We start from the raw sequence: 55,745 nt of genomic DNA, 5'->3' as shown, positions 1-55,745 counted from the left end.
CAGACCCCCAGCCCTGGCTCAGGAGCCGACCTGGGCTTCATTTTCGCAGGTGCTGGCCACTATTGCGGACCGCCTTGCAGTCCCAGCTGTAATTCCCCCTATGGGATTGCCATGACAGGTGCAAGCAATACAGGTACCTCCTATGCCCCCTCCATGGGACACACTTTCTAACTCATTACAAAGTCTGGCGGCTACCTCTGCAGCCTTTCAAAATATTTAGCAAGGTGTCTTACCCAGTAAAACTACTAAAAGTCCTGTGTTATCTCCACAGTCTATGCAGCTCTCAAATTCTGAGGTGTCATCTGAGGAGGCAGAAGATGCTGATCTTTCTAATTCTAATATACCTGCTTTGGTCTGAGCGGTAAGATCTATCTTACAATTAGCAGATGATGAGCCCACCCCCAAATCAAAGCACCCACTATTTAAACGACAAAAAGTGGCTTCAGCAGAGTTTCCCCTCTCGGATCAACTAGTTGAGCACCTGGCAGTGGCTTGGCAGATGCCTAGTAAGAGGTTTCAGCCCCAAAAATGCCTGACCTCTTGTTATTCTTGTCCTGCAGCTCATTGTGAAAGATAGGAGACTCCCCCAGCGGCGGATTCCCATGTTATGCATTTCATTAAAAGTTCTACATTACCTAGTCCTACAGTTTCCTCACTAAAGGACCCTACGGATAGAAAGATTGAAACTGGCCTTAAATCTGTTTACTCTCTTTTAGGCGCCATTGCTCGCCCGACCATGCCTATTGCATGGGTGGCTAAAGCAATTGAGAGCTGGGCAGATGCTCTTTAAGAATCTTTTCCTTCAGACGCCTCTCAGGATCAGATGTCTTATGTAGCTCACATAAGGGATGCAGCTTCATATATTGGAGAAGCGTCCTTGGATGCCAGTCTCCTAGATTCTAGAGCTTCGGCCACGGTGGTGTCTGCCCGCCGTATTCTGTGGCTGCGGTCATGGAAGGTGGTTGCAGATTCTAAGAAAGCCTTAGAAGCATTACCTTACAGTGGGGAGATCTTGTTTAGCCCAGACTTAGACAAGATTGTAGCCACATTAGCAACATCAAAGACTGCCTTCAGCAGCTACCGTAAAACCTAGGACAACATCCTTTAGGTCCTGTCTTCCCCAGGGAAAGCCTAAGGGTCAGTCCTTTCCTAGGCACTCGGCTTCCGCTAGGGCTGCTAAGCCCAGAACCAAGCAGACCTGGACCACCAGACGTCCTGCTTCAAAATCCGAGGACAAGCCTTTAGCCTGAAGGTACGGGCCTCCCCCTGGGGGACCCCAGAGTAGGAGGCCGACTTCAGTTTGCCTAGTGCTGGCATCAAACCACCACAGATGCTTGGGTAAGAGAAGTGGTCTCCCACGGGTATGCCCTCTCATTTCTAAGATGGCCACCACACCAATTTTTCTACAAAGGCCCTCCATCAGATCCAAACAGGGCCCTGCTCATACAGAAAGCCATTCAGTCCTTGCTGCAAGCAGGGTTTTTATTGTTCCAGTCCCGCTATCACAGCAAGGGAATGGTTATTCTACTCTTTCTGGTTCAGAAGCTAAATGGGTCTCATCGGCCTATTCTCAACCTCAAATCCCTGAACAAGTTCATCAGGGTACCCAGGTTCAGGATGGAAACCCTGCGCTCTATTATCCTTGCTATAGAGCCTGGGGACTTTACGGTATCTCTGGATATTCAGGAAGTTTACCTACATGTACCTATAGTGCCCTCTCATCAGCAATATCTGTTTGCAATACTACAGCAACACTTCCAATTTCAGGCTCTACCCTTTGGACTGTCTACAGCTCCATGGGTGTTTTACCAAGATTATGGCTATCATGGCCTGCGTGGTCAGGGGGTCCGGCTGCTACCATACTTGGACGACCTCTTGCTCTTGGCAAGCTCCCCAGAGGTGCTTCAATGCCATCTTCAGGTAACCATTGCCTTCCTACAAAAGCACGGCTGGTTAATCAACAGGAAGAAATTCTCCCTGAATCCTTCACAAAGGATGGTTCACCTGGGAGCTCATTTGGATTCTCGGGATCAGAGAATCTTCCTGACAGCAGACAAGATCTACACACTGCAAATACGTATGCGCAGATTCTTACGCAGTCACCGAGTGTCAGTCCACTCAGCAATGCAAGTTCTAGGATCCATGGTATCCACCTTCGACATGGTGGAGTATGCTCAATTAAACTCCAGGCCCCTGCAACAGCTAATCCTGTCCAGGTTGAACAACGCAATGAATCCCAGGAAGATTCTCTTTGGCGGAGATGATAGTCCTGAAGATATGGGAGCGATGGGGTCAACCGAAGGATAATGCAGTTGTAGCCCAAGGCTGGAAAAGTTTGACAAGGTGGAGACCTGCTGGTCACGTACAGCCTTAAGGGCTGGAAACACTTGGCAAGGATTGTGACCTGATGGTCACGGAGCAGCCTTGAGGGCTAAAGATGTTCCGGGATACAGAGCAGCGGAGATGACCTTGATGTTGATTAGGTCCACTCAGACGCAACAATGCAGATAATGCCGCTGGAAAGTGGTACGGCAACTGTGATGACTGGAGATGCAGAGCAGCGGAGATAGCTGTGGTGTTTAGGCTACTCAGTCCACTCAGACGCTGCACTGCGGTTAATGCCGCCGGGAAGTGGCGTGGCAACTGTGGTAGCTGGAAGCACTCTATAGCGGAGATAGCCACAATGTTATACTGGAACCGCAGACGCGGAAGTGTGGACTGGGCTGTCAGGATATTATTCAACATAAAACACAATAGAGACTGGACTGGAGATGCTGGAAGAACACAACGAGGGATACCAACTCTATGGAACTGGAAACACGAGTTAGACGCTATCACCGGCACCCGAGCAATGCATCAGCAGGAAAGAAAAAAGGAGGAAGAACCAATCCAGTCCCGGCAGAGATGACGTATAGCCAAATGGGAGGACTTCAAGAGTTGACAGCGTGGCGTCTCCGTCTCCCAGCAACAGGCCTAAGTGAATCAAACGATGGTTCTCTCTCCAGAGGACCGTCTGTCCCTTTCCTGGTGGCTACAGACATCCCATTTAACCAACGGTCGCCCCTTTTGGGGCTGGGGTGCTGTGACTGGTCAATACTCCTTCCAGGGGTGTTGGATATCAGCCAAGTCATCCTTGCCAATCAATGTATTGGAACTCCCAAGCCATCTACAAAACCCTCACTCTGGCTCAGGACATTCTTCAGGGCAAGCCTGTACAAGTGCAGTCTGGCAATGCCACAGCAGTGGCCTACATCAATTACCAAGGAGGCACTTGAAGTCGGTCAGCAATGATAGAAGTGTCACACATTCTCATATGGGCTGAAGATCATCTCCCGGCCATCTCCGCAGTATTCATTCTGTGAGTTCTAAACTGGGAAGCGGACTACATGCCGGGGAATGGTCTCTCCACCCAGAGGTCTTTCAACTCCTAGTGGACAAATGGGGCCTATCAGAGGTGGACCTAATAGCCTCCAGACACAATCACAAACTGCCAGTGTACGGATCCAGAACAAGGGACACCGAGACAGCCTTTGTAGACACTTTATCAGTGAAGTGTACCCTCCATCTGGTATACCTATTCCCTCCAGTCTCCCTTCTTCTTCGAAAGTTCAAACAAGACGGAGGCACTATTCTGCTGGTGGCCCCAGCTTGGCACATATGGCATTGGTACTCAGATCTTTGGAGCCTCTCCAGAGACGCACCGGTCCTGCTACCTCCACGGCCGGACCTGTTGTCTCAGGGTCCCTATCTTCACCTGGACCTGGGTCATCTGTCTTTGATGGCGTGGCTCTTGAGACATTCCTCCTGGGGTCTAAAGGGTTTTCTCGCTCTGTGGTCCAGACTATGCCAGGATTTACCATAGAGTGTGGCATAGCTACTTCCAATGGTGTGATGCCAGAAGCTATGACCCTCATGTGTTTTGGGTCTCTAGTCCTGGCCTTCCTCCAAGCTGGATTGGATCTTGGACTCCGTCTTACATCGCTGAAGGTACACGTCTCTGCTCTGTCCATTTGGTTCCAGCGTAGAATTGCTTTACTGCCGGATGTCCACACCTTCCTTCAAGATGTCCTCAGCATACAACCTCCCTTTGTCCCTCGTGTGGTTCTGTGGGATTTGTCAGCAGTACTTCAGGCCTTACAGGGTACTCCGTTTGAACCTTTGGAATCTGTGGATCTCAAGTGGCTCACAGCGAAAACTCTCTTTCTTCTGGCTATGGCGTCCACCCGAATGGTATTTAGGGGTGCTCGTGTCGCTCCCCATTTCTAATCTTCCATCAGGACAGGGCTGTTCTTCGGACTCGTCCTGGTTTCCTTCCCAAAGTGGTTACTCGTTTCCATATTAATGAGGAAATCATAGTCCCGGCCTTCCAATTTCCAGACCTCCTTAGTAGGTGAGGCCTCCTTGGATGTGCTCCGTCCTCTCAGGGTCCACGTGGACTGTACTAGTTCTCTGTGGAAAACATACTCACTATTTGTGCTCTATGGATTTCACAAGAAGGGTTGGCCAGCCAATAAACAGACGTTGGCTAGATTGCTTCCATTGGCTCTCTCACAGGCTTTCACGCATGCAGGCCTTCCTGTACCGGCTACTGTCACTGCTCATTCCACTCGCTTTGTGGGTCCCTCGTGGGCAGCTATCTGTGGTGCCTCAGCTGAACAGCTTTGTAAGGCCACATGGTCTTCTGTTCACACCTTTCTTTAGGTTCTATGCCTTCAATACATTTGCCTCTCAGGATGCTTCATTTGGACGCCGGATTCTCCTCAGCTCAGGAGCATCCCCACCCTTGAATAACTGCTTTGGGACATCCCCAGGGTCTCCCTGTGGAGCCCTATGGACCCTTACAAAGAAAATGAGTTAAGGTAAAACTTACCTTTGTTAACTCTCTCTTTCTTCGAAGTCCACTGGGCCCCCGCCCTGCCTTCTATGGGCTATGCTTCCTGGACACCTGTTTCCCGTCTCCTTTTGTTTGAGAATGTGATTCTTGTGTGTACCAGTCTTCTTTCCTCTCCTCCTACGGCCTTAGGCTTGTCACCAACTGAAATGCCTCTGGCTCGGGGTATAGGGGAAAGGACCGTTGCATCCAGGGAGCAAAACTTTTAACTGTTTGGTGCCCGCTCCTCAACCACCACCTACACCCCAAGGTCTCCCTGTAGACCCTATGGACTTTGAAGAGAGTTAACGAAGGTAAGTTTTACCATAACTCTCATTTTCTTTATCAAAGCCTGTCAATTTTCCACCTAGCCTACCCCTTTTGTCCTCACACACTGACTCACCACTCATGTTTGACTGCTCATCCCTTATCGATTTACTCTAAGAAACAATGTCCTCTTACCTCATGTACCCTTTCTATACAAGTGCCATCATCTCTCCCTTATTAATTTAACAAGATATATAGTTCACTCCAAAAAATATTGCTTTTGTTTGTGGTACAATAATAAACCCCAGCTTTTTATATTAAAGGTCACCTGAGCTGTGATTCCCCATTCTGCTTATGCCTACCTAACTGGTGGACATCGATGATCAGTGATCCGTTGGCCGATTGGGGACATTCAACATGTTAAAAAATTTCTGACTCACTGATACCAACCATTTTCGGGTTAGGATCAATCAAGATTTTTCAACATGTTAAATATCTCCTATCCTCTGATGCAATCCATTGCAGATGTACCCCTTTTAGTTCTAGATGGTGTTGAAGATTGGGATTGTTGTGTTCTCATTTTTATCCATGTGGATTAAAACGGAAACATAAATTCAGGGTTTTTTATGTTGGTATACTGCAACGCTTTTCAAGTGTGCTGCGGAGTCAGTGGCAGCAGCCGGTCAGATGCCAACAGTAAATTAGCCTGAGACCATTCATGTGTGGGGTTGCTTCTCAGCCAAGGGAGTGGGCTCACTCACAATTTTGCCTAACAACACAGTCATGAATAAAGAATGGTACCAAAACATCCTCCAAGAACAACTTCTCCCAACCATCCAAGAACAGTTTGGTGATGAACAATGCCTTTCCCAGCATGATGGAGCACCTTGCCATAAGGCAAAAGTGATAACTAAGTGGCTCAGGGAACAAAACATCGAAATTTTAGGTTCAGGGCCAGGAAACTCCCCAGACCTTAATCCCATTGAGAATTTGTGGTCAATGCTCAAGAGGTGGGTGGACAAACTAAAACCCACAAATTCTGACAAACTCCAATCATTGATTAGGCAAGAATGGGCGGCCATCAGTCAGTATGTGGCCCAGAAGTTGATTGATAACATGCCAGGGCGAATTGCTTGTGTCTTGAAAAAGGTCAACACTCCAAATATTGACTCTTTGCATAAACTTAATGTAATTGTCAACTGACACTTATGAAATGCTTGTAATATTACTTCAGTATACCATAGTAACATCTGACAAAAAGGTCTAAACACACTGAAGCAGCAAACTTTGTGAAACCAATACTTGTGTCATTCTCAAAACTTATGGCCATGGCTGTAGTGTGTTTTGTTTCTGTGGAGGCCAATGTGTGAGTGTGTTTTTTTTTATGTGGTAGCCAATATGTATGTTTCATCATAGGTGGCGCATGCCGCATCGCCGGATAGTGTGCCTTGGCAATTTTAATATCTTGCATAGTGTGCCTCGAGTTGAAAATCACTGGTATACTGTATTGCACTCTGCATATGAACTACTGTAAGGTGGGGCATAACTTTAAAAAAAAGTTAAGTCACACATTTTAAATGAGAATGGGTGTTTTTTGTCAAATCACATTACATTGTTTAATTCTGTGTCGTCTTGTTCTGTAAACATCAACATATTTATACCTAATAATAAGCAATGTGTGTGTCTCTGGGGCCCTTGTTCTTATTTGCAGGGTTTATCGTACAGATCATGCAGTGTATATGGCCGATCTGTTGTTTGCGATGGTCGAACATCACACCATCCCATCTGCTGTCCCACACAGCAGATAGAACGATGCAATGAACGACGCCATGTTGCTACATGCAGCATGGAACGATACATTGTGCTGTCGTACACCAGCTTGTGTAGTGTGTAAGGCTGGACTGATGTATCATTACATTGCATTGCTCCGTCTCTATATACACACATTGTATAGTGTGTAGTCAGGGCCACAACTGGGGGGGGGGGGCACGTGGGGATGCTGATGTCCGGTCCGGCAGTCGCCACGGGCCTCACACTATTTGAACACTCCCCCACTACTTGTACTGTTGAATCTCTACCCTGCAGGACCGTTGCGGCCACCCAATACATGGCACCTCTTACTGTCACCTGAGAAGCCACTATACACTAGTGGAGAACTCCGTGTCAGCCCATCAGCTGCCACCTCCGTCTATCTTGAGCCTGTCCCTATTCATTGGTGTTGCTGCTCATCAGCAGCTTCTTCTGTCAGTGTGACTAACCCTCCCCCCTAGGGGGCCTAACCCCAGTGGCGTCCCTCCCCATGGTGTTACCAGTACGTCGCCAAAAGGGGTGTGGCCTTGTGGCCAAACCCCCGTGGTCCCGATATCACTGGGAACCTGGAAGCGGGGGGGTATCCAAGGTGCGTGACTGCAGTGCCGAGTGCTGCACTTAATTATACAGTGCAGCACCTGGCTCCTGTCACTGAGGGGGAGTCTGCACCTTGGTGTCACCCCTCGGCGGTGGCTAACCCTGATCTCTCCCCCCAAACCTAGCCCCGCTAGACTCCCTAATCCTAACCCTCACCCCCCCCATGCAGTTAACTGTAAGGGCGTCCCGATGTCAGGATTAAGTTAGGCATCGGTATTTGGACACCTATCTTATTTTTATTTATTAAGTTCCTTATATAGCGCAGCATATTCCGTTGCGCTTTACAATTGGAAACATTTATAGAACAAAACAGGGTAATAACAGACATATATAGGTAGGATCTGGATTCCGATATCGGGATTGAGACCGGCTACATCCCATCAGAGTTATTCGCCTCTCGTTACATGTAGCTGTATTTATCAGTAAGAATAATCAATGTGTGATGATCCGTGTTTAGTGGAGTTAAGGTGCCCACACACATACCGATGTCCTCACGATACGATTTTATGGCCAATTTCCTCATGAACTTTCACGGGAGCTCCCTTGCCGTCGTGATCACGATTTGGAGTTAAAAATGTCCAATCTGACTAAAGATCTATCTTGCAGCCAGTGCATTGTATCCCAGATTGGCTAATCTGCCCTACAGCACGGCAGATCAGAAGATGCGATGTACGACGAGCGGGGACGCGCATCGGCATCGTGCTCGTGAGTATAAACTCACGATTTGTACCTTTTTTACCCGATTCGTCGTCACGATTCATCGAAATCGGCCAAATCGTGTAAAATGTCGCTATGTGTGTGGGCACCTTTACACAGCACATCTGGGTGGATGTCAGACAGCCCTTCTCCACTTTTAAATGTGTATTATTATGTAACTGCAGTTGCTGAACGTTATTTCCCTGTCCGATGCCAGCAGTCTCCTCTGCTCTCCCCCTCAGTCCCCACGTAGCTGCTGCACCCCCAGCTGGCCAGGAGAGGGCGCCAGCGGTGAGACGACGCCGCGCACTGCATGCCGGACAGTGGTGTCGGTGGTGCGCACCGGGCCCGGTGATAATGATATAACGATGTGTATGAAGAACACGGGGCGCTAGGTCCATGCGGTGACACCATGGAGGACGAGGGCTTCCCGGAGCTGAGGTGGGTGTGTGGCATCGGCGCCTGTAGTCAGCAGTAGCCTGAGGGAGGCACCCGGTGAAGTAGGCCTTGCGGCCTATGTGATTGGCGCTGTGTGTGTGTGAGGGGGCCGCATCCTCCGCCCATGCTGCCCGTACAATAGGCAGGTGGGGGCAGCAGCTCCGAGTGCATCCCGCCCTGCCCTGTGTGCAGCTACACGTGTGCTGGACCTGCGCCCACCGTGACCTCCCATATACGCCGCGACCCCATGCCCCATAGACACGGCGGTGAGGCCATCCCAGGGGTGTGGCGGCACCTACAGCGCCCGCCCGTGCAGTTATTATGATAGTAATTACTACGGCGTATTGTTACTGTGCGGCGGCGGCTGTGCGTTATAGGGCGCAGCTTCCGCTGTATAACACGGCAGTGTCTGTGTGGGGTGACTCCGCCGCTGCCGGGAATACCCGGAGAGAGAGCAGTGCGGCACAGCTGGCACCATGGCAGCAGGGTGTGTGAGGGCTAGAGGTGGGTAGGTGACAGCTGGCAGGGTGGGAGTGGATGAGCCGTTGGTGTGAGTGAGTGGCGGAGGTGAGTCAGCAGCTGCTGCGGTCATGCTCAGACATGCACAGTATCTGCCAGGGATCTAGTCCCGACATGTCCGCTCACACACACACATTTAAAGAGACACAGCAGGCGCCTATCTAACAGCACTTTACAGGGAGCGCAGCTCCAGCACAGCCAGCACTTTACCTCTTCTATTTATACACGGTAAGAATGGATCTGTCTCCTTGTGTATGTGCTGTAGTCCCCTGTCTCTGCCTGTCAGCAGAGCGTCAGCTGTATGACAGTGGGTCTTATATTTTCTGTTAACATTTATTAAATAATAAATAAATAAATTGATATATGAACCATATATGCTAATGGATTTTTCATTTAATCTTATGTATTCTTGTAAGTGATCTAATATATTTCTGGGTTACAGGCAAGGGTGCAATATGAACATATCCTCAACTCCTATAAATTGTTTAGAAAGCTCTCCAGTGATGGCAACTGACACAGAGACCCTGGTAAGCTGAAATACAAAATCTGATGGATTTGGCTTTAAATCCACAAAGCGTTTTTTTTCTTATTTTTACTACCATATAACCAATTTCTGAGTTATGACCCTTCTCTTTACAACTTTTTCTTTTAGGTTAAACCAAATTCACTTCTACTGAATCTGTTAAAATCTGCTGGTGCGCAGAAGGAAACATTTACAATGAAAGAGGTGGGCATTTCATATCTGTTTTAATAATAATCACACCATGTGCAGTTATGTTATGAGTACATTTTACCATGATGTGATATGTTTTATATTATATAGTTCATTGCATTGTCTTCGTACTTGCGCTATAGGTTATTTACCATCTTGGTCAGTACATTAAGGCCAAGCAGTTGTATGACGAGAAGCAACAGCATATTGTCCACTGCTCTAATGATCCTCTTGGAGAACTATTTGGGGTACAGAACTTCTCTGTAAAAGAACCCAGGTAACTTAAAAACATAACATGTATATAACAATATTCCTATGTCATATTTTTATAGTAGGGATTTTAGTAGATCTAAATACCTACTAATGTCAGTTGTGCTGCTGTTATATCATTGTATAGAAATACTTCGTGTGTAGATTTTTTTATTCTAGGTATTTTTGATCCATCACCCTCTTTATGATTTGAGTAATCGTCACTATAGACACTAAGGGTGAGGGGGATATTTTCCTCAAAATTAGGGTGATTTCTTTTATAAATACTAATTGCTATTTTATTATGAGTTTATTGCTAGGATGTGATGCAAAATTTTAGCTAAAAGTGATGTTACATTTTTATAAAATTTGCCGCCAGCGTATCTATAGTAGTACACATTTCTACATCTCCTTACAGATTTAAAGGAAAAAAATTAAATATCATTATGCCTGTGCTCCTGACAAGTGATCTGCACTGTTGGGACTGCATTACTACATAGACAGAACACCGGAACTTTTGGCCAAAATGTACTTTCTAACAATGTTATAACATAGCAGCTACCAAAATGAATCCAAAGAATAAAAGCTACAATAAAATATAATAATTTTCTAGTCTACAATTTTAATATAAAATCTTCTCTGGGAATTTTGTTTGATTTTGAGAGAACCTAATTAAAGGGTAATTCTTCTCTTGGAACAACATTTTTAGGAGAACTCGCTTAAATGTAAGCTCTCGTAAAGTTTACAGATTGGCGCTTATCAGTGTTATGCTCCTGCTTTCTGCGTCGTTCTTGTAGTGGGCAAAATCAATAGTTTCGTCAAATTACAAAAAGCGATGGCAGTTTTTTTGGGGGGGGTTTTAGTACAGCACAAAATTCCACACTGTCATATATTGAGGAAATAGAACATGATGATGATTATTCTGAGTTGGAAGCCAAGCAAAAAAGACAAATAACTTTGCATCTGGAACAAAAAAATGTTGCAATGCAAGGGGTGCAACACTTTTTTTTTTTTTTTTTTTTTTTATGCATGGTAAATATATGCAAATGCTGGACAGCTTAATTTCTACACTAGCCTCTAGACATAATGCAAGGACACAGATGTGGATGAGGTAGGAGTGGACTATGAGACCGGACGAGAGCCAAGCTTGCGAGTGCTTACAACAGTGTTTCCCTTCTCTAGTCCTCAGGGACATAACAGTGCATGTTTTACAGATCTCCTAGTTAGTGCAGAGGTATATTCATGATTTTTTTTTTTTTTTTTTTCGAAGATCCACAGGTGGAACTATTATTTAAATTGTGATACTGAGGAGATCTGTAAAATATACACCTTTAGGGCTCCCTGGGGACTGGTGAAGGGTAACACTGCCTTTCAATACAATGGGTATCCGAATGACCATTCTTTGCTGAATTCTCCAGGCAGCATACACTGGCTCTGATTTATTAGCTGGGTAGAAGGTGAAAATACAAAGGGGGTGATTCTGAGTTGGGAACAAAGCAAGTGCATCTTGGTAAAAACATATTGCAGTGCAGGTGGGGCAGATTTTAAATATGCAAAGAGATTTAGATTTGATTAATGTGTGAGGGACATGCCCAAATTCAAATCTACGATGCATGGAAAAATAAAATTGCACCCCTTCTATTGCAACATATTTTGTCCAGGTACAAAGTTACTTGCTTTTTTCTTTGATTTCAATTCAGAATCATCCCCAGTGTTATGACCATTCCTCTTTATACATTTTATCAAGACCAGAGCACGTATATTTACTGTGGGGATGAAAATAGTGTTTTACCTGCATATTTATTAAGCAGTGGATTTTAAAAACCTTTTTTTTTTTTTTTTTTTTTTTTTACAGATGTTGTCTGCCATATTTAAAAGGCCTATAATAGTAAATGCAAAATCAGGCTGGTTTTGCACTTAGCATCATTGCCCTTTTAAATCTGGCAGACAAAATTTGTAAAAAGCAACCGGTTTGTAAATCCACTGTATAGTAAATACGCCCCTTAATCTCAAAACCATTATGTCGAGTGTGATTTACTCTAATCCACAGGTTCTCAAACTTGATTCTCAGGACCCCAAACAGTGCATGTTTCCATGCTTCCTCTCAAAATCACAAGTGAAATAATTATCTCCTCCTGTGGATCCTTGTATAGTGTACTGACACATTTTAAAATTATCTGTCAGATATCTGTCCAATCTGGGTGGTTGAAATGAAAATCTGGTAATGTATGGGTGCAAATGACAATCGACCATTTGCTCACAAACACTGCAAAACAGACAAAAATGGTCCTTCCGACAAATTGGTTAAAACATACGAATTTAACAAATTTGAACAATTGTTTTTTTGTCCGTTTTCCAGTGTTTAAAACCATATGATCGACTGTCATTTGCTCCCATACATTACCAGGTTTTCATTCCAACCACCCAGATTGGACAGATATCTGACAGATAATTGTATAGTGTATGCCCAGCTTGAGTAATGAGTTCACCTCTGCACCTGCTGGGTGACCTGGAAAATGTGAACTGTGTGGGGTCCTGAGGACCGAGTTTGAGTACATCTGCTCTAATCTTTGAACAAATAACAGAACAGGCGCTTCCAAGTTAGGGTAAAAACAAGTTTGGTACAATTATTGTCAAGTCTTTTGATTTAAAATGTTTTTTTAAAAAGAAATGTCTATTTGAAATATTTTCCGATATCCAGTTACGTCAAAGAGATAAGAGCTTTCTTTATGTGTAGATTCGTCATAAATAAGTAACAAAATGTAACATTCTTACTTACATCTGACTTTGTATGAAACTGGCTTGTATGGTCCTCCTGCTTGTTTTCTTAATGTATAGTGGAATGAATCATCAGATGCAAACAAGATTGATATGAACTTGGTAGTATGATCTTCCACCTTAATATATTTTAAATCAAAGTAGATCCTCAATACCTTCTACAGATGCTGCTGCCATTCACAGTCCCGCACTAAGTGATTTCAGTACTGTGACTGGCAGGAGCATTAGCAGGATTTATTGAGGAGCCACTCTGATATAAAATATATTGAGAGAAGGAGGAAGATCATACAACCAAGTTTATATCAGTCTTGTATGCATCTGGTGATTCATTCTGCTATACATTATATTAAGAAAACAATTCAAGGACCATACAAGCAAGTTTTATACAAACTCAGATGTCGGTAAGAATGTAAAATTTTCTTCTCTAGAACGAATCTACACGTAAGGGGTTTCTATGGGCTCGATTCATTCAGCGCGATGCTGAATAGCCCTGGGAGGGAGCGCCCGGAGCGATTCCATTCACTGCGCTGTTTGGTCCAACTAAAGGATTTCTTCCTGAGGGTGCAAGGAGAAATCCGACAAAAGTGCTGGCCGTGAGGCTGTTTTCCGGTTTAGGGCGGCACTAACAGCCGCATGGCCGGCACTTAAGTCGGAGAATGCCAGCTCTCGCGACTAAACACCCATGTTAAGTTGCGAAAACCAGCATTCTCCGACTTAACTGGCAACTGTCGCATCAAACGGAATGCTCCAGGAGCTCCCTCCCGGGGTTATTCCGCATTGCGCTGAATTGAATCGAGCCCTATATCTCTGACGTAACTGGAGCTTGGAAAATAATATTTCAAATAGACATTTCTATTTGAAAAAGACTTGACAATAATTGTACCAACATTGTTTTTTCCCTAATTGGGGAGCGCCTGTTCTGTTTGTTCATATTATTTATTGTGGTGGGTCATCACCACGTGTGAATTGAGTTGCACCCCTTGTTGGAGCGCGGGTGATATACTCTCTTTATTCTAATCATATAAAACTGCATAAATACATCCTAACGGTTGATGCAAAGTTCTAGGTTATGCATGGGATAGTTAGATTGACTGAAAAAAATAGCTGTTTTTATAAGTGCCATATATTTTTTTTTTTTTTAGTGCTTCTAGTCCTTTTTAGGAGTAGCAGTATACTTGAGTCATTATTTGGAATAGTAGCATTTTTCTATTTGAAAGGATAATTCTGTTTCCTCTCCTTGACTGCCTACTTATTTTAACTGTGAGGATCCCAGCCCTGTGCCCTCTATCATTTGCTTTGTTGGGGAGCTTAAAGTAATATGGGGCCCCTATAACAAAATGAGAGATTTAGGAGTAAACTGCAAACAGAACCCTATGTTGGAGTTATCTCCGCTTCTGTTAGTGTGCCACTTGAAGTTGCTGTAGGAATGGTCCCAGTGCCTTTGTAATGTGATGGTTGGCGCATACGCAGGTCTAACAATGGACTCTGCTTGTAACTTCCTCCATGTCAAGGACCCATACAGTACAGGGATGATGATACCAGTACAGTTAAAGTAACAACGGTCAACAGAGAAGGGGGGTGACTTTTTTTTTTTTTCTTTTTTTTTTTTTTTGCTAAAAAGGGGGAATTCTCTTGTGTCTTATAGTTTTTTTTACCTTACCTATTTGCAATCTAACCGGCATGAATAAGGCATCCATGATGTGCCTGATGAGTCTGCTTTTACTGAGCTGTTCAAGGAAATTTTTGGTGATCCCTCTCCCTGTACACAAAGGTACCACCAGCAACATTGCTTCATGTCTAAAGACTTTTCTGCATTTAGATTGCTGGTGTGTTCGGGAAACATTAACCAAAGTGTTTGATGAAAGCTTTGGTTAATTAAAGCATCCTTAGCATGACATATCGCGGACTGTGCTGACTGTCATGTGTGCAACGCTTTATGGACAGAGAGAATAAATAGAGTTGCCGCTGGACCGCGGGCATGGAGTTTTTGCGCGTGGTTCCGAAAAGGGGGTGTGGCAGACCAGTGAGGGGTGTTTCCGTAAGTGCCTCTCCCCTCACAATGACTAGATGCCGAGTGCATGGCATCTATTCACCCAACGGAGAACGGCCTGCGCAACTCTTCCCACCCGCGGGACACTGCGGCCCGCCGGTGGGGAAGGCGCAGGGCAGGCTGTTTTATTGGGGTGCCGATAAAAGCGCATCTTGCCCCTTTAAAATCGGGCTGGGTGCGGTACCCTGCTAAAACAGCCTAGCAGGAACTCTAAATAACTCCTGTGTAGCAACTGGTAAGCATCTAACACATGAATTGACCCAGTGTAATGTATGTCAATTTTTTCTTTTTATGAAATCAGAAACTTGCACAGTTAAATAAAAAAATCGCATTTTTATTTATTTTAATTTTTTTGTCGATCATTTCACAAACTTGAGGCGTTTAGCTGGAAATGTACATACATTTTATAACACACACAATTTCTTTACTTCAGGAGGTTATATGCAATGATTTCCAAGAATCTGGTAACTGCTGATTCACAAGGTGAGTTGTTGACTTCTAATTGTAGTTTTTTTTTTTTTTTTTTTATATATATCTGTACTTAGGAAAAAAAATATTTACAAATAAAGGTGATGTTCAATAGGAAAATACATTAAATTGGTTTAAGCTTTCCAGACATCTTTCATCTGGTAGATCATCTGAAATGCTAGATTATTTTAATGAACTGTCATTTTATGTAACAATTTATTTGGGCTGTTACCGCTCCCTTTACAATAAAGTTTAGTATACATAAGTATTTTGTGAAGAGCGATTGGTGATCCTTTCTTCAATAAAGATAAAAAGCATAGTTTGTCATTTATACTTTTTGCAATTAAGATTTATGAACCATTGATCATTCTAGTGTACCTATTTCATCCTGTCTTCGTTATATTGCACAACATAAATATGTCTGATAGCTGGGGATAAAGGATTCATTTTTGAAAAAACTGTACTTAAAAGTAAGAATAGATTTAATTTTTTTTTTTATGTACTTTAGCTTTTGTTATATATATATATATATATATATATAGGCTGCTTCAACGTAAATAAATAACATAAGGTAGTGTCACTAATACCCCTTTCAGACATACGACCCGGGAAATTTCCTGCGCAGAACCGGGAATTTCTCCTAAGCAAATTCCCAGGTATTTGGTCGAGACCCCTCTTTCACATGACAGCGTCTATCCGGGAAATTCTCAGGTAGACCCCTTTCAGACATAAGCCGGGTTTTATAGATTACCTGCCCCTCCTAGCCTATCCCCTCTCCGGCTGCCGCTGATGATGTCATCAAAATGCAGCCATTTTATTTAATTATTCAATTATTTGTTTTATTACTTATTTGCCCTGGTGGTCCAGCGGAAGTGCCCAAATACCGCCGCCTCTCTTTAGCCAGACGCTGAGAGCCCAACAGCTGGCATCCCAAACGAAGGTAAGCGGGGACAGGTTAGCATAAGCTGCAGGGGGGGGGGGGGGGTTAGATTTAGGCACTCCCAGGGCGGAGGAGAGGTTTAGGGTGCGGGGACGGGGGCCAGGTTTAGGCGGCCCCAGGGGGACTTAGTGTTAGGAACCGCTCTGGGAGTTTCGGGGTTAGGCACCACCAAGGGAGGGTTAGGTGGGGGGCAGGGGTAGGTTTAGCCTACTTACCTTCTCCTGTCGGGATCTCTGCTCACCGGGCTTCCGGCATCTGTATTTCACCCGGCGGCTATTCAGCCGCCGGGTTATCATACTTATTCCTAGTTTTCCATGCTGGTATTCCTATTATTTTTGATAGGATCATTTTGGCATATTGTCTGGGACCCCTTTGTTTTGGGGGAAACGCAATGTAAATCTGGTCCCAGACTGCACGATTCTCTTCAAATCAACCAACTAAATTTCTGATTTGAACAGTTATCGTTCAGTGTATAGTACTGTAACAATGATCGTTCACAGCCTTTAAAATGAACACTCTGGATTGTTCAATTTTGTAGTGTATGCAGTCAGCTCATCTGCTGTCCCTGACAGATCGTCGTCTTTACGAACATGCAGTGTATGGCCACCTTAAGATTTATCTAGTTGTTGATCAGTTCTTTTGCGGTGTATGGTCAGCTTTATTGTTTGTAACTATTATTTGAATCCTCATAAAATAAAATATACTTTGTCAGCTCTCTTACTGATGCAGCTTAAAATATACCACCTTTACCTAGTTACAACTAATAAAAAAAGCTATTCTATTAAAAATGGTACCTCAGTACGTTTGCGTATTTTTTTATGTATAAATACTCCATGACTTATCAGGAGTCCATCTTTCAAAAAATCTTCAATATTTGTGTTGTGTTGATTTTGTTTAAAAAAAAAAAAAAAAAAGATCCTCCTTTTCATTTGAAACAGATACATAGGCCCTGATTCAGAGCCGGACGCTCTGACAGAGCGCTCGCTCTGAATCAGGGCCGTCCCTACTCCTTTTTGGAGCGGCCTCCTGGCCGCTCGCATAGCTGTGGGTGACCAATCACCATCGACAGCACGCCCCCTTTGGTGCGAGACCCAAGCCGTCGTTATTTGGGTCTTGCGCATGCGCACTTGGGCACCATCGACCCGCTTGCGAGCGCTCGAGAGCGGGTCTGAATCAGTCCCATAATCCATATCATCATAAGCAATGAAATATATAAATAACCATTGAGTCACAAAAATAAATTTTGCAATGCATATTTTCGATATCCAAAAAATATTAAAACCATGCTTATTTCTACATGTAATCTAAAAGGTGGAGAAAAAGAAGATTATTTGCTAAGGGTTCTCTTTTATAGTACAGTATTAGTGAATGCATTAAAACATTTAATTAAAGATTAGGTTAAGATAATGTGTCAACTATAAATATAATCAAATTAAACTGCTTTCAAATTGTGTGTTTCTTTTATTTTTGTACACAGAAGGAATATATTTCTATATTATATCAGGCTGTCTAATTGTTCAATACATTTGGTATAAGTTGTTTGCTAAATTTATTAGAACAATGGCCTGTATTATAATTAATGAACAATGTCAAATTTATTGAGCAACCAAGACAGCCTGATTCCTTCTGTGTACAAAAATAAACGTACACCATTTGAGAACAATTTATTTTATTTATATTTACAATTGACACACTATCTTAACCTTATCTTAATAGTTAAGTTTTAATCTATTACAAAACCATAAATGCCCCCAGCAGAGTCTTCTTTTTTCTCCCCCTTTTGGATTAATACTGCCTGACTGTAGGGAGCACCACCGACTACTTTATCAGTTATCCACTGTGTATTCATTCTAAAGTCTGTTTATCATAAATGTATATCTCGCACCTCGGATACCTGACAATTGCCACATTTTAGAGCATCACTCTATCTACATGTGTAGAAAAAAAAAATTGGTACCCATGTAAGAAAATGGTTTATTTCATGCCCCCTTTGAATGTTCATAAAATACCATTAATTTGCATATCTATTCTGGTACAAGCAAAGAAAATCTACCCAAAATGGACAGAAGTGTTTGTTTGTTTTTTATAATTTTAACTGAAACTGCAAGGAACTTTAATAATTTTTTTCTTCTCTAAACATCACCAAGAAATACTTTCTGCTTCTTCCTTTAACATCAATTGTTCATGCCAAGTAAGCAAAACTAGGGAACTTCACGTAGGATAAAATTTGCGCTTGAAAATAATGCCTTTGTTTTTACTAGTATATGTACAGGATGCGTTGCACTCGTACTTGATACTGAAGTTGTTAATCATGCATACTAAGGAGTATCACGCAGACCAGGGATTACTTACATTTTATTACGTTGTTCTCCAATTTTTGTCTCCAGTCATAGGAGAGAGGAAAAGCAAAGCTAAAAAGTTCTGTTGCTTCAGCCTTTATTAAAAATTCTAGTATACGCTATTAGCACTCACATTTACTTTGTTGATTTTTATATGTGAGTTCTGCTTGTGTATGCTATATTATTTATAATAATACCGGCTAAAGTACCAGAATCTATTTTCTTTCTAAGTTTGGAGAGAAAAAAATCGGCTTCAGTGTTCTACTCATGCTTATAAGAAATTTTCAGTTCTGCAGTGGTTCTCTGAGAATCTAGTGTTCCCGCTAGGCTGTTTTAGCGTGGCACCGTGCCCTGCCTGATTTTAAAGGGGCAAAATGCCCTTTTAGCGGCCCCCTGCTAAAACAGCCTACACTGTGCCTTTCCCACCTGCGGGCCACAGTGTGCCGCTGGTGGGAACAGTTGCGGTGGCCCATGCGCACGGCATCTTTCCACCATGAGGGGAGAGCTTGGGAGAAGCCTAGCACCTCCGTAAGTGCTGGGCATGCCCCCAAGTGTGACATATTGGAGGCATGTCACAAGGTCATGCCCTCTTTTCAGGGAGCATGCAGACATTCCCTTCCCGAACACTCATCGCTTTGCCTTGCCTTTCCCGCTGTCTAGCAGGAACACTAAGTATCTATTATTAGTGAACCTAAATCAGCATATTCCCCCACAACTGAGTGAGTGCAATCTTAAAAGGGGGGGGATACATTTAGTGTTTTATAAAATGTCACACATTCCTAAATATGCATGGCTATTATATTTTTTTCACAAGCAGAAGATATATTTGTTCATTGTTACCATGAGTGATTGTAGAGGTCATTGGTGTACACTGAACTCATTTACATGTCTGTGCAACCAGGTTGATATGACGTGTGCTTTGTGGCATAGTGTTGACTGGCTAATAAGTTATGTACATTGTCAGCAACAATGCAAAATTTGACTGGCATTTAAACAATGCTCAACTGGTATTTGTGGATCTAATCCCAATTGTAAAGTGCAACGGAATATGCTGGTCCTATGTAAGTAAATGTTGGATAAATAATGTATGCCAAGAAAACCTGTCAGTGTGCGGGAGCCTGGAGCTCACTTACGGACTCTGGCGGCGCTGGTCTACCTGCGTGTCTGTGGTCCCGCTGCGGGTGGGTGGCCGTCGGTACCAGCTGTGGTAACCTAGTTGCGGCTGGCTTCTTCCATTCTCTCCCTGCAGTTTGATTACAGGCTGATAGGAATTGCACCTGTTGTGGTCTTCAGCTGCTGTAATCCGTCCTCTTTAAGGTTCGACATGCTGTGCATTTGGAGACTCTTCTGCATATCGCTGTTGTAACGCTTGATTATTTGAGTTACTGTTGCCTAGCTTGAACAAGTCTGGACATTTCTCATGTGACCTCCCTCATTAAAAAGGAGTTTTCCCCTATGGTACTGCTGCTCACTGGAGTATACTGCAGTGGATGCCGTGCGTTAAAATCCCAGCAGCTCAGTTCCATATTTCGATTGTGTTTCAGTGTTGCCGTAACTGTGGCCAACTTGGGTATTTTTTCGTGTCTTCTGGGCCTGTCGTAAAATCCGTCGTCTGTGGCACCAGGTGCTTATATTAATATCTAAGGCGACAGAGATTACTATATGGCCAAATCCCCTCATTTTTTGACTGGGATGTTGCCTCAGGGGATAGATATGTAATGGGACATATTCTAATCGCTACGAAAGCTCTTATAGCTGACTATTGGTGCTCAGATGTTATACAGAGTCTGGAAGTGATAAACTAAAGTTCAGGCCCGCTGTGACTTTGAAACGTCAGGGGTTTCTACTCGTTTTCTGCCAGTTATCCATTGATTAAGTGGTTTGGGTAGACTGATTATAAGGCTACCTCCCAGACATCTACAACCGCAATTAGTATCTCCCTGGCCTCCTGTCCTTTTTAGAGGACTTAGTTTTCGTTCCCACTTACTTTAGCCGCAGTGTTTTTTGTTTTTGAAGTTTACTGTATATGCGATTCATAGTCTGCCCTTCTTATCATTAAACTGTATTTCTTTTTCATTTATGTATGCAATTTACTTGTCTGGGTTTTGTTTTTGTTTTTTTATCCATGTCTTGAAGTGTCCTGAGTTCATGGTTTCCCCCTCCCTTCCCACCTTCCCTGTTTTAATTTTATGTTGTATTATATGCTTCTACTAGAGATTTTCTTTAATGAACGTCTGTGGTTATATTATTTTGTGCTATACCAATAAAAATTATAATCACAGTCCTTTTAGATCGCATTTCTTCCCCATTCTCGTGTTTGGTCTGAGCAATAAATGAATGTCTTGACCATTGAGTGAATGTACTATGATACTTTTCACAGCTGCTACTAAATTCATTTACAAAATATGCTTGGTTTTAGGTTTCATTTTTTTTGCCCCCTTTCATTCCAGTGGCTTTGAAAAACGCCTTGTAGTAACTTTAACCCTATGCTTTCATTAATTTAGTTTTTGCTACATGATTGGCTTAGATATTTGCATTAGTGAGCAGTTGTACCTAATGAAGGGGACACTGAATGTATATTTTCACCTAATATACTACATTGTATGTTTCACTGGAGAATGAGGCTTAATATTGAGAAGATCCAAACAACTATTGAAGATTTTTTGAAAGTTGGACTTTCTTGATGGTTATTTAAACACATGAACCTAATGATGTGCCTTGTGTACTTATTTTTATCCATTTCTTGAAGCATGTACAAGATAATTTTTTGCCGAAGATAATTCCCTATAGTGACTGGCACACTTTTATCTGTGATACAAACCCTGCCTGCACGTTTGAGTTCATATTAAAGGCACATGAAACATCAGATAATGTTATGACACAAGCTAACATGTTTCTCTCAAGATATGCCTTGGCCTCACCAATCTTGGTTGGTTATGTTTGGCTGCTCTTCCTCTGAGTAAAGTTTATCCACAGAAACATTTTAAAGGACTCATTCTCTTGGATGGTTTAAGAACGCATTGAGCAGATCATGTCCACACCCTTTGATCTTTCTAAATATAGATGATGATTATGTTCACATTTATTTATAGTAAATGCTATACGTATCTTACCTGCTGTTGTAGTAGTCAGCTTGGCATTTGCTAAAAATACCGTTGATGTTTGAAGCATTTCTCATGATCTAGTTTTCAATATGTATACAAGCATTCAAGGTGCTTTATCTCTCCTGTGATCCCTGCGTTGAAGTGCACCAAATGAGTATGTAAGACCGTCCAAGGGTATGGGATGTGGCGTTGTTTACATATATAAACAATACATGCATAATCTTATGGATAAAAGGTATTTCTTTTGCAGATTGCTTTCTAGACACCTTGTGTAGGAATGAAGCATGCACATTTTCACATTCGCAGAACTCTAAACAGGTATGACATTACTATGCTTCTCAAAGGGTTTTTGCCATATGTTTTTTAAATCCGTTTTTCCATATAAGGTGTTTCTGTAATTTGGAACGCAATCCCTAAAATTTACTAAAATATATTTAAAAGTGACCCCTGGCTTTCCTCTGCTTAGCAGAGCTCATCAAGGGAATTGTGGAAAGGCACAATTGATGAATGAAAAAAAAAAAAATATATATATATATATATATAATTAGATAGATAGATACATATTTTATTATAGAAACTAGTGCTAAAAAAGATGGACGGTGTAATCTAAAAAGCACAATGATTTATTAAAAAACAGATATGTATCTCACGAATGACAAGATAAAAAGTTCACAATGGGAACCAAAATGATTGTCTGCTCCTGTATAATAAATGGCTGGACCTAGGACAACCCCCAATGCGTCCAAAATTATCAAGCGAAGTTATGAAGGCAACAGTAATTTACCATGAACTGGTATTGCAGTCACCAGCACCGTTCCTTAGTATCCAAGATGCAACACTTTATAGGCTGTAAAGCGAATCCACATGGAATAATACCAGTATATGCCAAAAAGGGTACAAGGAGGAGTGTAGCAAAGTCCAAATTATAGTCAAGTAGTTGTGCAGGAGTGCAGAGGGAGTCTCAATGCGTTTCACTGGGGAAAACAAATCACCCGCTTCTTCAGGAGTTACCTCTGCACTCCATGTGGATTTGCTCTACAGCCTATAAAGTGTTGCATTGTGGATACTAAGGACTGTGCTGGTGACTGCGATACCACTGTTGCCATTATAACTTCACTTTATAATTTGAGACGCATTGGAGGTTGTCCTTGGTCCAGGCATTTATTATACAGGAGCAGGCAATAATTTTGGTTCCTATTGTGAACTTTCTATCTTGTCATTCTTGAGATACATATCTGTTGTTTTTTAATAAATCATTGTGTTTTTTATATTACATTGTCCATCTTTTTTTAGTGCTGGTTTCTGTGTGTGTGTGTGTGTATATATATATATATATATATATATATATATATATATATATATATATATATATATATATATATATATATATATGTGTGTGTGTTCCTTTCTATTTAGGGACTGACTATCCCTTTTATACCAGCTGCTTTGTGACAGTGCGTTCACATTCTCCTTACAATTGATGATCATGTCTGTGTATGTGATAAAATCAAACAGTAGCAATATCTTGATTTTTTTTTTCTCTTCTACTTCCCCTGGGAGACCCTGGGACTCTGGTGTACAGGTGGTGTTCGGTGGAGCCTGGCACATTAAATTTTGAATGTTTGTGACTGGGTTCTAGTCTTTTAATACTCTACCTGACTCAAGGTGCCTACACACTTGGCGATTTTTTTTATTATTTTTTTTTTTACACGTTTTGCCTGATTTTGACGAATCGTGACGACAAATCGTGTAAAATATGCCCAATTCGTGAGTTTCTACTCACGATAGCGATGCCGATACGCGTCCCCGCTCGTCGTACATCGCATCTTCAGATCTGCCGTGCTGTAAGGCAGATTTGCCGATCTGCGACACAATGCACTGGATGCACGATAGATCTTAAGTCAGATTGGACATTTTTTTACTCCCAAATCGAGACCACGATTGCCGGGGAGCTGCCTGGGGAGAGTTCAGGGGAAATCGTGCCTCAGGTCGGATCGTGAGCACATCACTATGTGTGTAGGCACCTTCAGTTTAGTTTAAATGCCTTGTGGAGCCAGGCGTCCTTTCTTTCAGGCTACTGCTGTAGCCTGTCCATATTTATTTTTTTCTTTTGCTGCAGGCAGACTTCAGGCTACGGGGATCTGCCTACAACATGGGCGCCTCCAGTGGGACCTGCCACAACTGTTACAAATATTTTTTCTGGGTACTCACAGCGCTGCGTTCTTCTTACGATGCTGCGACTGCACCATACAGGAGTGTTCATCCACCATGCCGCGATGTACTTACCGGCAAGTTACTAAGACCCCCTTTCCATTATATAGTTTGCCGGCGACTGATACCAGGATGGCCATGTTCCGTTAGGGAAGGGGGTGGTACCTAGCTGCATTTGTCATCTTGATAGTCCCCTCTGTTGGCTGCTGTGGGCACCTCTTGCCCTTCATTGCGCAGTAGTCTTGTAGGCTGCCGCGTGGTGTTCAAGTCTCAGACCTCCCCCCTCCTCACGCCGGGAAGGGGGAGGGGTTACTTCTGTTTGGACAGAAGTTTTCGTGTACTCTGGAAATTTATTGCCTGCATGGGGGTGGCCTGTGATTTGTCTGTGTCTGAGGAAAGGTTACCTCAGCTCTCTATTCTGCTGTGTGTGTGTGTGTATGTGTGTATATGTGTATATATATATATGTGTGTATATATAATATATATATATATATATATATATATATATATATATTTTAATACACACACACGTTGAGTCTTCCATATCCAAATATTCCGATATATGGAATATTTTTAGCGTGACTGAGATAGTGAAAACTTTGATTTTTGATGGTTCAATGTACACAAACTTTGTTTAAGGCACAAAATTATTAAAAATAAAGTATAAAATTACCTATAGACTGTGTATATGACACACAAATGAATTTCATGTATGTACACAAACTTTGAGCCACAAAATTATTGAAAATATTGTATAAAATTACCTTCAGGCTGTGTATATAGCACATAAATGCATTCTGTGTTTAGATTTGGGCTCTATTCTTAAGACATTTCATTATGGTATTCAATTATTCCAAAATACAGAATATTCCGATATCCAAAATACCCCTGGTCCCAAGCATTTAGGATATGGTAGACTCTGTGTGTGTGTGTGTGTGTGTGTGTGTGTGTGTGTGTGTGTGTGTGTGTGTGTGTGTGTGTGTGTGTGTGTGTGTGTGTGTGTGTGTGTGTGTGTGTGTGTGTGTATGTATGTGTATGTATATAATGTTCCCCTCTGTGGTGTGCTGTGGTCTGTATTCTACTTATCTACCTTTTAATTATTACATCTGGGAAGGGTAATTCTGCAGTACAATCTCATGACAAAAGCAGTTCTGTACAAAATTTGTTTGCTAAGTGTAAAGCAAAATTCCCTCCTGCATGGTCTAACTGGGGGCCGTTTGTGCCTCATATGAAGTGGAGTTCAACGGTTGGCGCCTCTCCTGTGAGTATATCCCCACTGATGGATACGCCACTCTGGCTGGAGCAATGTCTGAATTATTGCAACAGCTTGCGGCTAGCAGAAATCAGAAATTGGCCATTTTGGTATCTGTAGCTGGTGCTTCATCTTCCTCAGGACAGGGTTCAGGGGATTGTGCTCTGCCTTTCCCTTCAGTTGCCCACTCCATAGAACTACATTGAGCCCAGGGGCTGGCTCACTTGGTACAAAGATTGGGTAACTTCGAGACGCATGCCGCGCGCAGAAGCGTGGTTTCTCAGGCATACTTCAGTCCTGGGATGGTTCCGATTCGGAGGCTTCCTCTCCGGTGTAGGATGACGTGGATCTTCCCTCGGTGACTGAGGACATCCAAGGCTTTGAATACTTTTTGTCAAGGGCATACGAGAAGTTCTGCAGATTTCTGAAGCAGTGTATCAGGGGGTTTCTCTCTTCAAGAGGAAACGTAAGCAGCCAGTAACCTTTCCTGCTTCTTTGCAGTTGTAAGAGATCTTGTCCACGGCTTCGCTCAATCCAGATTGTATCTTCCAGATATCTCAGTGCATGTTGTCACTAACCGTTTCCACTAACCCTTTTTGGCTGGGGATAGATCAGAGTGGGGATTACTGCTGTTCGTGGACCTTTCCGTTGCCAGACTGTCCTTCCAGTTCTGGTCTTTCTGCCTTAAGAAAATATTGTGGTTTCTAGGTTTTTGTTTTTTCCCCCGAGACAGCTGCTCACCCATAAATGTGCTGGATCGCAGAGTTATATTCTGTCTTGATTGCAGCTCAGGTTCATCTGCATGGGTCTCCAGTGAAGGACCAATCAGAATTTCAATCACCAGGCGGGCACAAACAGTTCTGTAGCGATGAGAGAGATGGCCGACAGCCTACATTGAGCAGAATGTCATGCCGGCAATATAAGGTGTCTTCATTACCAGGGTTGAAAATTGGGAAACAGACTACTTAAGCCGTCAGTATCTTTACCTCGACGAGTGATCCTCTTTCGTTCCTTGGTGGACAGGTGTGGTCTGCCGGGCGTCAATATGTCTCGCCTGACCCAAAAGGTTACACTGAATTGCTACAGGACATGGGTTTCTGTGGCCCTATCGGTTGGCACGATGTCCATTTTGTGGGATTTTTACTTGTTCTATCTCTTCCCTCTGCTGCTGCTGACAAGGCAATAATCTGGGTTTTAGCGGCAGTGGAGAAGGGGTATTACTGAAAGGTCTTCTGGTGGACACCCCCTGGCTTTTTCTGGATCATCCAGACCTATGTCCACCCCGCATTACAGTGGATGCATTTAATGGCGCGTCTGAGACCGCCATATTGAGGGCCAAGGGGATACCGGAGGTGGTTGTTCCAACGATGCTGAGGGCCCAGATGGAGGTTTCTGCTTAACCTTATCACCAGATTTGGCAGGTTTATGTCAATTGGTGTGAGAAGCGTTTTCCTTCCTCCTTTTGGCTTACCCGTCTCCTGTTGCTCCTTCAGGATGGCGTGGACAGGGAGGTTGCGTTTGTGTTTTCTGAAGATGCAGATGTCTGCCTTGTCTGTCTTTCAGCATCGCCTTTCTTTGTTCCCGGAAATTCAGACATGCATGCATGGTGTCCTTAATTTACAACTGACGTTGGCACCTCAATTAAGCCCTCATCATCTTTCTTCTGATCTTTTTGAGCCTCCTGCTTTTGCCGTTCTCAAGTATTTCACTACGAAGACTGTTTGTTTGTTTTTTATCCTGGCAATTGCTTCAGTTAGGAGTGTTTCAGAGATCAGTGCTGTTGTGTTCCCCATTTCTTGTTCTTCAATCCGACAGAGCGGTACTTTGTACGCGGCCCTCCTTCTTGCTGAAGGTGTTTTCTCTGTTCCACATTAATCAGCCAATTGTGATTCTGGCTTTGTCCTTCCCTTAGAGGCGAGTTAACTTAACTGAGTCAGGTGGGGTTTAGAGGGGGAGGAGCCCAGTCACATCACTGAAAATTTAAAGTGCAAGGCTCCACTCTCCACCAGAGTCCTCCATGAAATTGGATTTTACTAGTAGGTGCAAAAATCCTCTGTTTTTTTGTTTTTGTCTCCTTACTAGTTGATTTTTCTTGGCTAATGGGTTTCTTAATAATAGGTCATGTTCCTGTTTAAGAGCTCCATGCCATAGCTATGACGTGAATGAAGTATAAAAGACTGTAAAAATAAATTGTATAACCCAGTGGTTCCCAAACTGGGTGCCTCGGGACACTTGCAGGGGTGCCTCAGGTTGGTGGTCCAGCACCAAATCAAATTTATTTATGGTCACTGTAAGTCAAAACCATAAAATATGAAACAAACAGAAGCGCAAACCTATCCACCACCACATAACTGAACCGAAGGATGATTGGTAAGCACAATTTTACTTAACCATTATTTTCTGAATTTCTCAATAACAAACTTTTGGCTTAGGGGTGTGGTGAAAACACTGCTGATACTCTACTCTAGTGTGCCGTGTTTTAAATAAGTTTGGGAACCACTGATATAACATTATTAGAGCGCACTACATTGAGTCTTTGTCAGTGTAATGTTGCACAGTATAACATGATGTATTTCCATTTTAACATCTAACTTGTCTCATGTCTAGGATTCAGCACAGGAACTACAAGAGAAGCTAACGTCACTCTCCTCTGTCAGTCCCCCCAAGAAAGCCCACAGCGAATCTGGTAAATTTATTGTCCTGCACTTTGTTTTTTTACCTTGACCACATCATTATGGCATCAGACCTGACAAAGCGTTCCTACCAATAGCTCTGTTTATAGAAACCTTTGTGGAGCAAATGATTCATTTTTATTTTATTTTGTTTTGTTTGGTATTGTGTTTGCTTAGAAGATAATTCTTCAAATGATCAACCCGCAGAGCAACAGAGAAAGCGGCATAAGTCAGACAGTATTTCATTAACCTTTGATGAAAGCCTTTCGTGGTGGGTGATAAGTGGCTTACGCTGTGATAGAAATAACAGTGATTCAACAGACACCTCTTCTAATGCAGTAAGTAAGGTTATTAGCTGACCACATAATGACCAAAGACATTGATAAGCTTCTAGTCTGGGGTGTCAAGTGAATTCTGAATAGAGTGCTCTATGGCTGCACTATTACTGTCCTCCTTAATTCTTCTGTTCCTTGTTATGATATATCATATAGCACTGTTACATGTCTTGTATATAGGCAATTTTATTTAAAATATGTAGCTCCAATCATGGCATAGCGAGCAAAAAAATTGTTTTAAGACAATTGGTCAAGTTTTTAACAAAGTCGAAGAAACCTGCAAAGCTTATTTGAAAGACTGACAAGATGTCACTGTTGAGGTACTGAAGCTTTTGCTGTGAGACTTTCAAAATGTAGCCACTAGGTGGAGCTGGTGCTGTTGTGTTTTTTTTTTCTCTCCAAACCACCACTAGGGTTTTGTTTGCATGCTTAAGGCAGGTTACAGTGTGATTCAATGACCAATCAGGTTTAAATGTGTTTTATTTGTGCTGAAGTTCAGTGGGTTATGTTGGAGGGTCTGACACATACGGTCACATTCAGTTAGCCCTGGGCCTGATATAGATGCACATGGCCTCATGTTCTGTTGAGCAGACTTCTCAATGTGCTCTTTTGCTACTAAATCTGGTCATACAATAGTAACCATCTCATCATAATATGCTATGAATTGTAATATGTATTCTATAATGTGTTTTGTATTGCCTGAACTATGTCTAATAGTGAATAAGGTATCATTTAACCCTTTCTGCCATATATTATGTATATAAGACGTAATACAGATCATGAAACTGGTGACTTTGAATAGTCATTTACAGGTCTGTCTAAAAAGTTTGGTGAATGGTCTGATATATCTGTATGCAACACTTGCAACAAGGTCGCTCATGCGCACTGACATGCATGGACCTGTCTGAACCTGCCCCCAGTTGGGGTTTGCCCGAGGCCGCCACCGCACTGCCATTGCATTCATTTCAACAGTGTGTCCCGAGCAGTGTGCGTCGAACAGCAAACCCCGACATGTCCATATAGCCGCGCCAGAGGGCAGGGTACTTTTTGCCCGTTAGAAATAGGGCAGGGTGCAGCGCCCCACTAAAACAGCCTGCAGGTGCCATACCCACCCGCGGGTTGCAGTTCCCCGCAGGTGGGGAAAACTGCAGTGTAGCGGTCACCGTCGGTGAATGGATGCTGGGCGCATGTTCCCAGGATCCATTCACTATGACAGCAGCGCTTGGGTGCAGCCTGGCATGTCTGTAAGTGCCGGGCACGCCCCCAAGAGTTAAGAAAAGGCGATGCATCTTAAAGACACGTCCCTTTTGCCTTTGGCGCATGCAGATGTGATATATATATATATATATATATATATATATATTATAATGTGTGTGACTTTGGTCAGTAAGGCGCTCAGAATAACTGGTTGAGTCTCTGTGCATTAAAGCACCTACTTAAACCTTCATTAGGATTTATAGCTGACTTATTTTGATGTCTTCAATTCTATCAATATTTACAAACACATCTGTGGACAGTGTCTGATGAGTATGAAATATAATTAAAACGTCCAATAAGAAAGCAAACTTCATTGGTCCTTCATTGTTTTCTGTAGTGGAGAATGTAATACATGAGTAGTGGTAGTCTCATCATTTTACCCTGTGATTTTTGTTATAGGACCTTGATGTGCGCTCAGTAAGTGACAATTCTGATTGGTTGGATCCAGGTTCTGATTCTGACCAGTTCAGTGTTGAATTTGAAGTGGAATCTGTTTATTCAGATGATTACAGTCCAAGTGGAGATGAACAGAGTCTTGCAGATGATGATAAAGATGATGAGGTAGAAATATGCTTTCAGTAATATAATTTGAAGTGTACTGACACATTACAAAGAAAACCTAACCCCCATCTGTGTTACATACTCATGTGAATATCATATGCATCTTGACATTAAGGTTATCGTAATTGTTTATTTTGAAGGTAACAATTTTGCAATTCAGGACGGCATACAAATCGCACACTACATACAAATGAAATCTGAAAGTGCATACAGTGTGTGGTAGATAAAGGAGGTGTAAACATAAAACATAATAGAGAGGACCTTCCTTGTTAAATCTAGGATTAATGGTCCTGTGCTTGCTGTAGCTTGTTGAGGCAGATTCAGTTAGTAGCTGTTGGAAGCTGGCATTAGACATTTTTATATGTGCATTACGCTAGTCATAGGGTGCGGGCAGAAGCTGCCTTCTGAAGTTAATGTGTGGAAGCCACCAGATCCCTTTCCGGTGGCTTCTGCGGCTAATTATTTGATCCTTTTGTGTGGATAGGACACACGTACCAGATGCACGTTTTGTGAATCATTCGTAGAACAAAAATGTGTATTAGGGCTATATTTTCATAACCAAGTGTTGCCCACGTCATTCTGCCCCTTTCCATTCTTTCCAACCGGAGCATTAAATCAGGATGATTGAGGATGAGCGTTAATAATGTGTTAGTACTTCAGTATAGGAATCAGTCATTCACAGTGTAAGCTTTGTTTCCGATCTGACAATTCATAGTTTAAACACGCAAAGTGTATATACTTTTTTAGCATGCTGTCAGAAAATATTGATCCCTCTTATAGAAAATAATTTTTTTTTTTTATGGAATTCACAGCTGATAACTATTTGTAATAGGATTGGCTCACTACATTTGAGAAGTTTTTAATAGATTGTTCCATATAATTTATGTGAAGGCATTGTGATTTTGAGCAGTATGTGTTTATTACTTTTATTTCTTCTGTTATTTCTATGTATGTATTTTACATAACCTCTCCAAATCGTTATGCCTTCATTGCAGTATTTCCCTTTCTTACTTCCTTAGGCTGCTGTAAGCCTGGTCTGTTGCTGCAGCTTTGGGTACTGATGATGATGATGATCAGAATCTTCTGACATCACTGAAATGCACTTGCCTAGTTTTGTACATTTCAGTGAGTGGCCCTCGTCTTCAATGCTCTAACACCACTGTAATCTGTTCAGCTGTGAGTGGGAAAGCAGAGAAGCGAGCTCCCTGCCTACCTTTTCCCACACACACTGAGCGCACAGGTGCCAGCAACAGCTACCAATGTAGAAGAATTGCCAGCAAGGTAGGAATATGGAAATTGTCTGTAAATACCAGTTATGCTGAAACAAGTTGCAAAACTGATTCAACATAAATTTAGCAATTTACATAAGTCTAGAAGCATAAACTAGTGATCTGTATTTTATTTTCTGTAGCCCTTTTAGGTTTGTTAATAGTTACTTCAGAGACATATGTAAAATACTTTCTACTTCAGGGTCCATAGGGGGTCCACAGGGTTGACCTTGGGGTATAGGTTGGGAACCAAATCCGGGCACCACGCAGTTAAAGCTTTTAGCTCCCAGGATGCACTGGGTCCACTCTCCCTATAACCCCACCCCCAAGCCAGAGGCACCTCAGTTTAAGTTGGTGCCCGGCCGGAGTCGGGTCACCGTTAGCGCAGGGGGAGCTGATTAGCAGCCCCTAAGCTTATTTTATTTTTTTAGGGACAAAGTTTTTTCATGGACTTTGGACTCTTCAGAGCGGCAGCGTCGGACTGTCCATAGGACGTCTAAGCTGCCGCTCCGTCACCCCGCTGGTGCTGAGACGCCAGTACAGATCTGGGGATCTCAGCGGGACCCCAGAGTCTGTACTAGCCGGACTCTGCGGGCGCCCAGGACTGCTGCCGGATCCACGGGGAGCAGGTAAGGTCGCGGATCACCGCTTGCGGTGATCCGCGCATTTCAAATGCAGTCCTGTGCCTCCGGTCTCAGGGGACAGACCGGAGGCGCCGGCAGTGGCGGCGGGCCCCCCATACCCCGTGTGTCCACTAGACCACCAGGGACTTAACGATCGGTGCAGGGAGCCGGCGTCCCGGGGGTTAATAGCCGGCCAGGGGAGGCAGCCTTCCCTGTTACAGCGGCTCCTCCCCTCAGCTCAGCGCGCCTTTCAGTATCCATAGTCTGGCGTCGCTGAGCTGCTTCCTCCGCGGGCCACGCTTCCTCTGAGGTCTCCAGCGGCCATTTTATCTCTGTGGTGCAGCAGAAATCTCTCAGGATGGCAGTGAGTCCAGTCCCCCTGCGTACCTCACCATCAGGTCAGTGTACACAGCGCTGTAGCCTTCCCAGACACTGAATCTGGGCAGTTGAATGCAGTGTAATAGTGCAGTATATTATATGACATGTTTATGTATATATGTATATATCTGCATTGTATGTGACTTATGCTAGTGCTGACTGTACTTTATTCTCTCACCTGTCAGTGTATATCTATCCCTTTTCTTTATCTGCCCTAATACAGCTGTACTTAGGGTGGTTCTGAGACCTCACATTTATATACTTGTTAATATATTTGTGTGGTTTGTCACATACTGTTGCGTGCTGCACGTTGCCATATTTTAGATGGAACTGTGTGTTGCATACGCTGAAAATGGGTTCCTGCAGCTAATTTTTGGCATCAGTCAGGACCAGTATAGCGCTGCTTGATATTTCCGCCAAGATTGGTCAGATATGTCTGACCAGGAGATAGAGCGTTATACTGCACCCATTTTTACTATCCTGCAAGTCATGTGCTGCAGGTGTTAGTGCGGAGGATTTGACTCATAAAGGGTTCTGTATGTGGCGTCATCTGGTGCCGGCCTCTTTCACGACCCCCTTGGGCGGTTTGTTTTCTCGGGATCCTCTCAATTGCGGATCGCCGGGCGGGCCCCATTGTTGTACCTCACTTGGGGTTACTTCACCATACTGCCCTTTTCATCTCAGGGTATCTCGCAGCTTCTTGCACTCTTCCCCTGTGACACAGACTACCGCTCCCTGCAGGGGTTTTTCGCAGTATATGAATTCCCCCTGGTGCCACAATAGTCTGTCATTCCCCTTGCAGGGATTACCACAACAGCCACCCTGGGTGGATGTCGTTTTCTACGAAACGCTAATTGGCGTGGTTGACGCCCTGTGGTTACTTCCCAGTTGGCTCTGCCGTGAACTGGGTACTGTTCGGGGCTCTTTCCCTCTTACACGGGGGGAAGCCTATTTCAGGTATTATTATCCCTGCTTTAGGGCTCGTAGCAGGTCCATTCTGGTTAGAGTGAATGTTGACCTGCACCTGTATCATACACCCTCAGTATTGCGTGCCTTCGGGTTACCTGTTGCTGACTAGCGGGTGGATCGCATAGCGGGACTCTGGCTGTTGCCAGATAGGAGGTGTTACAACAGTGTTTGGCCTCCTGTCCCAAATTCCCTGAGGGTCATCACGAGCCCCTCCTGGGGGGGATGGGCGTGTTACTCGTCTGATTACAGACGTTACTACGCCTCCCATTCCTGCGTGGTCGGATTCTTCGGATCCGTAGGTGGTAACTCTGCCTGAAATCAGTATACTTGCTTTCAGGAGTTGTTACCCATCCTACCATGGCTATAGCATGGTTGGTTAATACTATTGCATATTGGGTTGATGCATTTGTAACGTTTTTTCCCCTCCAACACGTCGGGGGTTCAAATGTATTTGGTCGCTCATGTAATATATGCAGTTGTCATAGGTGGACATGCCTATATTGGATACCAGTCTCCTAACTTTCAGAGTTCCGGCTGCGACTGTATCCTCCGTAATACCCTATGGCTGCGCTCTGGGAATGCAGAGGTGCAGATACCATCTTTAGGGTTGATATTGTTTGGTCCTGACCTTGACAAGATTGTAGTAACATTGGCAGTATTACTAACGACAAGTTTACCGCTTTCAGCTATGCCCACTACAAGGCCTCAGACTAAGTCTGTTAAGTCTTTTTTGTCCTCTGGGTCAGCCTAAAGGTCTGTTTCTTCGTAGACTGTCGGCATCTACAAGGGCCGACATATCCAGTACCGAGCAGGCCTGGACTGCCAGCCGATCCTGCTTCTGAACCTACGGATATCTCTTCAGTCTGACGGGACAGGCCTACAACTGGGAGATACCGATTTTCTCAGTTCGCCCGGTATTAGTGTCAAGTTGCCGCGGCTACGTGGGTAGGAGGGTACGCCCTCTTTACAAGGGCCTTACAGATCCAGAAAGCTATGCAGTTGTTGCGGTAAGCGGAGCTAATTGGGCCATCCCCACTATCTCAGTGAGGGACTGGTTGTTCTGTTTTCTTTCTGGTGCGGTGGCTGAATGGTCCTCTTTGGCCTGTTCTCTGTCTCAATTCCCTGAACCAGTTCCTAAAGCTACCTGGGCTCAGGAGGAAATCCCTATGCTCCATCATACGATGTTTGGAACCTGGGGACTTTAGGGTATCACTGGATATACAGGACGCGTGCCTACGGGTACTTACAGAGACCTTTCCTCAGCATGGGCTGAGGTTTGCTGTATCACAGCAACACTTACAATTTTTCGGGCTCTGCCTGTTGGGACTGTCCTCAGCCCCACAGGGGTTTACCAGCGTTTTGGATTTTCTGACAGTTCTTCTGTTCAGTATATCCCAATGCTCCTGTACCTGGACGGCCTCCTGCTCTTAGCGGGATCACCGGGGTACTTTACGGCCAGGTCAGGATGACTGTGGCTTCTTCAGGGTGCAGACGTTTAATCAACGGGGAAAAAGTCCTCCCTGCATCCCTCTCTGGGTATTCTTCATCTAGGATCCCTGCTGGATTCTCAGAATCTGAGAATTCTTCTGGCGTAAGACGGAATCTCCTCTCTTCCATTAGGAGTACATGGTTGTCTGCGCAGTCGACAGATGTCTTTACACTCTGGGATGCATGGTGGAATGGGCTCAGTTCCATTCCAGGCCTTTCCATAATTGGCTCATCTCCAGATGGAATGAGTTTTTTCTGTCGGATAACTGTTCAAACGATGATGCTCTCTCCGGAGGCAAGTCGGTCCCTGTCCGGGTGGCTATGGCCATCTCGTCCAGGGTTTTCTTTGCTAGGGACAGTGTCTGGACCGAATCCTTTTCAGTGCAGTTGGACGTCTGTCGATTCCACCCTGTCAATTAACTTACTCTGGCATAACTCTTGTTTCCCGGTGAACCTGAAAAGGTTCAGTCCGACAGGGTCAGGACAGTGGCTTCCTTTTTAGCAACACTGTTCGTTGGGTGGCAATGACAGGTATGTCACATATTCGGACATAGTCCGAGGGTCTCCTCCCGACCATCTCGGCAGCGTTCATTTCAGGAGCTCTCCATTGGGAAGCGGGAGTCCTCAGCCGTCACGACGTGCATCCCGGGGACTAGTCTCTTCCCCAAGAGAGGTTTCATCTCCTGGTGAGCAGGGGGGGCCCCCCTGAGGTGACCCTCATGGCCTTCTGACTTTATCACACTATGGTGTTACAGTTCAGCTCTGGGGATTCTGAAGCAAACTTCAGCGACTCTTTGTCGGTGAAGTGGTCCTTCCACTTTGTGTACCTGTGTTCTCCGGTCTCCCTTCTTCCTCGAGGTCTTTGGAAGTGTTTTCAATCGAGACGGAGATGCTTTCCTGCTGGTGGCTCCTGATTGCCCCAGATGTCAGGGGTACTTGGATCTTCGGAGTCTCTACATCGATACTCCATCCCTGATGCTTCACTGCCCGGACCTGTTGTCTCAGGGTCCTTGGTTTTGCCTTTGACCTGGGTCGTTTGTCTTTGACTGTGTCCTTACAGTGGTCTTACGGCTTCCCTGGCTTTGTCATCATTGGAATGATTAGAGCAAATGGATCAGTTTTTGCTGGGACCTACCACAAACTGTGGCAGCCATAAATCTTATGGTATTGTACCTGTCGATACAATCCTCTGGTGTCCAGGATTTCCAGATATTCTGGCATTCCTTCCGGCTGGCTTGGGTTTCACACTTGGCCTGGTCTTCCTGACAGTGCGGATCTCTACACTGTCAGTATGGTTAAGATATGGAATTGCTTCACTCTGGTATCCAGTTCATCCTTTGGAGTGTTTTCTTGATTATGCCTCCATTTGTCCTCCCTAGGGACTCCTTGGGAGTAAGTAGTGGTTCTTCGTTACCTCCGGGGACAGTCAATGGAACCGCTGGTTGTGATAGCCATTACATGGTCTATTGCTTAGGCTCTCTCTTTCTCTCAGGGTGTTTATATCAACCAGGAGAGCGTCTGAATTGGGAGCGTTCTCATGTGGCTCCCTCTTCTGGAGGGCATCATGTCAGGGTGGGAGTTGCTCTCGCCCTGTGTTTCTTCTTAGTGGTTTTCAGGTTCCATATTATTCTGGAACTTATGGTACGGCCATTCTGTCCCCAGTCCTCTCGGCTGGTGTGGCCTCATTGACTGTGGTCTGGCCTCTTTGGATTTATGTGATCCGTTCAGGTTCCTTACGGAAATCGGACTCCTTATTGGTGGTCTGAGATTTCTGGTTTTCACAGGAAAGGATGGCCGGCCTATAACCAAATGTTGGCTTGGATGGCCTCGTAGGTCTTCCTCAGGGGCCTACCCATGGGTAGGCCTTCCTGTTGTTGATGCTTGTTTTTTCTCGGGCCATGTGACCCTCGTGTGCGGCTCGTGTGTGGCGCCTCGGCTGTTTTGCCTTACTGGGTGGCCTCGTGGTCTTCTGTCCACACCTTTTTAAGGTTCTAGGCATTGGTTTCCTTTGCCTCTCAGGATGCTTCCTTTTTGGCGACGGATTCTCCTCTCAGCACAGGAGCGTCCCCACCCTTGGTTGAACTGCTTTGGGACATCCCCAAGGTCAACCCTGTGGACCCCCTATGGACCCTGAAGTAGAAAACAAGAGATATGGTAAGAACTTACCTTTGTTATCTCTGTTTCTACGAAGTCCATAGGGTCCACAGGGCGCCCGCCCTGACGCACCTGGCTTCATATGGGCTGTGTGGCTGGTCACCGGTTTTCCGTCTCCCATTTCGGTGAGTATGGTTATTGAGTGTTCCAGTTTTCTCTCTCTTTTTCTCTCCTCCTCCGGCCTTTGGCTACTTACAAACTGAGGTGCCTCTGGCTTGGGGGTGGGGTTATAGGGAGAGTGGACCCAGTGCATCCTGGGAGCTAAAAGCTTTAACTGCGTGGTGCCCGGATTTGGTTCCCAACCTATACCCCAAGGTCAACCCTGTGGACCCTATGGACTTCGTAGAAACAGAGATAACAAAGGTAAGTTCTTACCATATCTCTTGTTTTGGTCTACTCATGGGTGAAGTAATATCTGTGAAGTGATAATCTACGTTAGGGAATATCACTGAAAACTAGGGTGATATGATGCATATACTTCACCAGAGCAAACATACTATTTTACAAAGTCTTGTGACTAGATCCTGTTCTATATCCTCTTACAAATAACTCCATTGACTTTTTGGTTCCCCTCCAAGCCTCAGTAGTTACCGATACAGGTTTATTTCCAAAGGAATTTATAAATCAGTGTTGAAGTATTGTTAGGTTCAGAAAGTGTTGGATCTTGCCATTTTGGTAAAAAGTAGTTTGTGTGCAGTAACTTTTCAATGAATGTTCATCTAATAATAATAGTTGAGTTTTCTGTGAAGAAGCTGCCTACTCCTCTCCAGTGGAACCATTTTATTTAGATGACTGACCTGTGCACAGATGCTCAAGCAGGGCAATTCTGTGGCAGCACCAGTGTTCTCCCAAGCAGATCTTGGGGGCCTTGGCAATAATGAAATGTTGAAATCCTGACTTTTTTTTTTTTTATATATTTATCTTTAATTTAAATTTTCTTTTATATATTCTTCTGTTCTTAAGCTGGCCATACACCAGACCAACTTTCCTCCACCCATTCCACTAGTTGGTTGGTTGGAATGAAAATCTGGTAATGTATGGGAGCAAATGACAATCAGCCATTTGCTCCTAAACACCAGAAAACACGAAAAAAGGTCGTTCAGCCTAGTTGGTTACATCTGTTTGATTTAAACAACTTGTCTGAACAACAGCTTTAGTCCGTTTTCCGGTGTTTGGGGGCAAATGGCTGATTGTCATTTGCTCCCATACATTACCAGATTTTCAATCCAACCAGGAAAGTTGGTCTGATGTATGGCCAGCTTTTTCAAAGTCTGTAGGATCTGGTCCCTCTAATGAAATTAGTATCAAATTATTAAGTATGCTCTGCTTCATGTGATTCCTGAAACAGGTTTTAATTCGTTTTAGAGAAAAAAATAACCACCTTCAGCTGTGCTTAAAGATATAGGAAGCCCAATAGCAGCTAGTTTTGCTAAATTTGGAAAATATTCTTTGAGCTCAGTTATTGATGATATAGGCATATTTGTTTTGTATCTAGATTTTTGTAGGACTCTAGTTCAAACAATTTAGATGCAACTGCCCATTCTAGATTATTATTTTCTAAGGTAAGAATGCAAGAGCTTCAATTCTAGAATGATGGTAAACAAGAATAGCACAAGCCTCATTTTGATCATAGCTCTCTGTATGGAAAACACATGAAAAACGGGATATTATTGGCATATCTGGAGATCTTGCTTCTAGTAGTTTATAACTGTGTCTATGGGGCATAATCAGTTGGGTGCAAAAAGGTGTTTTCAGCGAAAAAGTTTCACCGGTGACTTCATTTCGCCAGGTGAAAACTTTTCCCCGTATTAAATTCCAAAGACTTTTCACCGATGCGGAAAGTCAATGCATTGGAATCGGCGAAAAAGATTCGCCTATGAAAGCTGGTGGAAAAAAGTGCAGAATTGGTGTTTAGGGGTGCAAACTTGCGGAAACCCCCCTGCACCCTTGGGACAGTCCCCCAAAGCTAAACTGTGTTGAAAATAAAATAAAAAATACTTAACACCTCAAAAAAGTACTTTAAATTTGGGGGACAGAAAAGACCAAAGTTGAGGGACAAACATAAAAACTAGCGAAATAGTCTCCAGGTGGGTCCCCAAGTATGCGGCAGGTGTTTTTAAGATTACAGGTGCTAGCGGCAGGTGGATTTTTTAAGTTTTTTTTTTTTTAAAAAAACTTTACTTTAGTAACTTTAAAATATGCTAGCATCCATTTTCATGTACCCCAAACTTGCAGGGACTACTTATTTTGATGAAAAAATATTGCTTAATTCCATTCTTTGCCACTTATGCAAAGATGCTAATAGCAAGCAATTGAGAAAACTTAGTCAGGTGCATAAATATTGGGACATTGACAGAATTTTCATATTTTGGCCTCTATTCACCACCACAATGGATTTGAAATGAAACAAACAAGATGTGCTTTAACTGCAGACTTTCAGATTTAATTTGAGGGTAATTACATCCAAATCAGGTGAATGGTGTAGGAATTACAACGGTTTCTATATGTGCTTCCCACTTTTTAAGGGGCCAAAAGTAATGGGACTATCAACTCAAAAGCTATTTCATGGACAGGTGTGGGCCATTCCCTCGTTATTTCATTATCAATTAAGCAGGTAAAAGGTCTGGAGTTGATTCTAGGTGTGACATTTGCATTTGGAATCAGTTGCTGTCGACTCTCAGTGACAGCTCTTTGGATCTCATATTATCAGTGAAGCAAGCCATCATTAGGCTGAAAAATCAAAACAAACCCATCAGAGATAGCAAAAACATTAGGTGTGGCCAAATCAACTGTTTGGAACATTCTTAAAAAGAAAGAATGCATCGGAGAGCTCAGCAACACTAATACCCCTTTTACACCAGAGCAAAAACCTGGGTTTTTGCTGGGTCTACCCGGGTCGCAGCTAAGTGTAAAAGGGTCTCTGAAAAATAACCTGGGTCAAGTGACCCTGCAATCCAACCCAGGTAGCTACCAGGGTTGGACCCAGGATGGATCCAGGTAATGGTGTAGTGTAAACGGTGCAACCCAGGTTATCTGACCTGGATCATGCCTAAAATGAGAGGATTGGTGGTTGTTGAGCATTCACCTCCCACTTTTTATGACCTCACAGGTTTAGCAGGGCAGACCTGAGTTCAGTGTGAACAGGGCTGACCTGGGAGTAACCCAGATCAAAGGTGCAGTGTAAATGGATCTGACCTGGGTCTGACCAGGGTTGGAACCATGTCCAAAAACCCAGGTCGGACCTGGGTTTTTGGTGGAAAAGAGGTATTAAAGACCCGGAAGACCACGGAAAACAACTGTGGTGGATGACAGAAGAATTATTTCCCTGGTGAAGAAAAACCCCTTCACAACAGTTGGCCAAATCAAGAACACTCTCCAGGAGGTAGGTGTATATGTGTCAAAGTCAACAATCAAGAGAAGACTTCACAAGAGTGAATATAGAGGGTTCACCACAAGATGTAAACCATTGGTGAGCCACAAAAACAGGAAGACCAGATTAGAGTTTGCCAAACAACATCTAAAAAGCCATTACAGTTCTGGAACAACATCCTATGGACAAATGAGACAAAGATCAACTTGTACCAGAGTGATGGGAAGAGAAGAGTATGGAGAAGGAAAGGAACTGCTCATGATCCAAAACATACCACCTCATCAGTGAAGCATGGTGGTGGTAGTGTCATGGCGTGGGCATGTATGGCTGCCAATGGAACTGGTTCCCTTGTATTTATTGATGTGACTGCTGACAAAAGCAGCAGAATGAATTCTGAAGTGTTTTGGGTAATATTATATGCTCATATTCAGTCAAATGCTTCAGAACTCATTGGACGGCGCTTCACAGTGCAGATGGACAATGACCCGAAGCATACTGCAAAAGCAACCAAAGAGTTTTTTTAAGGCTAAAAAGTGGAATGTTATGCAATAGCCAAATCAATCCCCTGACCTGAATCCAATTGAGCATGCATTTCACTTGATGAAGACAAAACTGAAGGGAAAATGCCCCAAGAACAAGCAGGAACTGAAGACATTTGAGGTAGAGGCCTGGCAGAGCATCACCAGGGATGAAACCCAGCGTCTGGCGATGTCTATGCATTCCAGACTTCAGGCTGTAATTTCCTGCAAAGGATTTGCAACAAAGTATTAAAAAGTGAAAGTTAGATTTAGGATTGTTTAGTTTGTCCCATTACTTTTGGCCCCTTAAAAAGTGGGAGGCACATATAGAAACCGTTGTAATTCCTACACCGTTCACCTGATTTGGATGTAATTACCCTCAAATTAAATCTGAAAGTCTGCAGTTAAAGCACATCTTGTTTGTTTCATTTCAAAGCCATTGTGGTGGTGAATAGAGGCCAAAATATGTAAATTCTGTCAATGTCCCAATACTTATGCACCTGACTGTAAGTACCCAGATTAACTTTTTTTTTTAGGGGTACTAGTACATCCCTATAGTGATCCCCTATGTTAGTGCAGCTTTTTGCGGGGTACAGGCTGTTTTCCCCATTTTTGACAGTACTTTTCGCTAGCTCCGAATTCGCCGGTGCCATTTTCGGCAATTTGAAATTGATAAGCGGGGACGCGCGCGCGAAACTTTTACGCATTGAAAACCAGTGATGACGGCGAAAACCTCGCCAGGCGAAAGGTTTTCGACTTTTCGCACCTTATTGAATATTCCCCTAAGTATTTACCATAGATATTTCTTAAATGCAGTAGCATTCGTATTGGAACAATTTATTCAAAGGTCTGACCATTCACCAGCAAGATGGAGATTTTTTAAAATTATTAGCTGGTGTGTTTCACTTCCATAATGGATATCTTAGTTGCTTCTAAAGTCAGTAGCTTGGTTGTTCTAATATCAAGATGCTTTTTCAACCTATAGCCCTGCAGTGCTCAAGCAAATTTCTGTACAATGTAGTATGCCGTTCATTTTTTGTCATCTCTCTGCAAGTTATCAGAACTGATTGTTCATTTCCCCTTAGCCAGTTTCTTCAAACACGCACTTTATGAAGTATATTTGAACACGTATTGGTGTGTAACTTACTTTGCTTATAGTTAGTTTATTTTCAAAGTCTTTTGCACGGAATATTAACCCAATTCACTTCTTTGTTTGTGGCCGGTCTCTTTCCATATTTTATACACGTGGAACACATTATTCCATGATGTTTTACCAACAGCCACTGAAATGTTTTAAAGCACTCACTGTTTACTCTTGATATGTGATGTTTAACAAAAACATTTTTCATGCGAAACAGACTGCGATTTAGAAGATGGACCAGCCTCATCTGCAGTGTCCTTGTTGGGAAATCTCTGGCTCTGTTGTGTTCTTGCTTTCATTTTTCTTAAAGAAACTTGGGATTGTTGTTTTCTGATTTAAAGTCCTACTCATTATGGGTAACAGCTGGCTGAACACAGATATATATTTTAACAGCACCCAGATACAGCCCAATTGCATTTTGGACACCGTGGCATTTTATTTTTAACAGCACCCACCTTCTGCTTTACTTGCTGGCGTACACAGAAGGCCCAGTAACAAAGACGTGGCCTCTGACCAGCAGAGAGTGGACACAGGAGGACCACGGTCTTCACTGTTCACCGGCAACTGTTCCCGTCGGCAACCGCGCCCTTCCTTTTTCTGCTGGGGGTGGGTGGTATTTTTTGCTCTCCAGTCTAATGCCACCGGGCACTGTGATGTTTCTATATGAAACATCAGTGCAGCGCCATGTCACAGTACTGGGTGGCAGGGGATATTTGCCAGGCAGACTGCCCCAGAAATAAAATTTGGGGCGAACACTAAGCAGATAACATTGCAGGCATTGTAATAATTGTACAAAGGCATCAGGTTACTGGATTCATAGTTGAAGTATTATGTATATGAATCGGTTGTATTGTGAATTGTTTCACTTGATGTAGTTATTTAGTGTTGCTGGAATTCATTCAGACAGGGTAGTACGTTTATAGCTGTAAATAAATATAAATATATATATATATATATATATATATATATATTCTACTGAACAATTACTTTTATTATAGATTTTATTAAGCCCAAAATGTTTTCTAAACTAGTGCTGCCATTGGAGATGATTTAATAAAACAGCAGTTACTTGTCCATGGTACTCCACTATTTAATATAGTTTATTCACTCTTTAACCTGTTTTGTAGGAGACTAAATGACAAATTAAATATATGCAATAAATGTAGTTGTTCTTAGATTCACTTTGCGACTTCACTGTATCGTTGATTTTTTAAAATTACAATATTTTGGATTCTTTAAAAGTTTCATGTTCCTGTTTTTACAAAGCCATTTTGTATTGATTATGAATGATTTTATATGAATACCATTGTCTTTATTTGCAAATGTAATTTCTTGCATTCTGTAAACCTAGGTGTATCAAGTGACTATATACCAAGCTGAGGATACCGACGCGGACTCCTTTGATGAAGATACTGAAATTTCTGAAGCTGTAAGTAATTTTGTGCAGAATGAGTTCTGAGTCATGAACAATAGAGCGATATAATCAAGCCCTCAGTGTGCTAAATGTATACAACTTGTACAAAATATACTGCTCCTCCCTCCTGTATGATCCTAGCCAGCAATGAATCTAGCAAAATAAACATTAGACAACACACCAGACCACACAACACAACATATTGCTTAAACTCATAGTTTAAGTAATATGATACCAAAATTGGGCTATTAATGGTAAGTATTGTGCATACGTCAATATAAAATAAGCGGGCTTGTCTGAATTGCTTAAATTATGGTGTAATCCTCTTTTAGGATTCCTTTTTCTAAGATGTTTAAACTGTAAATGTAATATAGCCAATATAAAAACTTGACAGTTAGTACATCAATGCGATGGATAAGTCCAAATAAATCCTGTGGAAGAAATTTTAGATGGAGTATTCGCTGCAGACTGTACTCATAGAGTAGGAGTTTCAAGTGGCAGACATTTCTCCTAGGTTAGGGTGTCAGCACAGGTATACAGGATCATCCAACTTGTTTTTCGTTTGGATGCCTGTACCATGAAGGGTTCACAAATATAAACACTTCTCCTGCGCTCATAAATAGAACTATAAATAAAATGGCTCAAATTTATAGTTGTAAAGTCTCTTGGAGATGACTGAGACCTGCTCCTCATGGACCAGTCTCTGCCACAGCGGATCTGATGCAAAATTACAAATACCAAGAGGGAGCTTCTAGTATAATACATTTTAAAGATCAATTAAATTACATTACCTAGGTTTTTTTCCGTACATCAAAAAAATCTTTGTATATAGTTTATCTGGATGTTTTAAGGTTCTGCTTCCCACTTTTGAGAGCAACCTTCAGACTCCAGTAATAGGTATTTCTCTTTATGGTTTTCTCCACAATTCTAAATGGTCTTACAAGGAGACCTTTCCACCAAAGACACCCAAGAAACAAGGCCGAAGGCTATTCATTATGTAGTACACTTGAAGTGCCAAAAGTCACGGGATAGCAGTATGTAATGGTACTGTGACTTGGAAACGCCCAGACCTGCATCAGTTGTAATCTGACATCTCGTGAGTTCGTTTGAATATGGCAAGACAATGTGAATTATCGGAGTTCAAATGGGGAATGATAATGGGTGGCCAACGGAAATGGGACATTCTATTTCTGAAGTTGTGCGAACATCGAGCATTCCTCGATCTACGGTGTCACGTGTGAACCGGGAATACCTCATGAAAGGCATTACCACTCACCGTGGACATTACAGTGGCCAACCATGGGTGCTTAATGGTTGTGACCAGCTGGTTTTGGCCAGAATTCTCTGTGGTAACAGACGAGTGACGCTGGCTCATATCACATCCACAATCATTGCAGGAGGTACCAGATGCATATCCAGCAGGTCAGTGCAGCATTTTTTAGCTGACATGGGAGCAGAAGACCCACAAGAGTGCCCCTGTTCACACTACAACACTGAACATGGTGCTCACCTGAGCTTATGACAGCACTAATTGAACACCGGAGGACTGGCAACGTGGTGTGGTCCGATGAGTCTTGGTTTTAATTGTTTTCGAGCTGATGGTAGGGTTTGGATGTGGCAAAGACCCCATGAAGCCATGGACTCCAGTTATCAACAAGGTACCGTGCAGGCTGGTGAAGGTTCCATAACACTGTGGCGTGTGTTCATGTGGCATGGTTTGGGTCCGCTGACCCGTCTGAACATGTCATTGACTGGTAACCGCTACGTTGCATTGCTTGATGACCATTTGCAGGACTTCATGTACCCCCACAATTATGGAATATTCCATCAGGATAATGCACCATGTCATCTGTCCCAAGTTGTCTGCAATTAGAGAAGTATTCTGGAGAGTTCTGTTGAATGGTGTGGCCACCATGTTCGCCCGACATGAACCCAATCGAACATTTATGGTGGTGGAGAGGTCCATTTGTACCCATGATCTTGCACCTACAAATATGAGGGAGCTGAGGGAAGCGATCCAGACTGCATGGGTCAACCTCTCTCCAGAGGTCTTCTGTCCACTTCTAGAATCCAATGCACTTTGCTGGGCCATAACTGACCACCAGTCGCGACAGATGTTAATGGGAAGTTCACAATCTCCCTCTCCGTGTTGAGCTCTTAGTTGGCCTGTGTGTCATTTATGGTAGTACAACTACCGCCACCCACCACTTTTCGTTATAAACAAATTCTTCAGGGGTGTTTCATGCTGTAAAGGTAGTATTTGTCAGTATGCTCTCATTCTTTCACGTGTTTCAGCAGGTGGAAGAAAGAAAGTATGCTTCAACATCTTAATTTTGAATTGTGGAGAAAACCATAGTAAGAATATCTATATCCGATTCCCTAAACTCCACTCTGAAATGAGAAACGGACCATTCAGATAGCTATATACAAAGAACTGTTGATGTATGCAAAATGCCTATCTTATACTTCATTTAATTGAGCTTTAAAACCTACTACACTATAAGCGCCCTTTTGGTGTTTGTAGTGTGTGTGTGTGTACACACATATATAAATGATGTGTGTCTGTGTTCCTTTTGCCTTTGTGATGAATTCCATGTTTTACCTGTCATTCCAGGATTATTGGAAGTGTTTGCAATGTGATGAATTGAACCCACCTATTCCAAGATACTGTCACAGATGTTGGTCTCTTCGTGAAGACTGGCTTCCTGACCAAAAGGAAACAAGTTCTCGATCTTCGAAGAGAAAAGAGATGGAAGATACACAGGAAGATGAAGGCATTGATGTACCCGATGGGAAAAAAGCAAAACTGACAGATTTACAAGATTCAGTTCTCTCAAAGAAGGAGGACGCTGGAATACAAAGCTTAGAGTCCCAGGAGGTGGAGGACTTTTCTCAGCCTTCCACGTCTGGTAGTACTGCTTCCTGCAGTCAGGAGTACAGAGAGACTGAGCAGGAACAGGCTCAGCAGGAAAATACAGAACGAGGCCTGCCTCTTTCAGCTGTTGAACCTTGTGTCATTTGTCAGACCAGGCCGAAGAATGGATGTATTGTCCATGGCAGAACAGGGCATCTCATGGCATGCTTTACCTGTGCCAAAAAGCTTAAGAAAAGGAACAAGCCTTGCCCTGTCTGCAGACAGCCAATTCAAATGATCGTATTAACCTATTTCAGCTAAAGAGTAATCCATACTCCAAGGATTTACTGAGGTTGCAAAAAGGACAATAGTAACCTATAATAATAGCTCTGATGCATCTCTAAATATATATATTTTTTTGCATATGGTGGGAAAAGTTACTATTAAAATGCAAAACCCTTTTACTCTAAACTGCAATGGGCACACTTTAGCAATGGTTTAATGAAGTTGTTTATTTAAGTGTTTGCAAAAATATAACATGTTTAAAATCATCTAGTACAGCGGGCGGGACAGTGTTTCATTGTTTAGGTTTCTTTTCTTTTATTTTTCACTTTGTAGCAGACGTTTACATAATGAAATAATGCACCTGTCATGTACAAATGACCAGATAGAGTAATGGAAGAGCATAATTACATGAAGTGCTTTTCTCATTTATACGCAGTGTATCTGTTGTCTGCACAGCTTCATGAAGCGCTCTGCGGGATTGTAAAGCTGGGTACACACTAAACGACAGGTGTACCCAGCGATGCAACACATGACCCTCCCCCGCATAGTGCTGCATGGGATCATCAGCCACATCGTCTAATTTGATTGCATGTACAAAAGATCAGGTGATGCGGCTGACGACCCCACGGGAGCGCGCACTACACGATATTAATGATTTGTCATTCTGATGCATCGCAATCTGCCAAATCGTTAACAATATTGTGTAGTGTGTACCCAGCTTATATCTCTTTAGCAGAAATTGTGATGACACTGGTGGTTCTATAGTCCTTTATTTACCTATAAGCAGTGTGACTATAAAGGCTGCTTAATCTGAAAAGAAAAACTATTCATAACCTTCAAACACTTCCGGGATTTTATTTCCAATATTTTAATTTCTGATAAGACTGTGAGGATGGGGGTAGCATTTTTCCGCTGCACAATGGACACTCTGTGTAAGGACTGAAGGGAATCTTTCTGGTAATGAAGAATGATGGCATGCACTTTTTATGTAAGTAGAAGCACATGCAGTTTCAATCTTGTGCGCTTGCAGGAAATGTTCCAAATGTACTTATTAATGTCACTGGAGGTCTTTACATATGTGAACGACTTGTATGTTCAGCAGGTAGAGTTTTGTGCCGCATGAGTATAAAGACTTGTGAAGTACATTAAATCTAGAGTTGGCCTATGTGGATATGTATACGCCTGTATGCTCCATAGTTGGATGGCTATGCAGAAAGCTTATGGTGAAAAATGGAATCTAGCATATCTATAACTGTCTGCTGTGCAGAACACTAATGACTTTAGTGCCTTGTTTGCCCTTTTTGTTGCTAATTGTGAATTCACTGATCTCTTGATTTTTTTTTAAATGTTGTCTTAATGCTAGGGCTCAATATTGTACTCTGGTAATACTCCAATCCTAGTCCATAGTGTAATTTATTACTGAAAGTTTCTATGAACTAATGGTACTGCTCACATCGTGTTATACAGTCTGTATATGGATGGATGATGAAATGTCTTGGCTACCTCTGCCTCTGTTTATATCTAATGCTGCAATGTTGCATTATTGAGACTGAAGCATATATGTTTTCTTATATTTAAGTGAATATTGTATTTCATTTAAGGTAGTTCATATGGATATTGATATTTAATCTAGTTTCTTTTCACGTTTCTGGGCAAGTACTGGATATCCTTTTGTAATTGATATTACTCTTCTGTTAAGGCTTCCACCTGATGATAACTGACACATTAGACCGGAGTAACAGGACAACAGAAATGTTCAATATTTGCTGGCTGGCAGAATAACCAATCACATAGCAATGTGCAGTCACACAGAAAACAAACCTTTATTGCCTGAGGTTTGGTTTTGTTTATAATCTTAGATATGACTGCTTATTTGCTCAAAAATCTGTGGCACATTGCCTTCAACTCCCCAATACCATAAGGCACAGATCGCTGGAGCTGAATTTAACATTTGTTATAGGTTTTATTTTTGTTTAATAACCAGCATCATTATTTTATTTATTATCTGTTTGTTTTATCAAATATTCTCTGATTTTGAGATTTTTTTTTTGGTCACTCTTAAACTTGGCTCCCAGTGTTCTGTTATATCCCCTTTCTCATTTGCTTGTTATTTTGTTGCTGTATTTGAATACTTTTTGTTTGCAATTAATATATATTCTATCAAATGTAAAAAGCTCTTTGGAAGTGCAGTCTTTCATTTTATGATCACCATCCCACAGTAATATGAACTGCTTTGCTAATTCTCTCCTTATCATTTTCCTTTTTTCTAAGTCGTCTGTTTATCCATATGTATACTTATTAAACAAATAAATAAAAAAAAGGGACAGTTAAAGATTTTTGCAAAAAAAGGGATTCTAATTAGTAGCACAGTAGTGCTATGGGTTTGCTTGCTGCCTCACAGCACTGAGGCCTTAGGTTCAATTTCCTCAAGACCCTAATGATGTGCAGTTTGTTTTCTTGGGTTTCCACCCACGATCCAAAAACATACTGGTAGGTTATTAGGCTTCTGACAAAAAAATAACATCTGTGTGTATCTATATATGAGGATCAAATGTATATACACTCTCCGCACAAAATTGTTTATTTAACAAAATGGTTCATCCATTGATTAGCACTATTATTATAATCCAGCCATAGCAATATCAATGTTTAGATTCAAGTAGAATCTTTGTGAAGACAGGCTTTACGTAATCCGCTTTACAACCCAAGTTCAGTAAAACATCTCAGATTGAAAGCTCTTTAGAACTGGAGCCACAACCTCCCGGATTTCCTCAGGGACATTCTTTTTGAACTCCCGGCTGTGTTCAATAAGACGCTTATGGGAGTGCTCCCTTTCTTCCTGCCGAGCAGTCAGCTCCGATGCAAGAGTTTAGTTCTTTCTGCAACCACTGCAGATCAAACCTCCAATATTGAAACATTGTGTTTGTGTGTGTGTGTGTGTGTGTGTGTGTATTTATATATACACATACAGGTTGAGTCTCCCATATCCAAATATTCCGAAATACGGAATTATTTTGGCATGACTGAGATAATGTTACCTTTGTTTTTTGATGGTTCAATGTACACAAACTTTATCTAAGGCACAAATTATTAAAATATTGAATAAATTACCTGCAGGCTGTGTATATGAAACATTAATGAATTTCATTTCTGTACACAAACTTTGCGTGAGCCACAAAATTATTGAAAATATAGTATAAAATTACCTGCAGGCTGTGTGTATAAAGTGCATAGAACACATAAATGCATTCTGTGTGTATATTTGGGTCCCATTCATTAGATATTTTGTTTATGGTATGCATATATTCTAAAATACGGAATATTCCGTTATCCAAAATACCCCTGGTCCTAAGCACTTTGGACATTGGAGACTCAACCTGTATATATTAGTGTCTGTGCATATACATGTGTGTGAATGTGAACATGCTGGCATGTGCAGAAATATATATATATATATATATATATATATATATATATATATATATATATATATAATTTCAATATTAACATTTCAACAATGTCTACATCATAACCCTTGACATTGTGATGTCAGCACTATGACTACATCCCGTTCCTTATATAATATACATATTCCATCATGAGCTTACAATCTTTCTTTCCTACCACATGTTATGTAACAATTTTCAGAAAATTACTTATTTTTGAATTGATGATGGTGTTATGACCTAGTGATCATAGTAACAATGTTATCTTATATGTTTGTAGCCTATTTTCTATGTCTTTTGTGGATAAAAGTGCTATGTCCCATTCTTAAATCAGTTTATACTAGATAATTTTTAATTTTATATATTGCAGTTTCTTCTAAACGTAACATAACGCCTTCTTCATCCACTCGCCTCTTCATATACACACACAGACCTATATACAGATGTGTCCTGCTACATCTTTGCCGATCGCACTACAAACATGCTCGCGCATCACGCCATGCGATTACCTGCAGCAGCATATGCTACAGTGCGCACTGCGATAGCACCATGCATTCGTGCGAACGCAGTGCGTGTATCCGCTTGCAGGCACACGCCTCGTGCCATGCGTTGCGTGATTTGCTGCGTACGCAGCAAAGATATAGCAGGAAAAATCTGTCTTTGTGACTGTACATGTGGTAGGAAATATAGATTGTAAGCTCATGATAGAATGTGTATACTATATAAAGAATGGGATGTAGTCATAATGTCAAGAGTTACTGTATGATGTAGACATTGTTGAAATGTTAACATGGAACATGTCGGCATGTGCAGAATATCAACATGTTCCCAATGCCAACATCTGAAATGTAGGGGGAGAAATAGGGTTAGGATTAGCGATACTCCCCGCCGGAAGCGCTGCAGGAACTGCCAGAAGTCGTCATTACGCCACAATATTAGTGTTGAACCTATAATAATTTAAATCTTTCCCATCTGGCCCTGCCTAGAGCGTCGCAACCTAAATTCTGTACCACACTTACACTATGGTTCAATTTTTGTCAGCAGCTAATTAACCTACAAGCATGTTTTCTGGATGTATGAGGAGACTGGAGACACCCACACAAATACATGGCCAAAATGTAAACACACCGATAGTGGGGTTGAACCTTTAGTCTTAGTTCTGTAAGGCTGCAATGGTTACACCTGTGCCAGTTGTAGCTTTGCTGCCCCCTCAATATTTTCAGGCAATGTAGTTAATATATTACAACACACATTTGCAGAATGTATGCAAGTATGTGTGTTCATGTGTCATTAACTGGCAATATTCATTAATGGACAAAACATTTTGACATGTTAATGTGGAGGTTCTGTTGAGTACTGTATGAAAGCCAGTTGCTTACCCCCCCCATGTGATATTAGTTTATGATATTAATGTAACTCCACAATTAAAGATAATTAGTGACATTTCTTTCCCCTCCTCTAAATATTTCCTGCTGTTGATTTATGTCATGATTATTTTAAATACAATTGCTCAAAATGATATTCTCTTACATACATTTAATTATTATTTCATGCTGTGTGTTTTTAGTATTTATTTCAGGCTTCCATCTCTTGTAGTTCAGCTCCAACAATGCTTGCTGTATGACCCTACACACTGATGCAGAGAGTAAAATCAGACATGATGGCCGAGTTAGTACTTTCACCTCTTAGCACCTTTTTTTGCACTGTGAAATATTTCCCAGTTGTAAGAGACAATTGTGGGCGATTCAATTGCTTTTTTTTAGGTGTGATAATTAATGAGCCCCCAGTGTTGCAATTCAATTGTTCTGGTCACTCACTAATTGTCACCCTCTTCTCCCAGAGTTTAGCCGTGTAAAACGGCTAAACCCATCTAAAGTTAGCACGCTCTAACCAGGGGGTTTCTCACACATTTCTGCTCGATCCCTCCTGGGGGTGCGAGTACAAATGCCGGCGCCAGTGGCTATTGCGCCCTGATGGAGCAACAATTGAATTGCTCCGTCGGGCGACTTAAAAAAAAAATGGCGGCAAAACATTTGAATCGCCCCCAATGTGTACATTTTCACTCTCTGTTTAAAACATCTAACTAAATACACTGTATATAGTTCAAACATTATGAATTATTTAAGATTATTAAAATATTTAATTCTAACCCTGCGTTTTTTCCTCTATACATATTTACAGTAACTTGTGGAAAATGATGCATGTTTAGTTGGGAAATATGTGTGTGTGTGTGTGTGATATATATGTACATTACTCATCCAGCAGGTGCAGCACTCTAGTACTTGAAAAACTTCTTTATACAATAAACAGCAATGTTTTCAGTGCCTGATGATGCATGCTGTTTTATCCCTATGGCTAGTTTCACACTTGCTGGTTTTGTTTTGCCGGGTGTGAAATATAGTTAAGCAGGTGAGTCCTTTCACATGGCACGGTTGCCGTGTTGCAGCCGGGAATATCAACTGGAAGGATGGCTGCCGGGCCGTCCCTGCACGCCAGTGGTGTATAGGAAACAATGTTTCCTTCCACACACCGGCCGGCTTGTGCGGACAAAACCGGCAAGTATGAAACTAGCCTAGGTCTATTGCCATTATTATTTTTTGTTAATATAAAATATATTTACACACAAAAGAAACATGTCTTGTAAAGGTCACACAGGTCATGTCAAACATTTTTCCAAAGAGATACTGCCAAAAAACTCTTGGCTGTACTGACAATCATTAGGTCATATAGTCACGGCTGAGGTTAATTAGAAGCAAAACATCTAATTAACCTCAGTAATCCTCATGAATTCAGACAGATGATTACCCTTTACCCAGTATTGTAAGGCAGTATTTAGCAAAAGCGCTATTACAGTGCAAACGGTATACACCTTCTCTACTTTGAAACCACCTTCCAATATACCTTAAGCAGTTTAAATAACTACAACAATATGAACACTTACACAGAAAAAACAAGATACCATATTCTCTCCATACTCGGAAAACATCAGTGAAGGAGAGCTAATAGAGGACAATGAGTGCTTTCTCTTCCCCAGGCTACAAGGAAGGCTCATAACTGAGGTAACAGCTGGTGGGATCAAGCCACTGTGAAAAACTATATAGGATTCCAAAGAGAACTATACTATGCAAATGACCCACCTTCTCTGCAAGCAACACAAATTTTGAGGGGGAAAAAAATTAAACATTTTGGACAACTGTTCCTACCGAGCAAATGGTACCCATTATCAAAGTATGTAGACTGACAGATACGGAAATCACAGCATCCAAGAAATATTGCAATCAATAGAACATTTAATAGACTCAAAATCTAGATAAGTTATCACAGCATAAGCTATACAAAATTCAGGATACAACTATATCAACCAAACAGAATTGTACAGAGATTATGGAAACACTCGTAAAACATGGAGGAAACAGAACATGGAAAGGAGGGAAAACCAAAACAAACTTCCCTAAGGAGGTGGACAGGCTATCCAGGATACCCACTGTTTTATATTATGTGAATCTATGACCTTATTACTAATTTTCGATACTTTTTTTTTTTTTCCCCCCCCTCTAAAAACCTTTTTATTACAATTTGTATAAACCTATATCTTTCTTCTGAAATATTGATTGATTTTTAAAATGAAACCTTGGCATAATGTACAACTCTGAATCAGGTCCATAGTGTCATGGGGAATTGTATCCAATTAATCGTTTCTCCAACACCATATATGGTGTCATCTTTCAGAATATTGCATAGTGTGTATGCTCAATATGGTGTATTCTAGGATTAGTGAAATTGGAACAACTGTAACATTTGTTACATCAAGTGTATACCTTGCTTTGGAATTGGATATTTCCACAGGCTTCAAATAACCTCCAAAGAGTTTCTGAAAATTGTGTTCTCTCGCCACTGTTAGGGGGGAATTCAATTTGACGCGATGTGCTGCTCAGGAACAGCACATCGAGCCCCATATATATGCCAGGGAAAACTTGCCATGTTAGCACTACCGTATATGGCAGATATGTGCGATGCCCAACGACATGTTCTACAGAATTGAATCACTCCGTAAATGCTCATGTTCTGCCAAGAACTAATATAAAAAGCAGGGTTATAGCCTTTTCTTCCTCCACAGGGATCACTGGGTATAGCCTGGAGTGGGAGACACAGCACCAAATAGTTACTGATTTCTTTCCAGCAGCCACCTGGCTCCCGCTCCACTATACCCCGCCACCAGCCGAGCAGGAACGGGTACCTGTTTGTGGGGGCGGCTTTAAAGTGCCCCCTGTTACTGTTTGTTTATTTTTAAATATTTTTTTATTTTTTACAACAAGAGCGGGCAGTGGAGGGCATCCTATAGGACGCCATCACAGTCGATCCAACGACCCCAGCACCGGTGACGGGGTTCAATATCCAAGATAAAATATATTCAAATGATATGGATGAATATTATTGCCAGGTGGCTGCTTTACCAGACAAGAGGTAAGCATGCGGGGTATAAAAGGAAGATGATTGATCTGGAATCATCATCTCCATTCCCATATGTCTTCTGTATTTGGTGACAGTCTGGTCCAGTGCCTCCTCTTCCAACACGTTTCGGGACTACCTGTCCCTTTTATCTTTGATATTGAACCACAGTACTGTTTTAAGTTTTATGTATTTCACTGTCTTTTAAATGTATTACATTTTTGCATATTTTCCCATTCAGTTCTTTGGTGTAATATGGCTATATACTGGAGACAGCGGATACATAGGATTTGTAAGGATCTCACCGTCTAAGAATATTTTCTCTGCATGAATCTTTTTGCATGAACTTGAACATTCCTTACCTTTTAAGGGTAGCGGTAAATGTTATATATTTTCCCTATTTTGTACATACAGAGGTGTGGGTACACCTTGTTCACCACAGGCTGCTCTCCCTGATCTTTATGTGGTGCTTTTAGGTTTCCCACACAAACATCTATCTATATGCTTTCTGGAGCAGCTCTATAGTTTCCCCAGAAATATCTAGTATAATTTGCATCCCTCACTTTGCTTGGGCGCTAAGTCTAGAGGCTGCTGGGTAGATGCCCGATAGGACAGTGCAGTCGGACTACTACCTAGTTGATTTAAGAGGTCATTGACCTTGCCAAATTAGCCTCTTAAGCGCAGACATCTGGAGTGCCGGCCAGGACAGTCTGCGGCGAGTGGTCACTGACTTTAGGTATTTAGAGGCCCTTCTGTATTTTGATAGAATCCTTGTGGTCGGGGTCAATGGGACAGTCTCTAGGTAGTGCCTGCATACATTGTTGGCCTTTTGTACAGGCTGTCTGCCTTCTAATTAAGAAGTTCCTCCTCTATGGGCCCTGAGGTAGGTGGCCTTACTCCACCATTCAGCTGGCAGATCTGTTGCTACAAATTGGGGTGGATTACCACTTGACTATAGGGTCTACGGTACTGTCTTCTGGAGATGTGGATGCAGATCCCACCTCTGACACAGGGTAGTGTTCCTGTCTGGGGACCAGTACAGCCTGGGGTTGAGTCCAAAAGGGACTCATTTAGACCTTAGCGGGGTTCCCAAACACTACCTCCCCCCCCCCCCGGATGACTGTTCGCTGCTATTGGACCTCCATGGTTATTATCCAGGTACTTGTCTCTGCAGGTGCTTGTGCCTTGTTAGTCTCTTACTGGTCAGATGCCGGATTGCTTTTTCTAGCCCATCCTCATTCACTGGGCGCTATCGGGGACTCTA

General features: G+C 42.5%; 1 protein-coding gene across 5 annotated transcripts; it reads left to right on the top strand.

Annotated features, from left to right (window-relative positions):
• The first annotated feature begins 8,500 nt into the window (after positions 1-8,500).
• Positions 8,501-47,736, top strand: MDM2 (MDM2 proto-oncogene). 5 transcript variants are annotated; one of them, XM_088452495.1, is made up of 11 exons: positions 8,501-8,680; positions 9,639-9,723; positions 9,849-9,923; positions 10,052-10,185; positions 15,419-15,468; positions 22,087-22,154; positions 27,907-27,985; positions 28,179-28,309; positions 29,963-30,124; positions 43,385-43,462; positions 46,062-47,736. In XM_088452495.1, the coding sequence occupies exons 1-11, from the start codon at positions 8,652-8,654 to the stop codon at positions 46,620-46,622; spliced, it is 1,452 nt and encodes a 483-aa protein (XP_088308621.1). In that variant the 5' UTR covers positions 8,501-8,651; the 3' UTR covers positions 46,623-47,736. The 5 variants fall into 5 exon arrangements, with proteins under 5 accessions (XP_088308621.1, XP_088308615.1, XP_088308617.1 ...); XM_088452489.1 differs by having other exon boundaries at positions 8,502-8,680; positions 28,149-28,309; XM_088452491.1 differs by lacking the exon at positions 8,501-8,680 and adding an exon at positions 9,047-9,164 and having other exon boundaries at positions 28,149-28,309.
• The last annotated feature ends 8,009 nt before the right edge of the window (positions 47,737-55,745 follow it).

This window comes from Taudactylus pleione, unplaced genomic scaffold (genome assembly GCF_031769625.1).
Source record: "Taudactylus pleione unplaced genomic scaffold, aTauple2 ptg000038l, whole genome shotgun sequence".
NCBI lineage: Eukaryota > Metazoa > Chordata > Amphibia > Anura > Myobatrachidae > Taudactylus > Taudactylus pleione.
The sequence above is the reverse complement of the archived record's forward strand: the minus strand, read 5'-3'. Positions and strand labels throughout refer to the sequence as shown.

What these genes read in the sequence shown, in the direction of transcription:
- MDM2 (XM_088452489.1), top strand. Translation starts at nt 8,652, where the DNA reads ATGGAGGACGAGGGCTTCCCGGAGCTGAG. An exon ending in TTCTCTGTAAAAGAACCCAG is followed by an intron (nt 10,186 to 15,418) that starts GTAACTTAAAAA and finishes TCTTTACTTCAG; the next exon opens with GAGGTTATATGCAATGATTT. An exon ending in ATTCGCAGAACTCTAAACAG is followed by an intron (nt 22,155 to 27,906) that starts GTATGACATTAC and finishes TCTCATGTCTAG; the next exon opens with GATTCAGCACAGGAACTACA.